This window comes from Salmo trutta, chromosome 22 (assembly GCF_901001165.1).
Source record: "Salmo trutta chromosome 22, fSalTru1.1, whole genome shotgun sequence".
NCBI classification, from domain to species: Eukaryota; Metazoa; Chordata; class Actinopteri; order Salmoniformes; family Salmonidae; genus Salmo; species Salmo trutta.
In genome coordinates this window covers 16,359,546-16,420,493 of record NC_042978.1, presented here as the reverse complement: position 1 = coordinate 16,420,493, position 60,948 = coordinate 16,359,546, and the positions used below count along the sequence as shown (strand labels likewise).

Sequence of the window (60,948 nt, the reverse complement as noted above, 5' to 3'; positions counted from 1 at the left end):
ATCACAAAGGGCAAGGAGGTGGAGACAACAATACATCACGCAAAGCAGCCACAACTGTCAGTAATTGTTCATGGTTGAGTCGTTAAATGAAGAGATTGAGGTAAAGCTGTCCAGTTTGAGTGCTTGTTGCAGCTCGTTCCAGTTGCTAGCTGCAGCGAACTGAAAAGACGAGCGACCCAAGGATGTGATGATTATTTCCACTGTGTAATGTTAGGGCAAAAACCAAATCGTGCACCAAGTTTGGGAAACCCTGCCTCAACCCTTACAAATGTCAACTTCAGTGGGATGACGTCCCAAGGATTCCGTTTAGACTTTTCATCCTTGATCGATCATCAGGTGTTGGCTGACCCCTCAAGGTGGTTGATGCTGATTTATAAAACCCTCTTAGGCCTCACTCCCCCCTATCTGAGATATCTACTGCAGCCGTCGTCCTTCACATACAACACCCGTTCTGCCAGTCACATTCTGTTAAAGGTCTGGGGTCCCCAGGACCGAGTTTGGGAAACGCTGGGTTAAGGTTAGGGTGAGGGTTAAGGTTAGGGTGAGGGTTAAGGGTAGGGTGAGGGTTAAGGGTAGGGTGAGGGTTAAGGTTAGCACTAAACAACAGCTGATAATTTTTTACATTCTAACAGCGCCACACTCTGGCAGTAAAGTATGAGATGTTTCACACGACCATAAATAAGCATATACTTATGCTGGTTATTTACAATAGCAGAATATACACAAAATATTATTTATTTAATTTTAAAGATCACACTGAACGACACACTGATTTCAGATGAAACACTGAATCTTTGGATTGAATGCGTCGCTTCTGGAAAATAACTACATTTCCCTTCATGCTTTGAGCACTCATAAGGAATTGTGGGTAGGTTACCAACGTCCTTGTCCTATCAGGCGCACACTGTTTGACTGACTTCACACAAGGGCTAGGGGATCCTTTCGCTTCGGGTTGAACCTGAATTAGATTTATTCAACAAAAATGATGGCAGCAAGGTTTCTCCGTCGCTCTCTTCCTGTATTGAGGCAAGCAAGATGTTACGCCGACGCACCCTCAGGCTCTTCCCAGATGTCCTTCACATTTGCGTCGCCAACGCAGGTAAGCGAATCCGGGGTTGGCAAGGCTTTTGGGCCTACTAACATAGTAGTTAAGTTGTCTAGATAGCTATCTCCTTCTCATTTTAATAGACATTATGAAAACCTTATGCACATTGCTAGTTATTCATGTAAATATTACCAACATTACCTATATGCTTAGGCGTGGTTAGTTAACTTGAACTTGTCACCAGTCTGTGATGCACATAACGTTAGTTGTAAAAAGGGACGGTCGAGCGTGGATATTCCAACAAAACCTACGAAGCTTGTCAGTTTGACATTCCTACTGTCAGTGTTGCCATTTGCTAGCTTACAATTGTTATCCATAAGTTAACTACTTTTATCTAGCTAACGTTAGCTACCGAAATGTTTGGTCACAGGGCCTTGCAGTTTCTGTTATTCTGTCACCTTGAGAATAGAAAGGGAATACTATTCAATTGTTAGTAACGTTAATAGTTTCTGATATAATAACTCGTTGGCTAAGTCTTTAATCGTGTGCAGACTGCACCTTTTTAGCCACCCATATAGCTATTCTGCAAGCTATGTATAATTTAGCCTTACACTACAGCTAACTAGTTAGATATCACTAATACTGATTGCGTCTGACAGTACGCTATTTGCTAGCTAGTTGGATACACAATGTCATACCTAGCAAACTACATAACTCAACAGTCAACGTTAAAGATGAATTGAAGAGAGAAGTATGCACTTGCTATTTAACCTCTGTCAGGCAGTAATGGTATATTAACATAACTATCTACAATGCACCAGGACCTCAAATGGAGTAACATAACACCTCAGTAAATATACATAGACTTCATCTATTAGAAACAACAATCTAGTACTGCATGCACAGATTGTGTATTTTTCCACAGATAATATTGAAACATCCCACTTCAATTCTCATCTGAAAGTCAATAACAGTCAAGTACAGTAATGTCTGCTTATGTTTCTCCTTCTCCTCCCAGGTGTACTTCAAGGAGGCCAGTGTGAAACAGGTTGATGTGCCCACACTGACTGGTGCTTTTGGTATCCTTCCTGCCCACGTCCCCACGCTGCAGGTCCTCAGGCCTGGTGTGGTCACAGTGTTCAATGATGACGGCTCCGCAGCTAAATTCTTTGGTAAGCTGTGGCTTGTTCATGTAGATGGAATAGTGGGTGGGTCTCATGGCCTCTGTCGTACATGATGTGAGAGGGCATCCTGGTTCTGGATTGCCCAATCCCAGATCAACCCCTAAGCCTTTTCCCCTTACCTCTAGGTCCTTGCCTAGGCTACATCTAAAAGGGTTGGATAGGTGTAGCAACATTGTGAAAATACCACTTTTTAATCATCCTTTATGAAATGATAGGACAGTGTCTGACCTCTGATATTTATGTGAAAAGGGACTTCAGTGGTGTCACCTTCTAGAACTGTATTTGATTCACTATGGCTAGATATTTACCCTGACAGCCATATTGTATCAGGAAATGTGGAAATACCAGTAGTGGGCCTATATGTAATTTGGACGCTTTGATTGTATTTTCACGGCCACTGTATTATCTCGATACTAAACTCTTGTTACTAAAAGCAATCATTTCAAAGTGAATTAACTTAATGTAAAATGTACCAAATGGGGACAATACTTGCACATGCTTTCAATGTTGAAATTCCTATTAATAGAATCATGATTGCAAGGGTCAGTTCCATATCAATATCTGGCCACTAATATGGACTATCCAGCAGGGGTCAGCCCTGTCTCGATTTGTGGGGATAATGATGACTGTGTCCTAGACTGAGATAGATCTCACTTTTTAGTGTAACACTTTCAAATTGTAGGCTACTTTCCTGATTTTGAAATCAACTAAAACAAAATGGCACATTTGTATCTGTGGCTGAACTGAACTTTAAGAGAGGCTTGCTGGTGCATTTAATTAACTTCAATAGTGTAGTCCTACTGCTGGGTGGTATGATTTCTGGGTGGAACAGGTTGGTATGTATATTCAGATGCTGTGTATGTTTTGCAGTGAGCAGTGGGTCAATCACAGTGAACGCAGACTCCTCAGTGCAGCTGCTGGCTGAGGAGGCCTTCCCCTTGGACCAGCTGGATGTGGCTGTAAGTATCACCAACTCCTATAAACCGATGTAGTATTTCTATGGTAACGGGTGGGGAACTCTGGTCCTTGAGAACCACAGGGTGAGCAGGCTTGTGCCATCAACACACCCTGACTCTAGTTATCAACTTGGCTAGTCATAGTAGCTAGTTGGAGCGTGATTCGTTTTACCAGGTGTGTTAGAGCTGGTCTGGAAGACTGGAATAGGGATGACCTCTGTTTTCTAATGCTTCAATTGTGGAAAAGGTATTCCGGTTCATGCTCATTAATGGCTGTCCATCAGAAATAAAATGTTCGCCTAGCCTTAAATGGATGCCTACCCAATTTAAGAACTGCCCATCCTCGACATTAGTTTTAAGCCATTCTCTAGATGAGGCTTACAGGAAGACTCGAGTGATTGGGAAAGCCAGGCTAGAGAGGTGTGATTGGCAGGCTCATTCAGCCCATGCAGAGCCAGTCAGTCATTGATTGAAACCCAACAGGAGCCCTTTGCCAATCCCAGTGCCCTTTATAAAGACGATAACTGTGTACAGCTCTCCTCAGTCAGACCTTTGTAAACCTTCCATGACATGTCCAAATCCCTTCCTTAACATTAGTGTATTGCACAGCATTGGCCCAAATCTCAGTCAAAACATGTCAGTCATGTTGTTCATTCACAGCCACATCAGCCAATTACACATGTTTATCATAGAGGTGCTCGTTCTCTCTTTGACCCCGCCCAAGGAGGGCACACACTGTCAACTTGACTCCATAGAAATAGATGATTTCCCCCCCCCCTGTGAGATAAAAATGCACAGGAGGCCCTGCTGTTAATAAGGCAGGAAAGGTCAGTCACTGTTGAGTTATAACAGATGTGTCAAGTCCCCGCTGGGAGACCTTTAACGAATGTTTGGCATTTCTACGCTGTAAACACTACTGTGACAAATGGGCCTTTCACAGGAAAGAGGCAATGTGAATTTGCTATGCAAGTCTCTCTTCCCAGATATGCTCCCTGACCTCCTTTTAACATAAACTGGTATATTGGAATGAGTTCATGTGTCTCCCTGGAAGGATCATAAAGCGCAATAGGCTATGCCCCCTTATGTTTTTGCCCCAATGAGCCATAACTGTATAGGTTTCTGGAGCATCGCTGAAGCGATGAAGTATTTCCCCTGACAATGCTTACACTGGTCTGGCTGCCTAGCTCTGACCCCTGTCTAAAAAATGATTTGCCTCAATTGGTTATTCAGTCAAATGTGAGAAATATAAAGACAGTGTTAGTACTGTGCTAGCATATTTGGTGTGCATGATATCTAACACATTGCATCATAGTATGCATAAACTGTTATTGTATTGACGTGTATCTGACGCTTCTCTTAGGCTGCCAAGGCCAACCTGGAGAAGGCCCAGTCTGAGATGGCGTCAGCGTCTGACGAGGCTGCCAGGGCTGAGGTCCAGATCAACATAGACGCCAACGAGGCCATCGTCAAAGCCCTGGAGTAGGCTGTGGGACTGGTCTCTGTGGTAAGTGCTGCAGACATGTGTATCTTTGTGGTGGAAAAGTATGAGTCTCGCATCCTAGACCTTGTCGGAGTACCTTTTAAAATGCATCCCACCCATGATCATTTACTCCTTGACGCTATCACTGAAGCGTATTTCTGAAGTATTACCTGTTGTTCACACTTGCCGAGATAATCCACCACCTAGCTCCCAGCGACCGGTCATTGTTAATGAAAGGAGGAGACCTGAGGGGAGACGCAGTGACTTAAAGGTCGGCGACTAGCGCAACAGCCAATCGGGAGGGCAGCTCTTGCTGGCAAGCTTTGATATTGGCTAGCAACAAATGATTGACATTATGCATTGATCCACCCAGCAGGGAGATCACAACGACTTGATTGCTGATTATCTTGGCAAGTGTCCGTCCAGAGGTAGCGTTCAAACAGTCTTTAGCACACTCCAATGTTATTTCTACATTACTTGTGAAAATATTTATTTAAAGCCTGCGTACTTACCCTAATCCTATTTTCTCCTTTGTTCTAGATGTCGTGTTGGTATAACAGAAATGAAAATTCTCCAACTTTGTTTTTTTCCCTGCCCCATCAAGTCAGTAACTGCAAGATCTCATGCTTGCTTTGTACAGTGGAATGAAATTACCAATAAATGTATTTGGATTTACCTGCCAGTCATTTTCTGTCTTTATGTCGGATTCAGTGAGTGGCATTGTGAGCCCATTATTATAAGGGGAAAGTGAATGTACACAGAATGTTCAATGTGTTGCACCTGTATGTTGTTATGGAGCTTGTTGCAGTTTTCATTTCCGCCACTTGGTGGCAGTGTTTCCACATAAACCATGGTAGGCCAGTCACAGCAAGTCTGTTCCTTTGTGGTGAGACAACCACTTCAAGGGTAGCTATTATAATCACATTTTGGTTCAGCTATGTTGTGATTTATCACACCTTATGATTAAAGGCACTGAATGTTATTTTTGTCCAATATTGAATTCGGGCTGCATACTTAATTCATTGTAGGACATTTTGTCAGGAGGTTTGCTTAGGTGTTGCTCAATGACCATATTGGGGGGGGGGGGGTTGGCTGCTTTTAAAGGTCTCCATTACTCCCTCTTTGTCCCTAGGCGTGAGCATGTTTATACTGTGAGTCAATATGGTGACCTCAGGTTTCCGTGGCGCTGCCAGGAAAGTTGCCCATTTGAATCAGAATGTAGTGGCATTGAAGAAAATGCCTCTGGGTTCATGTTACGTGAGCACTCCAGAGCTCTAATCATGTGTGGACTGGATGCTTTCAGAGTTCCGACTACGACTGGTTTTCTGAATGTCAACTCTAGCCAGGCCCCATTTTTACTAGTGAGCAAGCTTCTGTTAAAAGACTGGCACCTTTTTTTGACATTAACTCTGTCATATCCACATTTGGACCTATGATAGAACTGTCAATTGTTTTTAAAAGCCTGCTCATTAAAATGTGTATTTAATGAGGTGCTGGCTTGTCACCTCGAGGTTTCTACCTTTGTCAGCAAACTCCTTACCCCTGCCTTTGACCAGCACACTGTATGTCCATAGACTAGACAGTGGAAAATGTGGGTCAGTTTCTGCAGGCAGAAGCAGGAAAATAACATGACATTTTATTAGGTTATTTTATGCTAAGTGTTATGAAGAGGACAAAGTCGTGTGAGTCACAATAGTGGAAACTCCAGTTTCCATTAACATGGGATATTTAAAAAAAGCCTCCACATCCTGTCTCCTTCCCAATCTGCCACTCTCACTGAGTCTTGTTCCAGCTGCACAGCCCCTGGGCCTAAAGGCAGAAGAGAACAGAGCAGAACCGCTCTGAACAGGCCAGGGCCCGGAAGGAGATGAAACAATCCTGTCAGACACGTTTATTCAAGATTTATTATCAGTATGTAGAACCCTGATATTGATCCAGTTTAGTCCCCTTACAACACCCCTTTTTATAGAAAGCTGAAGCAGGAAATGTCCATGTGCTTCGTCAGCATGTGAGGTGTTTTGTAAATCAAACTGGACAGGCTTACTCACATACTGGGCGTGAGATCCAAAGAATGGGTTGTGATCAATTGACAATCTACATACTAGTTTCTAAGCAGTGACTCCAGTTGGTGACGCTGTGAATTGAGAAGTCATCTAGAGGGGGATGCCACTTTCGGGAATTGCAGTTGCTGTACAAATGACAGGGAAGGGGAGGCCATTTTGTGGGTTGTCCTGTGGCATTAGAAGGAGATCCCTGAGGAAGCTAACTGAATCAAGTGAAGGCAGAGAACAGGGACACAGTGTTCCTATTGAGCACTTGCATGGCTCAACCATGTCACAATAACATGACTCCATAGGCTGGTTAAATGCTTTCTGACCACTAATCAGTCTCACTCAGTTGCTATTACAGAGTCTACGCTGAAAGATAGTTTCTTATCGCGGTTAACCCAGAACTAAAATCTTGCATCATTTGGTCAGATATCTACGGTACCGTTTGTTTACAAGTCTGTCCCCATTCATTTTTACGTATCCATTAACTTCAGCTAAGTGTCTTGGGTATAAAGGGCTCTCACTGGATACTGGTTTGTAACACCTATTCATTGCCTGTATACCAATGTACTTGTAAGGCTCAATGTAAATATTCATGTACAATTCCCAGTGATTTTTTGTATCCTATGTGGCCTCCTTCACACTATCAGTGGTCTACTTGACATTTCCCTCTTGTTATTAATATTAATACCAGCCCTTCACTGTAGGAAAGTAGCTCATTATGGAAAATAACATAACATGTGTAATTATGTAACAAATGAATAAGTATGTTTTAGAAGAGTGTAATTTGGAGAAGTTTTAAGTATAAGTGGTGAAAGTGTTTTGCTTGTGACAGGTGGTCCTTTTTGAGATGGTATTGGGAGCGTGCTGTGTGAGAGGAAATGAAAGGCCTTCGATCATTGGTAAAATTACAGGTTTGGGAAATCAAAAAGGTATGTTAAATAAAATGTCTTGAGGATAGTTACTAAAGTATATTTGAATTACACACACACATGTCACCAACAGCAAAATCATCAACCACCAATTAGATCGGTATTCAGACACACACAAAACAACAGAATTCAATCCAGGTTGTTTGTCTGTGTAGTGTGTACTAAAGCTAGCAGACACCTGTACAGCCTGGGGCAAAGTCAAACTTGGCTGTGCACTGAGAGGCAGCAGAGGGATAAACTGATTGAAGTACCTGACCTTTTGGTGGTTCTGTGTAAAGAGGGGGCCTGCAGACTCTCAGTCAGCTGTCAGATACTGCATCCAGGCTGGGAGTGGGAGTTGTGGCCTGACTCTGGCGCCCACCCCACTGACCCATTTCTCTTCTTCTCACAAACAGACAGCCAGTGGACCAGCTAGGTAATGTTTCCACAAATAGGAGTGTGGGGCATTTCGGAGAAAGTTGCCAATCCGCAACAAACATCCTGCTGCTGGCTTGAGTTAATCAGCTTTGTGGCTAGGAGCAAATGGTCTTCACTCCACACATAGAGATGCATCTCCCCACGCTCCATTTGGCAAATCTGACCATAATTCTATCCTCTATCCAACTGATTCCTGCTTATAAGCCAAAACTAAAGCAGGAATTACCAGTGACTCGCTCAATACGGAAGTGGTCAGATGACGCGGATGCTATGCTACAGGACTGTTTTTCTAGCACAGACTGGAATATGTTCCGGCATTCATCCAATGACATTGAGGAGTATAACACCTCAGTCATCTGCTTCATCAATAAGTGCATTGACGACGTCGTCCCCACAGTGACCGTACGTACATACCCCAACCAGAAGTCATTGATTACAGGCAACATCCGCATCAAGCTAAAGACTAGAGCTGCCGCTTTCAAGGAGCGGGACACTAATCCGGGCGCCTATACGAAATCTCGCTATGCCCTCAGACGAACCATCAAACAAGCAACGCGTCAATACAGGATTAAGATTGAATCCTACTGCACCGGCTCTGACGCTCATCTGTGTCAGCACTTGAAAATGATTACGGACTATAAAGGGAAACCCAGACTCGAGCTGCCCAGTGACGGGAGGCAAGCAGACGAGCTAAATGCCTTTTATGCTCGCTTCAGGGCAATCAACACTGAAGCATGCATGAGAGCACCAACTGTTTTGGACGACTGTGTGATAACGCTCTCGGTAGCCGATGTGAGCAAAACCTTTTAACAGGTCAACATTCACAAAGCCACGGGGCCAGATGGATCACCAGGACGTGTACTCAAAGCATGCGCGGACCAACTGGCAAGTGTCTTCACTGACATTTTCAACCTCTCCCTGACCGAGTCTGTAATACCTACATGTTTCAAGCAGACCACCATAGTCCCTGTGCCCAAGGAAGCGAAGGTAACCTGCCTAAATGATTACCGCCCGTAGCACTCACATCGGGAGCCATGAAGTGCTTTGAAAGGCTGGTCATGGGTCACATCAACAGTATTCTCCCGGATACCCTAGACCCACTCTAATTTGCATACCGCCCCAACAGATCCACAGATGACGCAATCTCAATCACACTCCACACTGCCCTTTCCCACCTGGACAAAAGGAACACCTATGTGAGAATGCTGTTCATTAACTACAGCTCAGTGTTCAACACCAAGGTGCCCACAAAGCTTATCACTAAGCTAAGGACCCTGGGACTAAACACCTCCCTCTGCAACTGGATCCTGGACTTCCTGACGGGCTGCCCCCAGGTGGTATGGGTAGGCAACAACATGTCTGCCACGCTGATCCTCAACACTGGGGCCCCTCAGGGGTGTCTACTTAGTCCCCTCCTGTACTCCCTGTTCACCCATGACTGTGTGGCCAAATACGACTCCAACACCATCATTAAGTTTGCTGACGACACAACAGTGGTAGGCCTGATGACCGACAACGATGAGACAGCCTATTAGGAGTAGTTCAGAGAACTTGCAGTGTGGTGCCAGGACAACAACCTCTCCCTCAATGTGAGCAAGACAAAGGAGCTGATTGTGGACTACAGGAAAAAGCGGGCCGAACAGGCCCCCATTAACATCAACGGGGCTGTAGTGGAGAGGGTCGAGAGTTTCAAGTTCCTTGGTGTCCACATCACCAACGATCTATTGTGGTCCAAACACACCAAGACAGTTGTGAAGAGGGCACGACAAAACCTTTTCCCCCTCAGGAGACTGAAAAGATTTGGCATGGGTCCCAGATCCTCAAAAAGTTCTACAGCTGCACCATCGAGAGCATCCTGACCGGTTGCATCACGGCCTGGCATGGCAACTGCTCGGTATCTGGCCGTAAGGTGCTACAGAGGGTAGTGCGTACAGCCCAGTACATCACTGGGGCCAAGCTTCCTGCAATCCAGGACCTATATAATAGGCGGTGTCAGAGGAAGGCCCATAATATTGTCAGAGACTCCAGTCACCCAAGTTATAGACTGTTCTCTCTGCTACCGCACTGCAAGCGGTACCGGAGCGCCAGGTCTAGGACTAAAAGGCTCCTTAACAGCTTCTGCCCCCAAGCCATAAGACTGCTGAACAATTAATCAAACTATTACATTGAACCCCCCTCCATTTGTTTTGTACATTGCTGCTGCTACTTGCTGTTTATTATCTATGCATAGTCACTTCCCACCTACCTGCATGTACAAATTACCTCTAACCTGTACCCCCTGTATATAGCCTCGTTATAGATATGTTATTGTGTTTATTTTTATTATTTTTTACTTTAGTTTATTTGGTAAATATTTTCTTAACTCTTCTTGAACTGCACTGTTGGTTAAGGGCTTGTAAGTGAGCGGTAAGGTCTACACTTGTTGTATTCTGCGCATGTGACAAAGTTTTATTTGATGTCAGGTAATCAGTGTGTGTGTGTGTGTGTGTGTGTGTGTGTGTGTGTGTGTGTGTGTGTGTGTGTGTGTGTGTGTGTGTGTGTGTGTGTGTGTGTGTGTGTGTGTGTGTGTGTGTGTGTGTGTGTGTGTGTGTGTATTCCTGAGAGAGAGCATTTTAGACTTTTTGCTATTATCTGTATCTAATACCGTGTGAACACACACAGAGCACCCCAGCCTTCCTTTGTTCTGTGCTGTTTAAAGCTACCTGTCCACTTCCTAGAGAGAGCCGAGGTGGGACGCATTTTATGTCTAAGATGTGCTGCATGTTTGCATGCAATGAGCCTTGGGCTTTTCTTCAAGGAAATCCTTACATTTTTCACACCTTTGATTCTCATTCAGTTGGGCGTTCATGCCAGCATAAAAAAACATCTTCCTCACACCTTGATTTTACAGACACTGCTAGTGCGTCAAAGACATCTGTTTCTTCCCCTCTCCGCCTGACGTTGTGCAAAACAAAATGGTGGGGCTAGTTGTGACTGCCTTGGCTGGGATCAATGTGTAAAATATCTCTGGCTCTCCCTGGGGCTGCTAACAATGATGTTTGTGGCACTGTGGCATTCCAACAGTAGGGTAGGACAGAGGGTGAGATGGGGGAGAGATGAGTGGAGTGGCAGGGTGAGGCTGTGGGCACAGGGGTCTGTAAATGCATTAACCCCATCCACTTTCTAACACTGTTGTGTGACTCACTAGGTAATTGGGGGAGAGCTCATGGAGGCAAGCATGTTCTTTCATGAGCCCACTAAAACAGAAGGCCTATGTGCTGTACATTTAGATTGAGTCAGATAGTCTGGTAGAAAATAACTTCGCAGCAGCGCTGAAAAGATCATAACAGTGCCCCAACGTTGTTCATTTGCCAAGTCATTCATGTTCATTTGGCCATTGACCTTACTATGTTGGGACAGAGAGGGGACTTTGAGATGAGCGAACACTTTCATATTTGTGTATGTCCTAGTGACCTTTTTATATCATCCTGTGATCACTGATCACTTACAGTCAATTCTACATGTCATTCACAGCATATTGCTACAATAATACTGCATGGCGGCGCGGCCGGACGGGAGGGCCTCTTCTGGTGACAGCTGTGGATGACAGCGCTAGCGTGTAGATCCTGGCCAAGTCATTCACTTTGCTCTTACCAAACAAGGGGCTAGGGCCTTTTGGCTGGCATCATCTTTTGAGTTAGTCGTGTTTTGGCTGTGGAACTTTCCTGTGAGATGTCCATCAGAGGGATCTGGGATGGAATGATCTTTGTTTTCCTGCCCGATGGGGAATTTAAAAAAGACTTGTGCACACACATTCTCCTGTTCTGGTTGGTATCTCTCTTTCCATAACACAGAGCACCACAAAGGAATGCATTTGTTTTACACACACACATATACACACAGACAGACAACTAGAACTCTTAAGAGAGTCAAGTGTTGTCTCAGACATGTCAGTGTACTTATAATAGCCTGGTATGTCCAGATAAGTATAATGTGGTTATATGAGTGTAAGGACCTGTTATTGGAGGAATAGAGTCAAAGGGTTCAGGACGGAAAGTAGAGGAACACCTTCGTGAGTATCTCCTTTCTTTTTTCTGCCTTTTGAGTTGTTTGGAAACTTTTGACAAGCATTGAAGTTCAGAGGACGTTCATTTAGAATGTACCCGCACTGCAAGTTCTGTCAAAGTGACTCACACCACCCCTCCCCCTGTCCTCCCATCCTTTTGGCTAGTCCCTTTTCTCTCCCTGTGTGACTGAGTGCTCAGTGGTTTCCTAATCACATGACTCTCCTCTGAAGCACTTGGAAAATATGCCATTGAGCTAGTTTCCACTGAGGACAACAAAGGCAGGCAGGCAGGCATAACTCCTTTAACACGCTTAGATCAGCTCTGGCAGGGCCCAGATTTCAGAGCTGTCCTCCTCATGCCTGCACGCAATCTCCCCCTGACACCTTCCAGTCTGGGGGACAGTGGAGCTGGCACCAATGTCTGCTCCGGAGGCCAGGCCCATTGATCAAATTCTGTCGGGTGGCTGTGGCCCAGCGCTAAGGGACCAGAGGAATGCAGTTATCACAGTTGTCCCCTCGGACTCACCGTGCTGATTGGCCAGTGACACTTTGGGGGACTCGATGACAAAAACAACAATGACAGGTTCGCCCAGGGGTTTGGCACTGTCTGAATTGATATAACAGTGAACCCCTTTAAACTGCAGAACTCCCCATAGATAGACACCTGTAGATTAATATAGGCCATGACTATCCCTGTCTAGAGGGGTAATGTTCCATAGAGGATTCCCACTGATATCCATCCTGGCTCCTGCGTCACTGTCCTCCTCCCTGATTCTCCACCCTACGTCAGCCCACTTTGGATTTTCCACCCTCTTCATGGTCTTGATGACGACGTTCACTGCCAGTCCCTGCATATTATGGCCTGTGCCCTAGTGACCTAAGTTGCCAGACCAAACAGGGCTACAGGGACTGCTATGGTTCAATCTGACCATAACCATTGCAGCTATCTGTTTGTCAGAGGACATTGTATTGCAGTGGTTGTGTGTGTGTTTAGCCACGGCCAGGGTGGTCAGGAATCCCCAGAATGCCGTCATTGATCAGTGCGTCACGTGCATTTCCAAAGGCACAGTGGTCAATCCAGGACTCCCTCCAACTAGAATCTCAGGGGATTTTCCCGAAATGCTCGGAAAAGGAGATGTTTAAAGTGAAGTGGTGTATTCTACATTGTCCAGGGGTCATTAATAGGGGTCTGACCCCCCCCTACCAAGTCTTTTTTTAAATAATTGATTAGGCTAAACTTTGCCGTGCACGATGAACACATCCTTAACAAGCAGTTAATGCCAGGAATATCAACTGAACAGTAAAAATAGACACATCTGACTAATTAACTGTGAAGTTATAGTTGGCTGACTGGCTGTATCGAGTAACGTCAACAGAAACAATATTCAACATGACTAAACATAGCCAGATAGCAATGTTAAATCAAATCAAATTTTATTTGTCACATGCGCCAAATACAACAGGTGTAGACCTTACCGAAAGCCCTTAACCAACAATGCAGTTCAAGAAGTAGAGTTCAGAAAATATTTCCTAAATAAACTAAAGTAAACATTTTAAATTAAAATGAACACAATAAAATAACAATAACGAGGCTATATACAGGGGGTACTGGTACTGAGTCAATGTGTGGGTACAGGTTAGTCGAGGTAGTTTGTACATGTAGGTTGGGGTAAAGTGACTATGCATAGATAATAAACAGCGAGTAGCAGCAGTGTAAAAAGAAATGGGGGGGGGGGGGGTCAATGTAAATAGTCTGGGTGGCCATTTGATTAATTATTCAGCAGTCTTATGGCTTGAGGGTAGAAGCTATTAAGGAGCCTTTTGGACCCAGACTTGGTGCTCCGGTACCGCTTGCTGTGCGGTAGCAGAGAGAACAGTCTGACTTGGATGACTGGAGTCTTCAAAAACAAAAAGGGCCTTCCTCTGACACCGCTATGCTTAGTCTGAAGTATTATCATTACCCAGGGTGCTTTTCTAGGCTATAATAGACAATGTGAGGATATTGTGCAACTTCAGATCTGTTGATCTAAATTATTCCCAGAATAATACAATCCTGGAAAAAAAAAAAATGTGTTTGGTGTGCAGAATTTTTCCACCACACATTTGAGAGCCACGAGGTGATCAAATTCCTTTTCAGTTGGCTGCTTTTGAACTCAAGTGTCTCCTTTGATCTCTCAAGTCTCTCCTACATTAGTCATATACCTCTGTAGATATACTGTAGAGGAGACGGTCAGTTTGAAGTTGCTGCTCTGACTCACTACTGATTGATGTAATGTAATCTATCCAGAATAAATGCTTTAACTGCAGATGGATATCATTGTCAGTAGATTGGTATAAAAACATGCCTTCTAACAGATGATGGATTGAGATCATTTCAGTCATCAGTTTGTGCAATGTAGTTGTGACCAACTGGAGAAGTCAAGGGAGGGGGAAGATAGCTACATTTGATTTGCATCTATTTGTCCTGCTCGTGACAATTCTTGGAACACCTGACTTCTGTCTGCAGTCTAGAGTACAATGAACCCTCAGCTATAGATTTACAGCCCACACTATGCTGTTATCAGAGCGAGAGAAAGAGGAGCTGGCAGAGGGAGAGAGAAAAGTCTGGGGGGGGGGGGCTGAGCCAGTAGGAGAGGGGAATGAATGACGTCACCAGTGATGATAGTGCTATTTTAAGCGTGCAATAGGGAGAAGGCCGCAGCCAGCAATCTCTACTCTCCTGACATCAGAAATGAAATCAGGCTCTCTGACTGATAATGACCTTCTGTATCACTGATTAGAGAACCGAGAGAGGAAGAAAGAGGGAGATAGGGATAGAGATGGTGAAAGAGAGAGCGAGAGTCAGCGAAAGAGAGAGAGAAAAAGAGAAATAAAGAGACCGCATGAAGAAAAAGGTGGTAGAGGGGGTTTGCCAGTTCAGTGCTGATTAGATTAGACCAACTCGTCATCCAGCATTAAGCCCAGGATACACAGGGATTAGTGGCCAAGGGATTCTGCAGAGTCCTGGCATGTGGGTGTGGATGTGTTCATACGTGTGTGGGAGGAGAGTGAGTGGGTGGTTTCTCAACTTGTTTGGACCGAGAAAGGAAATGGCTGCATCTGGTACTGATCGTTGTGTACAGTACACAGTATCATTGCTTTGTTCCTTTGGAAAACACACCAGGAACATGGCAGCCTTTATTATGTCACTGACATCTGGACAGATGTACAACTGATGGAATTCATATTCATAAGGGCAGTCTCTAAGGTTTTCCAGAAGAAATTAGTCATGTCCAAGAAGTTCATTCCTCAGTGCCAAGCTATCCCGTTCTGCTCTGCCGGGCACTTCCCTCCCATTCTGAGTCCATTAAGTCACGTTTAACCTTTTCCAGTCCACGCTTTGTCCCTCTGATACACTGCCTCTAGCTGCCAAACAAACAAATTGAGTTAACACCCTCCTGGCGTGACCAACTTCACCGCAATAAAGGTTGTTATCGTGCTTGGCTTGTGTCTGGTGGGTTGATTTAATTCGCTTATTTAGCACATTGAGGCGAGTTCCAGGGTGAGTCTTATTGTGGGGCCTTTCAATGTGACAACACCATAAAAGGCTGCAATTATCAGGTCCACTTTGTGGGGGTGTTAAGTTTACACCATTTAGATCCGGCTGTGCTCTGTAAGTGGCTGCCAGGACATCGGGATGGAGGGGTGAGGTCCCACTGAGGAGTCAGTCGAGGTGTCCGATTATCCGCCTCACGAACTGGGATGTGTTTCCAAATGAGAAACGAATCTAAAACAATAAGAAATAATGAGAAACGATTCTGGCTCAAGACAGGATCTGATCGAAACAACTGTTTGCTTAACAAAAATGATTTAAAAAAAAGCCTCTTACCAGCCTGGTTGCCAGCTTTATGAGTCAATTCCTGATGTTTGTCCAATGATACAGCAAAGTAGCAGCAGTACAGTACATACTGTATGAAACAGTTTGAATTTCAGTCAGAGGTCTTAGTCATTGATGATGAGGTAATTGATGTGTCATTGTTGTGAATAGTGTGAATAGGAGTTAGCCATAGTTGACAATACTGCCTGGAGGGCCTGGCTCATAGCTGCACCCTTATCTTCCTGTTTGACTCAACCCTGCCTGTAGACACTGTTTCAGGTGTAAGAGATAGTCAAATGACTCAGCATTTGATTGACCAATCATTTACAAATGCTCCCTTGGATTACTTACACTGTACACAATGTACATTTATCTGGCTATAACTGCCAGTTAGGAATGTGTTGACCAAGAAACTGTGTGATGATACATCAAATGTTGTGCAATGGCAGTTGGAAGATAGAAAAACAATGTGTCAGGATATCCTGTAACTGCATAGCCATACTGTAAGTTGTATGCAGTAAATGTGAAATGTTTGGCCTTTATCCATAATGCCTTGGGGTCCTATCCAATAAAAATAGACTACCAGGTTTGTGGTTCAAAGTTAAGCTCACTAGTGAGAGAGCATACATGTACAGTCATGGCCAAAAGTTTTGAGAATGACACAAATATTAATTTCCACAAAGTTTGCTGCTTCAGTGTCTTTAGATATTTTTGTCAGATGTTACTATGGAATACTGAAGTATAATTACAAGCATTTCATAAGTGTCAAAGGCTTTTATTGACAATTACTTGAAGTTGATGCAAAGAGTCAATATTTGCAGTGTTGACCCTTCTTTTTCAAGACCTCTGCAATCCGCCCTGGCATGCTGTCAATTAATTTCTGGGCCACATCCTGACTGATGGCAGCCCATCCTTGCATAATCAATGCTTGGAGTTTGTCAGAATTTGTGGGTTTTTGTTTGTCCACCCGCCTCTTGAGGATTGACCACAAGTTCTCAATGGGATAAAGGTCTGGGGAGTTTCCTGGCTATGGACCCAAAATATCGATGTTTTGTTTCCCGAGCTACTTAGTTATCACTTTTGCCTTATGGTAAGGTGCTCCATCATGCTGGAAAAGGCATTGTTCGTCACCAAACTGTTCCTGGATGGTTGGGAGAAGTTGCTCTCGGAGGATGTGTTGGTACCATTCTTTATTCATGGCTGTGTTCTTAGGCAAAATTGTGAGTGAGCCCACTCCCTTGGCTGAGAAGCAACCCCACACATGAATGGTCTCAGGATGCTTTACTGTTGGCATGACACAGGACTGATGGTAGCGCTCACCTTGTCTTCTCCGGACAAGTTTTTTTCCAGATGCCCCAAACAATCAGAAAGGGGATTCAGCAGAGAAAATGACTTTACCCCAGTCCTCAGCAGTCCAATCCCTGTACCTTTTGCAGAATATCAGTCTGTCCCTGATGTTTTTCCTGGAGAGAAGTGGATTCTTTGCTGTCCTTTTTGACACCAGGCCATCCTCCAAAAGTCTTTGCCTCACTGTGGATGCAGATGCACTCACACCTGCCTGCTGCCATTCCTGAGCAAGCTCTGTACAGGTGGTGCCCCCATCCCGCAGCTGAATCAACTTTAGGAGACGGTCTTGGCGCTTGCTGGACTTTCATGGGTGCCCTGAAGCCTTCTTCACAACAATTGAACCGCTCTCCTTGAAGTTCTTGATGATCTGATAAATGGTTGATTTAGGTGCAATCTTACTGGCAGCAATATCCTTGCCTGTGAAGCCCTTTTTGTGCAAAGCAATGATGGCGGCACGTGTTTCCTTGAAGGTAACCATGGTTGACCGAGGAAGAACAATGATTCCAAGCACCACCTTCCTTTGAAGCTTCCAGTCTGTTATTCGAACTCAATCAGCATGACAGAGTGATCTCCAGACTTGTCCTCGTCAACACTCACACCTGTGTTAACGAGAGAATCACTGACATGATGTCAGCTGGTCCTTTTGTGGCAGGGCTGAAATGCAGTGGAAATGTTTTTTGGGGATTCAGTTAATTTGCATGGCAAAGAGGGACTTTGAAATTAATTGCAATTCATCTGATCACTCTTCATAACATTCTGGAGTATATGCAAATTGCCATCATACAAACTGAGGCAGCAGACTTTGTGAAAATTAATATTTGTGTCATTCTCAAAACTTTTGGCCACGACTGTATAATGTATACATGGATTTTTTTGTTGGATGGATTTGTAGAGTACACATAACACACATAGTGTCGATTACTTATTCAGAAAACCATGTTTGACGGAGTAGTCTAACCATTTAAAAGAATAATGTATACATTGAATAACCTAGTTGGCAAGTTTGACACTTTTTCAATCTCATGTTCTGCGATTTAATCTGTAAGAACCACTGATGTGTCATCAGTCGTCTGTTACTGTTACCTGAGAACCACTTCAATTCAAAGCTCCTCCTGGTGCAGGTGTGGGATCAGAGCCTTGACTATACGCCAACTCAGCCCCTCCAGCCTTACTACTTAACAGGCTCTCTATCTTCAAATGAGCTCGGGACCAGACAACAGGTTGGAGTGGTGAGTGGGAGTTTTCCTAGAAGTTCACTCCATTTCTTCTAAGAGTTGGAATGATCTGCCATGAGATATTTGGTCTGAATACCAATATTCTGCCCTCAGGTATACAGGTGCACTTCTGGCTTATTCCGTTTGAATAATTAAAGTTTTTGACTCACCTCTGAACTCCCAGATTGGTTTACTTTCCACACTGTAAATCTTTAAGGCTCACTCATCTGGGTCTGTTCTTCCACTTCCTGTCTTGTCATACAGTTTCATTAGGTTGTGGCAGGTGTGTCCCACTGCCTTGCCGTGTGATTCAGGAGAATATCATCGCTTGAGAACAACAAGCTGTGAACCAACTGAATCTGGCTTCTCTCACTCTCATTTGTTTGTCTCTGAAGCCGGGGGCGGCCCGCTGGTGACTTTGATAGACTGAAATGCTGCTCACCCACACGTTCACACTGTCACACACTCCCACGCACATACACTCATCATACACACTGTCTGTCACACACACATCTGATATCCAATGTGAAATGTTTACGATCCACCCACACCACTCCATGTATGCTCTCTTGTCAAGAAATTATTTCCTGTCCAGAAGTATGTGAGAAGTTACCATATAGTAAATACTGTATACGTCTGTTAATAGGCCTACACATGCTTATCCTACCATAGACTATCTGTATGGCTGTGTTGCTCTGATCTTATAATCCATATAATAATGTTGGCAAAGGGTCATGGCACAGCCGTAAGAGATAAGGTAGAATGAAAGGAAAATATCACTCCCTCTGAAAAATGCTTCTCAGCCAATAAAATGTTTTGCCTCCTGAGTGTAGGACAGGCTGTTTGTCTGATTATGAAAACCAGTTTCTTACTGTCCTGCAAACACTGTGGACAACCAGCATATAGATGGGTAGCCTATAGCCTCAGATCTTCAATAAGATCAATGTTTCTCCATAGTGTGTGTGTCTGTGTGTGCTGTGCATTCAAAAAGTATTCAGACACCTTGACTTTTTTTTCGCATTTTGTTACGTTACAGCCTTATTCTAAAATGTATTAAATTATTTTTACCACCTCATCAATCTACACACAATAAAAAAAGTGATAACATTTTTTTTTTTTTTTTTTTACAAATGTAGAAAAATATATTACAATGATATATTTTACTTTATAAGGACTGAACGCTAAGGCTACCAAGCTTGCTAAGACAAAGAGATAAAACTTCAATTAGCACTGACGTGAAGCGAGAGGTGTCGAAGCCTTTGAGCCCAACAAATGGCAGCCTACCCCACCCAGATCCAGAGGCCTTAAAGCCCCCTCCTGCTGTTCAGAGACTGGCATTTTCTACAAGAAATCTGCCTCCAGAAATAAAATCTTCTCCCAGGTGGGTGTGACACCTACTCCCGTTGCCTGCTGCACTGCTGCTTGGATTCCACCTGGCGATCTGTTCACCGTCTGCCCTGGTTGTCTCCCCCTGTCTGGTACAGGTACCCCCACCACACTTCCCCCTCTCTCCCAAGCTTTCGCTCGCCTCCAGCACACAGGCACTGTTGGTGCGAGTGACTCTGAACTTACAATGGCTAGCCCCAAGTCGTTATATATTATATATTGCTATTTGACTCATGACTCCTGCATGCTTTGTTGACTACGAACTTTCTTTACCACACTGTGGGACAGACTGTTTGTTCCCACACTCAGGACTCTGATTCTCTATTGGTTACACAGACTTTTGGCCTCCCATCCCAATCTAACCACCTCTCGCCGGTTTTGTATTCATGTTACCTGATGAAACTGCTGTACAATATGATCTTGTTGCCATCTGATGCACATTCAGTTGTTATAAATCAACACTGCAGAGCTCTCCCTGTTCTCTGCCGTGCCTTGATTGTATTACTGTTGATGATATCTGGAAATGTGCATGTACACCCTGGCCCATCTACTGTTGCTAGCCCCAATTCTGACATGTGCTCTGATATCTGCTTCACTGATTTCTGCTCTCGTAAAAGCCTGGGTTTTCTGCACGTTTTAACACTAGAAGCTTATTACCTAAAATGGATCAATTGAAAGTGTGGGTTCACAGCTCCAATCCAGATGTGTTGGTCATTACTGAGACGTGGTTAAGGAAGAGTGTTTTGAATACTGATGTTAACCTTTCTGGTTTTAACATTTTTCGGCGAGACAGATCTTCCAAAGTTGGGGGAGTGGCAATCTTTACCAAGGATCACCTTCAGTGCTCGATTGTCTCCACCAAGTCTGTCCCCAAACAATTTTATTTGCTGGTTTTATGTATTAAACTTTCAAATAGCTCTTTGTTGACTGTTGCTGGGTGCAATCGTCCTCCATCATCACCTGCCTGTACCCTATCTGCCCTAAGCTCTCTCCTGGCCCCTTACACTAAGTTGGAATTTGTCCTGCTAGGTGACCTAAACTGGGACATGCTTAAACCACCTGACCAAGTCTTAAAGCAATGGGACTCCCTAAATCTTTCTCAGATTATTACCAATCCCACAAGGTATGACTCCAAAAACCCAGAAAAGGCTATTCTCCTTGATGTTATCCTCACAAATAATCCTGATAGGTATCAGTCTGGTGTTTTCTCTAATGGCCTTAATGATCACTGTTTTACAGCCTGTGTTCGTAATGGCTGTTCAGTGAAACGACCTGTCCTGATTTGTCATAGACGCTTGCTAAAAAACTTTAATAAGCAAGCCTTCCTTCATGAACTGGCCTCTGTAAAATGGTATAGAATCAGCTTGTTCCACTCTGTCGAAGACGCTTGGACCTTCTTTTTTAAATATTTTCAGTGGTATTGTTAACAAACACGACCCCATAAAGAAAATTAGAATTAAAAACAGGTTCAGCCCCTGGTTCGACCGTGATCTTGCAGAGTTACTCCACCTCAAGAATTGCGCACATGCATACTCAGGCTGACTGGCTCTCGTTCAGGCAAATGAGAAATAAGTGCACTCAGGCTATCCGGAAGGCCAAAGTTAGTTACTTTAAGGAGCAGTTCACTCTCTGTGAGTCTAACCCCAAGAAGTTCTGTAAAATGGTTAAAGATCTGGAGAACAAACCCTCCTCACAGATGCCCATGTCCCTTAAAGTTGATGATGTGGTTATTACTGACAAGAAGCACATGGCTGAGCTCTTTAATCACCACTTCATTAAGTCAGGATGCCTATTGGACTCAGCCATGCCTGCTTGCCTGTCCAACATTTCCTAATCTCCCACCCCTTCTAATGTGACTATTCCCGATGCTTCTCCCTCTTTTTCCCCTGCCCCGCTACAAAGTTTCTTCCTGCAGGCAGTCACTGAGTCTGAGGTGCTAAAGGAGCTCTTGAAACTTGACCTCAAAAAAACATCTGGGTCAGATGGTTTAGACACCTTCTTCTTTAAGGTTGCTGCCCCTATCATTGCTAAGCCTATCTCCGACCTTTATGTCTCTCCTTTCTGGGGAGGATCACATTGCTTGGAAAGCAACCACGGTTCATCTTTTATTTAAAGAGGGAGTTCAAGCTGATCCTAACTGTTATAGGCCTATTTCTATTTTTCCCTGTTTATCAAAAGTGTTGGAAAAACTTGTCAATAATCAACTGACTGGCTTTCTTGATGTCTACAGTATTCTCTCTTGTATGCAATCTGGTTTCCGCTCAGGTTATGGATGTGTCACTGCAACCTTAAAGGTTCTCAAGGATGTCACCATTGCCCTTGATTCTAAGCAATGTTGTGCTGCTATTTTTATTGACTTGGTCAAAGCTTTTGATACGGTAGACCATACCATTCTTGTGGGCCGGCTAAGGAGTATTGGTGTCTCTGAGGGGTCTTTGGCCTGGTTTGCTAACTACCTCTCTCAAAGAGTGCAGTGTATAAAGTCAGAAAATCTGCTGTCTCAGCCGCTGCCTGTCACAAAGGGAGTACCCCAAGGCTCAATCTTAGGCCCCACGCTCTTCTCAATTTACATCAACAACATAGCTTAGGCAGTAGGAAGCTCTCTCATCCATTTATATGCAGATGATACAGTCTTATACTCAGCTGGCCCCTCCCCGGATGTTGTGTTAAATGCTCTACAACAAAGCTTTCTTAGTGTCCAACAAGCTTTCTCTACCCTTAACCTTGTTTTGAACACCTCCAAAACAAAGGTCATGTGGTTTGGTAAGAAGAATGCCCCTCTTCACACAGGTATGATTACTACCTCTGAGGGTTTAGAGCTTGAGGTAGTCACCTCATACAAGTCTTGGGAGTATGGCTAGACGGTACACTGTCCTTCTCTCAGCACATATCAAAGCTGCAGGCTAAAGTTAAATCTAGACTTGGTTTCCTCTATCGTAATCGCTCCTCTTTCACCCCAGCTGCCAAACTAACCCTGATTCAGATGACCATCCTACCCATGCTAGATTACGGAGACATAATTTATAGATCGGCAGGTAAGGGTGCTCTCGAGCAGCTAGATGTTCTTTACCATTCGGCCATCAGATTTGCCACCAATGCTCCTTATAGGACACATCACTGCACTCTATACTCCTCTGTAAATTGGTCATCTCTGTATACCCATCGCAAGACACACTGGTTGATGCTTATTTATAAAACCCTCTTAGGCCTCACTCCTCCCTATCTAAGATATCTACTGCAGCCCTCATCCTCCACATACAACACCCGTTCCGCCAGTCACAATCTGTTAAAGGTCCCCAAAGCACACACATCCCTGGGTCGCTCGTCTTTTCAGTTCGCTGTAGCCAGCGACTGGAACGAGCTGCAACAATCACTCAAACTGGACAGTTTTATCTCAATCTCTTCATTCAAAGACTCAATCATGGACACTCTTACTGACAGTTGTGGCTGCTTTGCGTGATGTATTGTTGTCTCTACCTTCTTGCCCTTTGTGCTGTTGTCTGTGCCCAATAATGTTTGTACCATGTTTTGTACTGCTACCATGTTGTGTTTCTACCATATTGTTGTCATGTTGTGTTGCTACTATGTTGTGTTGTCATGTGTTGCTGCCTTGCTATGTTGTTGTCTTAAGTCTCTCTTTATGTAGTGTTGTGTTGTCTCTCTTGTCGTGATGTGTGTTTTGTCCTATATTTATATTTAATTTTTATATTTTTTAATCCCAGCCCCTGTCCCCGCAGGAGGCCTTTTGCTTTTTGGTAGGCCGTCATTGTAAATAAGAATTTGTTCTAAACTGACTTGCCTAGTTAAATAAATGTAAAAAAATAATAATAATAACTTATTTACATATGTATTCAGACCCTTTGCTATGAGACTCGAAATTGAGCACTGTTGCATTCTGTTTCCATTGATCATCGTTGAGATGTTTCTACAACTTGATTGGAGTCCATCTGTGGTAAATTAAAATGATTGGACATGATTTGGAAAGGCACACACCTGTCTATATAAAGTCCCATTTTTACAGTGCATGTCAGAGCAAAAACCAAGCCGTGAGGTCGAAGGAATTATCTGTAGAACTCCGAGACACGATTGTGTTGAGGCACAGATCTGGGGAAGGGTGCCTAAAAATCACTTCAGCTTTGGCGGTCTCCAAAAACACAGTGGCCTCCATCATTCTTAAATGGAAGAAGTTTGGAACCACCAAGACTCTTCCTAGAGCTGGCTGCCCAGCCAATCTGAGCAATGGGGGGAGAAGGGCCTTGGTCAGGGAGGTAACCAAGAACCCAATGGTCACGATGGTCACTCTGACAGAGCTGCAGAGTTCCTCTGTGGAGATGGGAAAACCTTCCAGAAGGACAACCATCTCTGCAGGACTCCACCAATCAGGCCTTTGTGGTAGAGTGGCCAGACGGAAGCCACTCCTTGGTAAAAGGCAAGGAGTGGCTTCCTAGAGGAACTCTGGAGCTCTGTCAGAGTGACCATCAGTTTCTTTGTCACCTGCCTGACCAAGGCCTTCTCCCCCAATTGCTCAGTTTGTTGTGGCACAGATCTGGGGAAGCGTACCAAAAAGGGTACCAAAAAAATCAGGGGAGAAGGGCCTTGGTCAGGGAGGTGACCAAGAACCAATGGTCACTCTGAAAGAGTTCCAGAGTTCCTCTGTGGAGATGGGAGAACCTTCCAGAAGGACAACCATCTCTGCAGCACTAAAAACCACAGCGAGATGACCCAATTCCTGCTGGTTGAGTCTCCGCAGGTTCCCGTGGTATTGGTATTCTCTTGACTCCAGCGACACAATCCCTCCATTGAAGCTCGAACTGTTTGGGCATAGACCTGGATAGTATGACAGAACTCTGCAGGCTATCTCTACAGTAGATTGCAATTCCACCCTCTTTAGCAGTTCTGTCTTGATGGAAAATGTAATTGGGGATGGAAATTTCAGAATTTTTGGTGGCCTTCCCAAGCCAGGATTCAGACGGCTAGGACATCAGGGTTGGCGGAGTGTGCTAAAGCAGTGAATGAAGCAAACTTAGGGAGGAGGCTTCTGATGTTAACATGCATGAACCCATGGCTTTTATGCTTGCAGAAGTCAGCAAATGAGAGCGCCTGGGGACACACAGGGACTGGGTTAACCTCTACATCACCAGAGGAACAGAGGAGGAGTAGGATGAGGGTACGGCTAAAGGCTATAAGAACTGGTTGTCTAGTGCTTTGGGAACAGAGAATAAAAGGAGCAGATTTCTGGGCGTGGTAGGATAGATTCAGGGCATAATGTACAGACAATGGTATGGTAGGGTGCGAGTACAGTGGGGGTAAACCTAGGCATTGAGTGACGATGAGAGAGGTTGCATCTCTGGAGGCGCCAGTTAAGCTAGGTGCGGTCTCCGCATGTGTGGGGGGTGGGACAAGGGGGCTATCTGAGGCATGTTGAGCAGGACTAGGGGCTCCGCAGTAAAATAAAACAATGAGAGCTGCCCTAAACAACAGTATACAGGGCATATTGACATTAGAGAGAGGCATAAAGCAATCACAGGTGTTGATTGGGAGAGCTAAGACAAAAATGGGTGAGACAACAACGGGTAAACAGCTAAGACAACAACAACGGGTAAATGGCGATAAATGGGCAGAGAGGGTCAGTTAGCTACACACAGGGCCTGAGTTCGAGGCTGGGGCTGACAGATAAACAAAATGAAGTACCGTGTTAATGAACAGTCCAGCAGGCATCAGCTGTGTAGCCGAGTGATCATAGGGTCCAATGAGGAGACCTTTGGGGAGAGGGCCATTCTTCTTACCAAACCACATGACCTTTGTTATGGAGGTGTTCAGAACAACGTTAAGGGCAGAGAAAGCTTGTTGGACATTAAGAAAGCTTTGTTGTCGAGCATGTAACACAATAATCTGGGGAGGGGTCAGCTGAGTATAAGACTGTATCATCTGCGTATAAATGGATGAGAGAGCTTCCTACTGCCTTAGCTATGTTGTTGGAGCTAGGTTTAGGCCAACTATTTTTTGGTTTGTTCAGGTAACACTTGGACCGAAAAGTTGAGTAAACAAAAAAAGGCAGTTACTTATTAATAATTAGTTGAAACAGCTAGATTTTATTTTACAGTGCAGCAGACAGCGGTGCTTGTTTCTCATCCTCCCCTCTCTCTCTCAGTCCCCCCTCCCCCGATTCCCCCCACCCCTCCTTCTCTCTCTGGGCTGGGAAGAGGCTTACTCAGCATGCTGTGATGTGACTGAGTCGTGATGTTTGGGACTGTGACTCCCTCAGAGTCATCCCACCAGCGTCTACGCCTGTGGGTACAGGTTCAACATTAAAATGCTTTGGCCTCACTTGCCTCAACAAGACTAGTGAGCATAAGAAAATAAGGGGCATCAGGTATATTGAATCACACAACTGTGTTTCAAACAAGCATTTTTGTACAGTGTGCTCCCATACTTTATTGTTTTAATGTGAAGTGTGTTGCGATATTAAATAGGCCTACACTTTAAATAAAGTTGGATTGGATTTGATACTGAAACAACACATGAATGAATAACAATACTTATTTAGCCTACCATATACTGACTACACTGCAACTTACTGCATCAAATCTACTGATGGACTTCATGTAAGGGTTTATTGACAAGTCTGCACACAAACTGAAATCTACACGTACCACGTGAACAATGTGGGACTTGTATTCATGTATATTGAATGTGTAATAACTGTGTCCAAGTCCGATTCCTGGTATAGGATTGCCATTGTTTGATGATTGCCAGGTATATTATCACCTGCAGAACTGGTCATTTGCTGAAATAGCTTTTGTTTATTTGTATTCAGGTGAGTTTGTAACCATGCACTGTGTTTTCCTACACTGGTTGCCAAGAGATTTTTTTCTTCTTTGAATGTTTTCTTTCTTGTCGTCAGCGGATGGTTACACCCCTGAAATCTCTATACTTCATTTACTTTTTGTTAAGGTCGTATGTCAGTTGAATATGATTTATAAGGACCTTGTCCTTAGAGGGATTAAAGTTCTTACCCTTGTTTAGACTACCATAGAGGCACTCCCACAGAGACCCTACCAATCCCGTGAAGCGATTTAAACCTTTGCGCAAGCACATTCTTTCCGATAGTGGAGAACGAATCAGGCAGCAGGTCTTGGAAAGGAACTCGCATGTGAGGAGGAATTCCGTGGCTACCTTAAATCACATGCTGACATATCAAGAACCATACTCTCCACCCATATCCTAGACCTAGAGGGCTTGGATAAGAGGTGCCTCATCTCCCGAATTGTGCTTGTAATACAAAAGACACCGATGCGCAAACATCACACTGGTATTTTAAGACACTCAAGTGGTAAGCAGGAGGAATAGGCTACAGAGTTGGTCCTTACTACAGCGAAGACTCAGATTTGTCTGAGAATTTACTGTCACAGTGGATGCTAACATATCTTTACTGGACATACCTGTGTTTCTCAGTTTGGGAAGATTTACATGCGAAATCTGGGGAAACGGGTTTGAAAAACAAAAGCTTTAAAGTTCTCGCCACAATAATTGGTAAGTTCCATTCCAACTTTGGAATCATGTCAAACCTATAGTCATAATTCATATTTGTATAATGTGGTAAATGATGATTCTATAGTTTTATTAACTTTGACTCAAAGGGGCATTCTGCAGTTGCTACATTCATTTTTGGACTTGTAAATGAATGATATATACCCATTGATTCTTGAGGAATATAACTTATAAATGCCTCATGAGCTCAGTTCAACTGTCCTACCCCATCAGATCCCAACATAAACACAGTAAATGTAAACAAACACTATATAGCTTCAAAACACGGTTAAAACTATAATTGAGACATGGATGGTCAGTCCTTGCATCCAGAGCTCTGTTTATGAATTTGAGATTGGTTATATTTCTCCAGCCCCGTCAATCAGATTTTTACTGAAACAGGTGCAGGGAATGGCTTTGTTCATGTTTCTTACCTCACATTTGAGGTAAGTTACCTTTGGAAATTTATAAGCAAAACCATTTTTTGTAATGTTATAAAAGATCACCTGAGGCACGTAGGCAATAACTGAAATGAATAGCCTACACTGTGTCACAGTTTGGTTTGTTTAGGCTACATGCATCACATTTCACTGTTGTTTTGCCAACTTTTAAAAGTTTTGGAAATTATACAACTACATGTAGGCTATGCAAGATTCAATTGATATGTCAACTGATGCTACCTGCCATCTGCAGACAGTAACAGCGGTGGTTATCACTGACCTATAGGATAGCTGATGACAGCAACCATTATGTCAATATAAGCAACACAGCCTACCTCTCTTTATAGACATCAAGCGCAGTCTGTGTGATATGATATCATTAGGCTACACTGACTCTCAGTCAACTGTACCTATACTCAGAGGGTCATTACCGGTAGGCTAGCTTACTTCTATTGTCATGGGGCGGCAGGTAGTCTACTGGTTAGAGCGTTGGACTAGTAACTGAAAGGTTGTGTGATCGGATCCCTGAGCTGACAATGTTAAAAAAAAATATATGTTGTTCTGTGCCTGAACAAGGCAGTTATCCCTCTGTTCCTAAGCCATCATTGAAAATAAGAATTTGTTCTTAACTGACTTGCCTCGTTAAATAAATAAATTACTAATTTGTTAACACCTGCAACAATAGGCAATGTGTGCTTCAACATTGATTCCTTCTTGCCTTTCCTGAAAACAATAAGATTCAGATTCAGTGCTTGTGGATTCGATGTTGTAACCAGATTACAGCGCCAACAACCTATTACAACAGGTGTGTAGACGCCTAGGTCCTAGGGGTCAACAGGGTTGGGATTCACCTGTAAATTCAGCCTCCCAAAGCTCCCACATTGACCACTGGAGGGCGAGCGAGTATCTGGTTTTATTCAGCGCCCTTTGTCGATATTTGCCCTACATAGAATACACATACACATATTTCTCCCTTTACTGTACATAGGTTAAGGTACATCTGCCATCTGTTTGAACATTTTCTCTTATGGCCATGTAGCCCAAGCCAGTGAGATTTTCCAGGAGGAAAAATGGAGAAAGCACTTCTCTGAAGTAACCTTCTCTGAAGTAACCTGATATTTAGCAGTTGACAAGCATAACTGTCGCCCAAGTATGGTATGTGAGTTTATGTTGCAGAAAAAAATGGTATGGGCTTTCAGAGAAGTCCAGTGGATAAACACATGGATAGTTTCTAACCAGTTGGCAATGCGCAATTACCCGTAGGCTGAATATCCGGTGGATCTGAGTAGCAAACATGGGCTATTTTTCTTGTAAAGCTGATTGTAGGGAATGCATGACGTAGGAGCCGAGCCCTGTTTGCCACCAGTGTCCATATTCTTTCCCGAGAACATCTCAAAGATCTGATGCCGAACCGCACTTCCTGAAGAGAATACCCGGTCTAATGTGTTATTTGCATTCCGCGCGCGATTACCTCCTAATGGATGTGGATGCAGCAGAGGTTAGAAGGAAGGAAATGACGTCAGCACTGTACTATAACTGATGACGATGACAGCCAACATGTGAAATTTGAGATTGCGCAACATTGAATATACATAACATAGTTATAGGATATGGACAATGTGGCAACCTACATGCATTGCTGCCATTGTAGTCTGCATAACCTATAATAAAACGTCATCCTACATTTAAAGTCCTACCCACGTAAAGCATCTATGTAAGAATATTACATAGTTTGTTTTCATTACAGCAGCCTTTAGTATAGGATTTGAAATTCCACCACTTATAGGGCTATATGTTGTGATTGTAATATATTATGAATGGCCTAAAATTGCCTGAGTGGGCTGAACTATCGTATTATTGCGTGACGCTCCAAGGCCTAGCCCCCCTTCAATCCGATTGGTTTTTGTGACCAAAATGGTGTGGAAGAGAAAAAACGAGACATCTGTCCTCCACGTGGGTGTAAATCTACTTTTGCCATTGGTTTAGATCAACAGCGTCCTAAAGGACTTCTCTTGTGATTGGGTAGAATGCCTGCGGACTGTAGGCGTGTTTTTGTCGTGGTGGAAGTGAGCTACTTTGTGACAATGCTCAGTGTCGATTTTTCATTGGAGCTGCGGTGGGCATGGGTGCGCAGCAGAGCTTTACTGTATTAATCTTATGAGGCTTTTGCATTCTGTAGGTCTTATATTTGGCTTCAAGGCAGTTTTCAGTCCCATGCATTTAAAACAATAAGGACAGAAAGGTATAGCCTATATTGCGCATTTTCTCTCAGAAAGGCAATAGTACTAATTGATGGTCCTTGGCATATTTCCTGTGATACTAGTATAACTGCCTGGCATTCATCCACCTCTGTAGCATTTATAAATCTGGAACATTTGGAGTGGAAGTTGGAACATCTCTTGAGCGAGCCGCATACACAAGAAAAGCGCAACAAAGTATTTCTCTATTAGACTCGTTCGGGGAATATTCTCATTATATAATCAGAAGAGGGAAAACTGGTTTATTCAGACTCGGTATACAGTGACAGAAAGACACCAGGAGAGAGATCCTATTTCTTTCTTTTGAATGCAAGCAGTTTCTCTCTCTGAAAACAAGGGACACTGCGTAAAGGGTCTGCTCTTTCTCTCCAACCCCGCTCCACTCGCCTTGTCTCCCCCCTGACCACAAGCTATCGAATGGACCAACATCCTAGCGCCCGGAGCTGCACCAGCCGCGGGGCTCCGTCTTGCGAGGCCGTCCCGAGTGAACCCTCCATGAATTTGTACATCCATTCCACAACCGGCACACGCTTCGAGCTCTCTCTTCCCCTGGAGGAGACTGTGGAAGGACTGAAGAGAAGGCTTTCTCAGAGACTGAAAGTACCAAAAGAAAGACTCACCCTTCTACATAAAGAAACGTGAGTACATCTATAAACATCAGTATATCCTACGGTCAAATGTTATGTGCATACATGATATAGTAGACTACATTGTACATACATTTGCTCTGTAAAAATCACTGATTTCTATTGATGTCTACATTTTGCATTTATTTAAACTGTAACACATTGTGGAGATCAAGAATGGCATAGGTTTCATATCAGCAGCACTATATTCAAGCTAAGCAGCTATTGACCATTAATAAAGCCGGCCAGTGCGGCAAGTATCGAATTACGCATGGGAGACGCACATTGGTCAGTCAAGGTTTGGAGCAGCATTTATGAGGGAGTCGTGGGGCACATTGCATTGCCTCCTTCAGCGTTCATTATACATACCATACCATACCATACCATACCATTAATGATTAAATATATTATACAAATGATTAACAGCTGAATGAAATGCATACAGTGCATGTTTACTTTATTTATCCAGCTGCCGTCTGTCTGAACATTCGATTTGGTCTTCAATACATTCACAATTATTTAGAGGCTTCGGGGTTTAGAATCGAATTGATGCTATACGTAAGTGGGGTGCACAATTGTATTTATTCCATGGTTGGGGTTATGGGAAGATTAGGCGAGGGCGAAGCACAATAAATCTATTTAATTCCTCCTCTTTCATGATCTATGGTTACACCCAGCTTTCTACAATCACCTCTCACACCAGGGAACGCATATGCATTGGGCTTTCGCTCACGTTTTATTACAAGGAACTCCCCTGGAGAAAATTGGGAGAACACGTATTTGCCATTTTGAATAGGGGAGCACTCGAGAACAATGGGGATAGTTTAATAACGCGTTACAATCTAGCGTTGCACTGTAATTAATTTTTTATTTAAAGCAAACTGAAACTGTAATATTAGCTGGTTTTCAATTGAGTCGGATTGTAATGCGTTAAATGACAATGGAGGGGAGGGGAGTTGGTATGTTAAAGGTGTCTTTGTACTTTCAAATCAATCAGTCGCATTGTTTTTTTTTGCTTTTAAATAACAACCGTCCCATGGCTCCCGGTGTAATCGCCTCCAAATCACATCAGCCCTTAAAACCGAGAACCTTTTTTTAATCCTCTCTCCAAATACCTGCCGTTAAGCGCTGCGGACTGCCTTCCTTCGGCTGGAGGTGTCACATTTAGTTCACACTGTACTGTACAGTAGGCTTCTCACAACGCTTCCACTAGCCTCGCCGTTTTTTCCACCTCCTTTTTTGACATGATGAGGTCCTGAAAATGACCATTCAGAATGACAAATGACATGGCTATTCAGTAAATAGGCGTAGGCCTTCCAAGTGTTCCTAAACGCATTAGTTGTACAAAAATGCATTGTGCAGAAACAAATACCATGTTATGTCCAAACATTTAAATGCAAATGAGCACCCTATGGTTACATACCATTTCAATGTGTTGGAAAGTCTTTCCAGTAACTGTCATCAGAGAGCACACATAAACCTGTCTCCACCCGATGATGAGTACAGCATTGCATGCTCATGGTTCTCCAACAGTGAACATGAATGGACCAAACTAGGCTTTTTAGGGAAGTCAAATAGTAGGCTGTTAATTGAAACATGTTGTACAAATGCAAACGCTTAGGTCTATATCATGTGAATAAACACACACTATTCATCATTTGAAATGGGACATGCAATGTTTATGGAGAGGTCATAACCCTCAACTATCAGATTTTGTTGTCCTCCAAAAAGTTGTCATAACCTCCTGTCCAGCATCATGAGAGAAAATAGTCCTCTCCTTCAGGCAATGGAAGCGGTGTCAAATATCCAATGTTAACAGTTGTCAAGCTCCACTACTTGAAATTGAAATAGTGTATGACAGCGGATCAATATGCCAGCTCTCCGTCAAGCAGACTTTCATACAGGTTGTTTTTGTAAATACATTTTGAAGTCTCACCTAACTGTACAAAGGTTGGCGCTTCTGAAATGTGAATAGAATAATGTCAGTTAATCAGTTAAAATGCCAGTTTGACTGTAAACTAATATGCTTATTTATTTCTTCCCTTCAGGCGTTTGAGTTCAGGAAAACTCCAGGACCTAGGGATCTCTGATGGGAGCAAGTTAACCCTTGTACCTACAGTTGAAGCAGGCTTAATGGTAAGGATAATTATACACCTCATCTGTGTGTGTTTTGCTAAACGCCCTGGGGGGTTGTTTGGGTTCAAGATAATGTGTGTTAATAGCATCAGACAGATTAATGTAGGTAATTAAGTCTGTGTTGATCTCCTCTCAGTCATCTTTGAATGCACAAGGCTCAGCCTTTCTCCTTTGTCTACTAAGGCTTACCAGGAAATAATGTTGCTCTTCTTCCTCTTTCTTTGAAGTCTCAAGCATCAAGACCAGAACAGTCAGTGATGCAAGCTTTGGAGAGTTTAACAGAAACTCAGGTAAGAACTCTCTCAAATAATGGTATTTAAGTGACCTTCATGAGAAGACCGTTCAGTAGACCTGCGTTGGAGATCATCTAATGATTACAGAATTGCTTTGACATACCGCTGGTATAACTTAAACAGTTTGCCCCTGAAAAGAAGCAGTGTGTTTTAAAGTGCATGAGACCTGTTTGCATGTGAAGCTAGAGCAGTATAGAGAATACCTTATATAAGAGACTGGCTGCTGCGACACCAGACTCTTCCCATGTGTAATCTTAGCCTCTTAAACAAGCAAGCCCAAGCAAACCCCACCCAACATGGGCCTGATTGAGAGTGAAGTCACCCCCCCCCCCTTCCTCTCTGTGCAAAGCCCTGACTGGCCCTCCCTTCTGGCTCTCCTCTCACCACAGAGACTCAGAGAGATGTTTCCAGGAAGCCAACACAGATATACACTAAACTCATAAACAGAGATTCAATTGACAGATAGGCATTTCAATCAATATTAGCCTATAGTTCCTGGAAGCATAGAATGCATGCACGAGAACAAAGTGGCCAAGAACTTGACGTACCTCTCTGGAACTGTTGAAATACAGCATGAATATGAGTCACTGGTTTGGTCTGAGTCACTGATATGATCAATACTGAAAGTAAAGCGATAAGATCTGATCTCACCTCAACCTCAGAGAGAGAGAGAGAGACAGCGATGACGTATTGTCTCAGCAGCTGACTGACTCAAGGTGTGCTGTGTCTCTGTGATGCACGTAATAGTTGCATATGTCACTAATGTTAGATACGACCTCATTAAAATGGACTAGATGCACACTTACATTTTGAGGTTTTGTGTGACATTGAAGTAGCACGTTTTCTCAAGTAACATCAGATGATAAAGATTGAGAACATAAAGTCTTCGAAGCAGGGCTGCTGGTAAAATCAAAAACTTTAAACACATGTCAAAACCTCAGTGTGGCTTCTCTCCCGCTGATATTTTTACACTGGAAATCCTGGCGTTATTGTGTGTGTGATCTCAGCTCCTAGCCTGCCTGCGCACAGCACAACGGTGACGACAGATGAGTGAGTGCGTTTGTGTGTGTGCGTGGGGGTTGGTTGGGCTGGAAGCAAGCCTTTATCATCATGTGTTACGACTTTGCCGGGTGGCCCACACTGACTGCTGTTTCCACTAGGCAAGGCTTTCCCATACTTCAATAGTGCCAACATCAATCAGTCTGTGCCCTGACTTTCCACAGCTTTGTATTCAAGACCTGTTGCCCTCGCCTCGGCTCTCCTCCTCTCACGGGGCAGGCAGCAGGAAAGGGCATGTACAGTAGTTAGGCCCTACAGTCATTATGAGTCACATTGGTAGGACTTCCTTCTTCATCAAGCCTGCCTCTTGTTTCTCAAGACTTTACTGTAAGAACGTGAGATGGTGGAACTCCTGGTGAGTCATTCAATATGTTCATATGCACAGCCAACAATGAAAGTTTAGTAAAGGAAGAAACCCGTATGAAACAGATTGAATGTGTGGGGGGGGGGGGGGGGGGGGTTTATCTAGGAGAATTGATTCCCACTTTATAATTCATGAGGCGGAATGGGACGATATAGATTGGGGAGAGATTACAGATACCGGGTAAGATTAGAAAATAGGAACACAAGAGCTTTCCCGTTCATTTTCTCCTCCGACTTGGAGGCTATCAAAAATCAATCAATGCACTGAGCTCTTAAATGTGTCTGATAGGTTAGCAGATACCCCTACGATTCCAAAAATAGCCATAGGAATAAGATGTGGTGGCTAGTTGCTGGCTGGTAACATTAGGAAAAGTGGTAGGTTAAACGTCCCCCTCTGTCGCCCTCCTCCCAACAATGTGTAGTCTGGTCGGGATTGGAGATCAGGTTTTGTACCAGGAAGTTCAGTGTGTTCATAGAAGCCCAGCTGATAACAGCTTCTAGTATTCTCCTGCTTCATACTGGGATTCAGAGGAGTACTCCGCAACCTGCCCAGCCAGGTGGCTTCCAGGGAGAGATCTATTTCAGACTTCTGTAGAGCGAGAGGGAAAGTGTTTCATGGAAATGGAGGACCTTTTTTTTCTCTCTCTCTCTCTCTCTCTCTCCTTTCTGTTTAACAACTCGTCCACAGCCCTATCATTTGAATGTGCTGTGATTTGCAAGTTTCGTTCTCTGCCTGGCCTGCCCGCTAGGCTCCTGCTATATTCAGACGGTGACAGAATAGGCTGGCCTCTATCAAGGGTACTGGCTCCCTTAATTCTTCTTCTTGGCTTTCCGAGGCGAATTTTCTCCTGACATCTAATCTGCATTAAGCCACCACCTCCTGACAGTCCATCAAGACTGGGCTGGTTTTCTCCCTCTGTCTGCCAGAGATAGGTTTAGGTTGAGCCTGAGAGAGTGTCTGTCTGTGCAGCAGGCTGTATTTAAGAGGCTTGCTTCTGTTGATGGAAGAATGAAAGCCCCCTTCGAGCTTGGACTCAGAGGGATGTAGCTACTGGACTGTTTGTGAGAAATACGGTAGCTATCTAGGGAGAGGAAGAGGGATGCTTACCGCGGTTGAGTATAATCAGCATCGTCAACTGTTATTGAGTGATGATGTTTTGGTTTGGAAAAGACAGTTTATCCATTGTACATAGCGAGTGTTTGCTCATGGATGCTTATAGGAAACCAAGCCACTTAACCTAACCTTCCCCCACCTCTCCCTTTGTTCCACGTTTTAAAGAATAAACCCCAGTCCAGTCCACAAAACCTGCCCAGCTGACCAACCCTCCAATACAAAAACAATGACTGAGAGTCAAGCTTTAGGTTAAGGTCTCCCCGATGACTCTGTTTCCACGTAGGCTGGAGCCAATTAAGTGAAACAGTGCTATGATGCCGTTTCAAAATCAATGTATAGCCCAGCTGGAAGGATAGAGGGAGGACGGCAGGGAGGAGAAGATTGACATATTTTCCTGGAGTAAGAACACAGCTTGTCTTTGGGGAGGCTGTATGTTGGCCAGGTCCCTGAGGAGTACATTGTTACATTTCTGCTTTACCTTTTCTCTCTTCCTTCCCTCTGTTTCCCAACACCCTCCTCCACCAGCCTCCGCTGGGCTCTGAATAAGATTCAGCATTGCCATTGTGTCTGAAAACAGATAGATGCTAATAGTGGGATCTAACAATATGTGGAGGATCACCTCTGGGTCACCCCTCTCATCATTTCCACCAGCTCCCCTCCTCCAGGGAGCCTGGTGGGCCAGGCCAGGCAGGGAGAGGAGGGAGCCATAGGTGGCCTTGGTGAGTCACGCCGATTTGTTTTAGGGCGTTGTGGCGTGTTGTGTACAGGTTGTTCTGAGCCACGGAGGGAGGATGTTTGGAAGGACAGGCGTGACTCAAAGATGAGGAGATGAGCAGAGGGAGGGAGGGAGGGAGGGGGAGAGGAGAAAAGGTCACCTATGAGGTAGAGGAGTAGAGAAGTGTTCTGAGTGCTGGTGATGGATCTCCGATAAGGCCTTGTCTTGTCATAGGGCTATAACTATATGGTCCGTTCATGCACCTACACCTTATAGTCAGATTGTCCAAGTTCTTTTCTAGATAAGGTATTCTGTTCATGTGTTAGAAGTACATCATAAACTGTGTGTGTGTGTGTGTGTTTGTGGTGCGTGTGTGTGTGTGTGTCTGTCCGTGCCTGTATGCCTAGCACACTGCTCAAAGCAATTGGTCAATATGTTTCTTTTTCCAGACCCCTGCTCTATACCCACCTCATCAGGATGGTAGTTCATCAGTCAGACACTACTGGAAATCATTGTTCTTTAATTGTATTGAGGATTTGGGAGTGGAAAGAATTGAAAAATGACTGACTTGCCATGTCAATATGAGAGCATCTCCCCATCTATAAAACCAGCCTGCTGTCTCTCTGCATCAAATCAAAGCTTTTTGTATACAGGCAGGAGTCTTGCCTTCTCGTAAATTAATAATTTCGGAGCAGAATGTGTAAATCGAATTGTATATTATAAGACTGAAAGACAATAGTGCATAGAGGGACTATTTGTTTCCGTGACCTATAAATCCTAGCCTGGGAGTGCATTAAGCTGGTGGAGTGTTTCTGCACCTTTGTAATCTCTTTCTGATACAGACAGGCACATACAGGAGGGGTGCCAAGGTGTGTTTGAGAAACAGGGGAGATGGATTTGCAGATATTTTCTTTGTCCTATTGTTTCTGTGTGTGTGTGTGTGTGTGTGTGTTTGTATTTGAGAGAGAGTGATAAAGATTGTGTGAATGCGTGTGTGTCCAGCGAAAATAAAGTGTGTGTGTATTGTGTCGTGACCGTCATTGTTCTTCATCCGCTGGCCGCCTTTGTGCTTCAAGTGCCCCTGCAGCATGGTGATCGTGACTGACTGGGCTAGCGTGTGGGAGGCGGTGGAAGCCAGGAATATCACAACCGATAGAAAAATAGCCCAATGTCAAATGTAGGTAATTACCACAACACAACTGTACAGGAGGTGGGTTTCGTTTTCTCACCACCGTTCAAAGGCATCAGACCTGCGGACTATGTTATGACCGGACCCCTGATGTACCCATTCTAAATTAGATGGGTTGAGACCAGTTGGAACTAGTGTAATTGGAATGTTCATTTGCTATGATGGCATCACATATAGCTCCCGTTTTGTACTCCCTCTGTGTAAATAGTACGCACAAACTCTACCCACTACTACATCTCAGCGCTGACGAATAATAATGAATGGGGATCTACTCCGAGTGTTGTTTTATTCATCTACGTTCCTTTCAATGTTGTGTCCTGTTGTAGAGTCAGCATGTGGTTAAGCCTGGCCCTCGTTCTCCCCCCCCCCCCCCCCCCCCTTATCGCAGAGACTAGTCAGAACGTATTAATTCAGTTGGAATCAAAGACCTTGAGCATTGGTGTTGCACCACCTTTGATCGCGAGAGTGTGTATGAGAGAGGGATGCATCCGTGATAGCAGCAGGAGATGTAATACGTCAAGGCGAGCGAATAGACTGGATTGCTTTGCCTCTGTTGCCTTAGAACCTTCAAAGCCATTGTGCTTGGCTGGAGGCAGAGGTAATGTAGAGGGCCGGAGGGATGGAGGGATGGAGAGGGGGGGGGGGGGGGTTGGACGGTTGGAACCAGGAACCTTATCATTATGAACTTTGCCATTCTGTCTCTTTTTTTCACCCAGCTGGTCAAATTCGCTGATAGCCAGCTGGCTCACTGTTTCTCATTCACCCTCTTTGCTTTATGTTTCCTATCGGGCACAGACGGCTATCTCTCCAATGATGGGTCCTTTGAAGACGGGGCCTGCTTTTTAGGATTTGTGGCATGATTGATTTTTTTTCTCCTCTTTTGAGAATCGTGTTATTGCATCTTTACCCAGTGCCTGTCTGCACAAGGAGCATATCAATAGTTTCCTGGTGCGATCAAAACATTTGGGTCGATAGGCAGGTTAATAAGCTGGTTTCAGACCTCCTCTTCCCCCCTTCACCTATCTGTTTGATAGGTTGACCAGGAGCTACTCAGCCGTAATGCAGCTGAAGGAGAAGGGCGATTCCTTCGCTTGAACCCTTCTACAGATCCCTGTCCTCTCTGGGCTCTGACGCAAATGCTGCTCAGTTGTTCATGAATGTCAGCTCAGTCCTGTTCCCAGCTCCCTCTCTCTCTCTCCCTCCCTCCTTTCATCCGTCTCTCCTTCTCTCTCTCAGTATGCTTAGTGTGCAAAGGAAGAACGCCTGCAAATGAGTTCCTTGAACCACAGGGACCCCAATAAATAAAACTGTCAACTGCAGTTGGAGAAAAAAAGAGAAAAGGAGGCAGAGTCACACTCTCACTGAATATTTCATCACCATCCACCACCATCTCCTCTCTGACACCCTACCCCCATCCCCCCTTCTCTACATCCTCTCTTTCTCCCTCATCCCCCCCATCCATCCTCTCTCCCTCCGCCCCGGTCTCCGCTTATCATATCCTCCTGTCACTGCATAGCAACCGAAGCCTGCTGCTACAGCTACACAAAATGACACCCCAACAACAAAAACAAAATGGCAGATGGAGGTCAGGTTGAACTGAACGGAGCCAGGTGTCTCTGTATCTTCTTAAACAGCCAGTTAACAGATAGGCTATCATTGACTTATCACGGCACTGTCTACGAAATATACCGTTCAAGACGGCGCTTTTGTCAGACAAACGCACGCCTTGTTCTTATGGTTTGTCCTCGCTCTTCGCTTCCACATACCACTCTCGCTGAGTCAGGATGATAGGAACAATGAAAAGGCCATTCCTGTCTGTCTAAACGTAACTCAGGCTCACTGCCATCCCCCACTACTAGAGTGGCTGTCTTCCTAGGGATTTGGAATTTGTAAAGACACCAAGGACGAAGGAAGGTGGAGGTTGAAGACTTAAAGACTCTGATGGAGGCTCTTTGTCTGCTTAGTTACGTTTTTCGTCCCTGACATCAACCTCACACAGACTTGTCGAGAGAGAGAGAGAGAGAGAGAGAGAGAGAGAGAGAGAGAGAGAGAGAGAGAGAGAGCAGAAAGGCGTGTACGGACAGGGATGTGCAGTAACCACTGAGGTTTTCTAGGTAGTGAAACTCTATCTGAGCTGTTTTTACATGATGGTTTCAACAGCCTCTCCTGCGGTATGTACCCCCTGGCTGTAGCTGTTAGTGTTACCTCCTGTCTCTCAGGAGACTGACCTATTTCAGGTGTTCCAGTTCACATCCCCCGGCTCCACCCCCGGCTCCTAACTGCAGCCTGTCCTCCCCTTTCAATCTGACACGGAGGGCAGAATGACTAATCAGACCCAGGCTGAAATTCTGAGTCCAGGGGCTTATTTGGGTTCCTTGCTTATTTCTGGAGGGGAAAATAAGGCAGGGACCACAAAGACCTGAGAGTGAGAGGTTTAAAGGGCAGGCTGAGAGTTCTGTAGCTCCTGCCATTGCTTAGGTCGCTTAATGCATTTGTTTATGTGGGCTCGTGGCCTTTTTCATTTTGATCTAATGAGAACATTGTGGTGGGCAGTTGGCGGTGTGTGTGTAAGCAGATGGTTAAAGAGGGGAGGTCTCCACACACACGGTGTTACGTGTGTGAAACACAGGCTGGGTCATGGGGTTTAGGTGAGAACTTCAGAATTGGCTTTATGAGTCAAACAGTGAGACACCAGGGCCAGGAGTGACACATGTAGAGAGGGAGTGACGGAGTGAGGGAGTGAGGGATGGAGAAAAACAGAGAGACAGAACAGGAGAGGGGAGTTTTGCGTATCTGACTAATTTGAGGTTTGCCATGCAGCGTTGGGAGCTCCGTATTTACGCATCATCAATCTCATTTTGGTGTGTTTTTTAATAATCCACACTAGTCTTTAAACGGAGATGGAATGCCTCTTTATTCCTCTCTCTCTCTCTCTCTCTCTCCTCTCTCTCTCAACACAGCCACACTGATGTGTCATCCCCCCATACACACTGCCATCTCTTCGCTCTACCCCCCTCCTAATCAAACACAGCTCTGTGACTCCCTCAAGGCCTTTGGCTTTGTGTGTGTGTGTTTTGCTCTCTTTTGTGTGTGTGACAGGGTTTTGCAAACTGCCTAGTCATTCTCCTGACAGCTGTCAGTGAGGGACACAATCAACTACCCCTCCTTCCGTTCGATCCCGCTCTCCTCTCTTCCCTCTCTCTTTTCGCCTGTCCCCCTTGGTTGGCTAACAGGTGACCTTTGTGTGATGAGTTTCCTAGAACCATCTCACCTGTGTTTGTCCTCTGCTTTCCTGTGCCTGCCCTTACCAAGAACAGCACCACAACGGTTCAGTGCTTGTATTTATTTTAGTCGTCATCACCATCATGGTCGGTCACTGTGTTAACATGGCATGTGATTAGGACTTGTGAATAATCTTGGGTTCATATTCCTATGCCAGTTCAATAGTCGTTTTGCTTAATTGTGAGATGCTGAGAGAAAGAGGTGTTGTGTTGGGTGACGTCCCACCAAACCCCCACCCCCTTCGTCCTCCCTCCTCCCCAGTCCCTCGCTCCTCTCCTCCAATGTGTGTCAATACCAACGTGCAAAGGTCACCGTGGCTGCAGAAAGCCGGCGGTCGATAGAAAAATAAATAAGCAAAAGAAAGTGGGGAAAATGATGGAGGGCAGAGCCCGGTGATTCAGAGGGTTAACAACAGGTCAGCACACACGAGCACACCCCAAAGCCTTATGGGTCTGGAGGTAGCCCTCTCTCTGTTCTCTGTGCTCTGTGTTCTGTCCTCTGTCTCTCCTCTCTCACTCTCTCTCTCCCTCCCTCTTTCTCTTAGGAATGCACACAGGGTGTTGAAGTTTTTCGGAACTTAAGTGTCACATTGTCCTGATAGCCTCTTGTACTCCTGTTTCTATTTGGGAGAACCGGAGACGTCATTACCTCAGTGTACTGAGTGGCGAGTGGAGCTCTCTGACCCGTCAATGCTCTCCCTTCACCACCACCACAACCACCCATGAATGGCCAGAGCAGTAGCAAGGCCCTGGGCGTGGGAGGGTGAGACACCGGGGAGATTGTTGGAGCAGTGTGGGACTAATGTGTCCTCCAGGCCAAGTGGTGACACGTCTCTCTGTGGTGTGTGTCCTGGAGTGAGTGGGTCAGTGCCTCCATGCTTGGCTCCGGGGCCCGTTCTCGGCGCTCCTAAAATGGGCAGCCCTTCCAGATCCGCCGTGGACCCCCGAACAATCGGGTATTATGAGCTGCGGGGCGGGTGGGTCTGACTTCCTCTATCGAAGGTCTGAAGTTTCAGGCCCGGGGCCAGACGGAAGGGTGGCCTTTGTATGTCTGGTGAATGGTAACGATGTTCAGACTCTGGATTATAGGGATAGTTGGAACAGGAGTGTGTGGGAGGGACAGAGTGTGTGTGTTGGGGGGGGGGGCATGCGTGTGTGTGTCTGCGTCCGTCAGTCCGTGTGTGTTCTGTGAGTTTTCCAAAGGCTCCCTTCATCCACCCAGCAAATGTAAATAGCCTAGTGTTTCAGTGTTCAGGGCAGTGATTGATTACAGGATGGGATAGTGTTTTGTATCTGCTTCACCAGCCTCTCTGAGGGGGAATTCAATGCACTGTTATGTCTCTCTGTTCTCATATCCATACATGTGCTTTTGTTAAACTCATTAACAAAGCCCCAAGCCTGGAAAACAATGATAAAGAGCTAACAGACCTTCTCTTTTGTCAGCTGGTGTGCACATGTACCTATATGTGGTATACTGGTATATATTTAGTTAGTATGCATTTAATGTACTGTACGTTGCATTAGCATTCAATGTATACTGTTTTTGTCGTTTGTGAACTAGGTGACTCAACTCTCTTCTCTTCTTCCTGTCTCCAGGTCAGTGACTTCCTGTCTGGCCGCTCTCCTCTGACCCTGGCGCTGCGAGTGGGTGATCACATGATGTTCGTCCAGTTGCAGTTGGCAGCCCAGCAGTCTGGAGGGCAGCAGTTACAGCACAGGCACCTCATTGCCCGTGGGGGCGCAGAGGGCACCATGGGACAGTCCACAGGAGCATCTGGAGGGTCCACCAGCGGGCATCACCCCCGCGTCCCCACCCCCCACCACCACCACCCCCATCCCCATCCACATCCCCACCCCCAATCCCACTCCCATCCTCACCCCCACCTGTCCCGGCCCCATCCAGTGCCCCCTCCCTCCACCAGCTCAGCAGCCTTCCCCCCTACCCCCTCACACCAGCCCTCTCCTCCCATGTACCCCTCCTCCTCCTCCCTCTCTTCAAGTCACTGCAACACCCCTCCTGCTCCTCGTCCCTCCCAGCTGCCCGGCAGTATGTATAATCGCTCCCACCAGCCCTTCCCGGGCCGACCCAGTCCCAGCCCTGGCTCCGCCCCCCAAAGCACCCCCACTGCAGTCCCCTGCCCTGAGGTAAGACCCTTACCTACCAATCAACCTACCACTGCTTTCTTAATGCTGTATTACTCACAGCGTACCACGGTTACACAAACGAGGGCCAGAACACAGCAGGAAAGATGAAAGGATGAAAGAACGAGATGGAAGGAAGAGAGAGAGGAGTTAATGAGTTAGTCTGCGTAGGTTGTTGTCTTGTTGATCATCAGCCCCCTCGCTGGTAAGCAGGCCTCTCTCACTGCAGCCTGGAGCTAGGCTATCTATCTGTCTTTTAATGCCAGCCTGGAGCTAGGCTATCTGTCTGTCTTTTAATGGCAGCCTGAAGCTAGGCTATCTGTCTGTCTTTTAATGCCAGCATGGAGCTAGGCTATCTGTCTGTCTTTTAATGGCAGTCTGGAGCTAGGCTATTTGTCGTTTAATGGCAGCATGGAGCTAGGCTATCTATCTGTCTTTTAATGGCAGCCTGGAGCTAGGCTATTTGTCGTTTAATGGCAGCATGGAGCTAGGCTATCTATCTGTCTTTTAATGGCAGCCTGGAGCTAGGCTATCTGTCTGTCTTTTAATGGCAGCCTGGAGCTAGGCTGTCTATCTGTCTTTTAATGGCAGCCTGGGACTAGGCTATCTATTTGTCGTTTAATGGCAGCATGGAGCTAGGCTATTTGTCGTTTAATGGCAGCATGGAGCTAGGCTATCTGTCTGTCTTTTAATGGCAGCATGGAGCTAGGCTATCTGTCTGTCTTTTAATGGCAGCATGGAGCTAGGCTATCTGTCTGTCTTTTAATGGCAGCCTGGAGCTAGGCTGTCTATCTGTCTTTTAATGTCAGCCTGGAGCTAGGCTATCTATCTGTCTTTTAATGGCAGCCTGGAGCTAGGCTATCTATCTGTCTTTTAATGGCAGCATGGAGCTAGGCTATCTGTCTTTTAATGGCAGCCTGGAGCTAGGCTATCTATCTGTCTTTTAATGGCAGCATGGAGCTAGGCTATCTATCTGTCTTTTAATGGCAGCCTGGAGCTAGGCTATCTATCTGTCTTTTAATGGCAGCCTGGAGCTAGGCTATCTATCTGTCTTTTAATGGCAGCCTGGAGCTAGGCTATCTATCTGTCTTTTAATGGCAGCCTGGAGCTAGGCTATCTATCTGTCTTTTAATGGCAGCATGGAGCTAGGCTATCTGTCTTTTAATGGCAGCCTGGAGCTAGGCTATCTATCTGTCTTTTAATGGCAGCATGGAGCTAGGCTATCTATCTGTCTTTTAATGGCAGCCTGGAGCTAGGCTATCTGTCTTTTAATGGCAGCCTGGAGCTAGGCTATCTATCTGTCTTTTAATGGCAGCATGGAGCTAGGCTATCTGTCTTTTAATGGCAGCATGGAGCTAGGCTATCTATCTGTCTTTTAATGGCAGCATGGAGCTAGGCTATCTGTCTTTTAATGGCAGCATGGAGCTAGACAATCTATCTGTCTTTTAATGGCAGCCTGGAGCTAGGCTATCTATCTGTCTTTTAATGGCAGCATGGAGCTAGACTATCTGTCTTTTAATGGCAGCCCGGAGCTAGGCTATCTATCTGTCTTTTAATGGCAGCCTGGAGCTAGGCTATTTGTCGTTTAATGGCAGTCTGGAGCTAGGCTATCTATCTGTCTTTTAATGGCAGCATGGAGCTAGGCTATCTATCTGTCTTTTAATGGCAGCCTGGAGCTAGGCTATTTGTTGTTTAATGGCAGCCTGGAGCTAGGCTATCTATCTGTCTTTTAATGGCAGTTGATTTCCACCAACTTGTTTTTTTTTCTTCTTCAATCTCTCTACACCTGAATTCAACTCTGTGAGTTTTCAGAAACAAAACCAGACGTGGGTTGGTGTAGTTTAGTTTGAGGCCACATAGAACAGTGATTAAAGGAAACGGTCATTTTTCTTCACCACTCTGAAACATCTCCCTTCCTCTCCCTCCTAGCTCTTCTTCCTCCTCCTCCTCCTCCTCCTCCTGTGGGTTAGACTTTCACTTTCACAGTTTCACTTTCACAGTTCACAGAGCAGAGAAAGGGCAGGAGCTCTCAGGACTCAGCTCAGGTTTATTCAGCGCATAATGTGTCCCTATACATGGACCAACATGGTTAATATTAGGGTCCATGTTATGACATGGCTGTTACGACATGGCTGTTACGGCATGGCTGTTACGACCTGGCTGTTACGGCATGGCTGTTACGACCTGGCTGTTACGACCTGGCTGTTACGGCATGGCTGTTACGGCATGGCTGTTACGGCATGGCTGTTACGACCTGGCTGTTACGGCATGGCTGTTACGGCATGGCTGTTACGACATGGCTGTTACGGCATGGCTGTTACGGCATGGCTGTTACGGCATGGCTGTTACGACATGGCTGTTACGACATGGCTGTTACGACATGGCTGTTACGGCATGGCTGTTACGACATGGTTGTTACAACATGGCTGTTACGGCATGGCTGTTACGACATGGCTGTTATGACCTGGCTGTTACGACATGGCTGTTATGACCTGGCTGTTACGACATGGCTGTTACGACATGGTTGTTACGACATGGCTGTTACGACATGGCTGTTACGACATGGCTGTTATGACCTGGCTGTTACGACATGGCTGTTACGACCTGGCTGTTACGACATGGCTGTTACGACATGGCTGTTACGAGTTTCAAGGCACTGCCTCATCATCTCAATAACATAAACTGTGATAAACCTTTCCATTTCAGTAGCATGTTTTATATGATCCCGTATCACATACATACATCTTATGGTCATAATTGAAGTAATCACAATTGCTGTCGAGCGGATTTATATTTATTATCACTCACTGAAAGCAAAGTGTTGGTGTGTTGAAGGTTTGTCTCTAATGTTAGACTGTCTCCTCTCCTCCACAGGCTAACTGCAGTGCTAAGAGCCCCAGTAATGGCACCAGTGCTTCAGCACGCTCCTCCTCCTCCTCCTCCTCCCGCAAACCAGGTGCCATTATCGAAAGCTTCGTCAACCACGCTCCTGGGGTCTTCTCAGGGACTTTTTCAGGTGAGTGAGGCCTAATAGCATTACACTAAGACTAAGGCACTAACTCTGAGACTATGGCTTAGCACTCTCAGTGGCGCAGATTACTACTGTGTCTTACTGGGCTTGGTCTGGGGATGTTACATGTGGTTAGACTGAAGCTGAGGGGCATTGTAACACTCTCCATCTCTCTCTCTCTCTCTCTCTCTCTGTGTCTTTCTCTCTCTGTGTATCTTTCTCTCTATCTCTCCCCTCCCTCCTTCCCTCCCTCAGGCACTTTGCATCCTAACTGTCAGGATGGCACCGGGCGGCCCAGGCGAGACATCGGCACCATCCTGCAGATCCTCAACGACCTCCTGAGTGCCACGCGCCACTACCAGGGCGTGCCCCCCTCCCTCACCCAGCTCCGCTACCAGACGCAGTGTGGCTCGCCCTCGCCTGCCTCCCCGTCGCCTTCACCCCCTCCCTCACCCCCAGCCACCACCGCTGGCATTGCCGGCATCTCTGCCAAAGCTACCTCGGTGCCTGCCAGCAGCCCCATCTCACCCCCCCTCCACCCGCTGGTGCAGTGTCAGAGCCAGATCCGCATGTGCAAGCCCCCTGGTGAGTAGTGATATCCACTTACTCGCACACACACACACACACACACACACACACACACACACACACACACACACACACACACACACACACACACACAAGGCCCTTCACTGTATTTGAGCCCCCGTGCAGCAGAGCAACAGATGTTGCTGCAGTTGTTGATGTTGTGGATGAGAGTGATTGAAATGACTGTCGTCAAGAGCTTGAATTTAGATGAGCCGCTGGTCTATTGTAGAGCCCATAAGAGGATTCATCAGCAACTTTGTTTCTGTCGTTGTGTTTCTATTCAAATACTGTTTAACTGTTTAACAAATACTGTTTGGGGCGGCAAATAGCCTAGTGGTTAGAGCGTTGGACCAGTAGCCGAAAGGTTGTTAGATCAAATCCCCGAGCTGACAAGATAAAAATCTGTCGTTCTGCCCCTGAACAAGCAGTTAACCCACTGTTCCTAGGCTGTCATTGTAAATAAGAATTTGTTCTTAACTGACTTGCCCAGTTAAATAAAGGTAAAAAAAACGTATTATCCCCACATTTATTGCCGGACTCGAAAAGACAATATCCTTGCTCAAAAGGAAAGAAAAAGAAAGGGAATACAGAGGTTGGCAGAGAGGTTCTTGTGGGGGTTGGAAGGGTGGAGGAGAGGAGTATGAGGGGGAGACGAGGGAGAATTGGGGCCCTCCATGGGAATGCAGCAGCTCTTCTCTAGGCTTGTTCCATAAGGCTCAGATTGTCAGGCAGACGCAGCAGCAGAAGTAGACCTGCCTTTTGTCTTTGTCTCTGTGCTGAGGGGATAGGTTTACCCCTCGGAGGGCTGGACTGGGGATTACTGCCCCTCCACACAGAGGCTAGGACAGATCCTCACCACTGATAACATTCACAGGCGTGTGTCACGTAGTCTTTGTGCGGAAACACATTGTCCCCACTCTGCTTTTTTAAACCTTGCCAGAGGAAATTTAACTTTTCTTCCATGAGCTGCTCTTGTTGCATGTTGAATAGAGTTGAATAGTGGGGGAGGATCTCTGAATGGCCCTGATTAAAGTTTTATGTGGCCTCTTTGTTTGAAATAAAAACATGAATTCCATTGTCCATGGTAGACAAAGACTGATATCAGCACATGTATTGTAACTTGGCATTGCGATAGAATGGAGCACTTCATCGAAGCATGGACCAAAAGTTCACCCAACGTCCAGGGGACTCTGCAGTATCCAGTGAGCCCTTTTAAAATAAGTTCTGCACAGTTGAAATAATAAGAGCTTATTTTCTTAACCCAGGAAGCCCCTTTCCCTCGCTCCTCCCCCCTCCCATTCCTCCACTCAGCCGTCATCCCCTGCTTTTTTTCGCTCTTTCTTTGTCCCGTTCTCCCCGTCTCTCCCGTCAATGGACCGTCCCACTGCTTCCTCCGTCGCTGTCCAAAACTAGCCTCATCTGTAAAAGCCATCTCTCTCTGGTCTCTTCCAAGCCTGCTCGCCATCAATGGCCGCCTGTGTCCACTCAGACTTTAAATAGATAGATTTATACAGAAATGTGAGCGCTGAAAGAATGTGCATTGTGTTTGGAGGGCAGCGGGAGGAAGAAAAAACAACACACACACTAAGCCTCCATTCATAACATTGTTTTTATATCCGTCCGTCTGCTAACTGCCCACAGATTAATTTGTGCCGTCACTGGAAAAACAGAAAAGCAAAAGAAATGCCTTTCGAGTCAGACTGGCAACCGGCCGAACTTCCTTACCAATTAATGAGTTGGGGCTTTTCTGTATGGACGGAAGCTGTCTGTCTGGTTGGCTGGCTGTGTGACTGTGGAATGCTTGGTGAGGAACATTTTAGAAGGCAGGTGACTAAGTGTTCCGGTAAAACCCTGAGACGACGTTCTTATCAGCCGACACCTGGTGAAAGACTTGACAGCTTAACTCTTCGCAGAAGCCCGCTTCCATTGGCCTACAGGAATAACCTATGCTTACTGCTTAGTGCCTTCCCAGTCTGCTGTCTGTGTTACATTACCTCAGGTTGAGACAGCCTCATGAAAATGTCACATAGCTCTGCTATCTCCGGAGAGCCTTTACCCTTTCCACTGCAAGTTCATGTGGAGAGAGGGGAGGAGAAGGTAGGAGGCGGCGGTGAATAAAGAGCTTCGAGCCATCCGGAGATAGCAAGACAAGTCAGCCTAGTGAGCTAGCTAGATTAGTTTGGTTTTGGTTGTGATGTGGCAGCGTGGCTGGTTGTGGTGTTGGTGGTGACTGCTGAGTGCAGAGCTTTGTTAGGCCCAGGGGCCAATGCCTTTTTGTCAGAGGGCAGGGCTTAAGAAGGGGGTGTTAGGCTAATTGTTAGCTGAATTCCTTTGCTCAGTGGGACCCCCCCCCCCCCCCCCCCCCCCCCCCCAGGGAACCAGGCTGCGCCATTGTAGGGCTGAGCGAGTGAGAAGGAGAGAAGGAAAGAGAAAAATTGTGAGGAAAAGAGGGAGTGAGAGAGCTCTCCATGCCTTAGGATTAGACCTAGCTTTAGGACCCACTCCCACTGCAGCTGCTTGGTTCAACAGAGAGGATGAAAATGAACAAAATGAGTCCTGAAAGAAGGAAAGGAGGGGTAGATATCCTCTCCTCCCCCTCCTGTCTCTTCCTCCCTCCGATCTACTCAGTATCTGTCAGGTCGGGTTAGTCTAGTTCAGGCTCTGGCTGCGGGAGGCAGGGTGGAGCTCTGTGTGCACAGAGAGAAAGAGAGAGAAGGAGAGAGAGAGAGAGAGAGAGAGAGAGAGAAAGAAGGAGAGAAAGCGGGATTGGGTGGGAATGGCTAAATTCCTCTCCCAGCTTGTTTAATCCAGCCCAGAGTGAATTACCTTTGCGGTGGGTGCATTCTACTGGAAGACTAATTTGTGTTAAAATGTTAACGCTCTTTAGTCTGCCACTGCCTCACGTTAGAGTTGTCAACATGGCTAACTCTGAACACCTAACTCTGTTCTAATGTGGTAGCCCTTCATATGGTCTTCCCCTTCTCTTTAACCTCTGTCTCAGTCCTCACTTCGTCTCTGGACTATGTCTCTTCTCGTCATTTCTGACCTGTGTGTGTCAGATTCAGTCTGACAGGTGTCCTGAGCCCTCACCCTGCTCTCCCTGTCTGTGGTGCTTCAGCGTGGTTGACCCACCAGGCTAGGACACCAGGCTAGGACACCAGGCTAGGACACTAGGCTAGGACAACAGGCCACTGTACATAATTCATCACCCGCCTGTCAGCAAGCATGTAAGCAGCCATCCGGCGGCCAATGACACACACACTGCTGAGCAACAGTAACCGAGCCATCTAACCCCCAGCCTATCTGCCTCGACCTATAGCAACAACAGCCAACCAACCGCGTCAGGTGCCCTTTCATTGTCGAATGACAAGAGAGCGAGAGAGCGGGGGGAAAGAAGAGAAAATGCAAATTGCGTCTAAAAGTCATTTAAGACCTCATTCCCCTGCAGGGTTGTCGATGCCCTTTCAACGCCTGTCAAAACGGGGATGTTCGTTCGCTCCCTTTGACTGGTCTGACTCCTTCAGTTTGGCCCCTTCTTTTCCATTGGGTTGCCTTTCTACCTCTCCTCTCTCTCTGTCTTCTTCCCTGGGCTCCAGATGGTTAGGATGGATGGCAGGACAAAGGCAGGGCTGTGTGCTGTCTATGTTTCCCAGGCCTGTGTTTACCCTCTGGGCTGTTCTCTGCTCTGCTGCTGGCCCAGGGCCCAGGCCAACCAGGAATGACATGTGGCTGTGTTGGATGATGGGCCTGAAGCTGTAGTGATTTATGGATGCCACAGGGATTAGGAGAGTAGAGGGGCATGGGGAAACTGCAAGGCCTCAGGAGGTTGGCTCTGTGTCACGCTTTACTCAGAGAAGTAGGCCTGTATGAACACAGTGTTTTTTTCAGTGTTACGCAAAATTACGTTTGATATTCTCTGGAATAGGTGAGGCTCTATACCACTGCATACAAATGGAGGACAAGTATCAAGCCCCCTTCAGCTACTGTAGATTTTGGTGGGATTTACTGGAAGACCTTAAAAAGCACGGTTTTCCTGTAATTAAACCCAGGTTGTTTTCACTGTAGTTTGAGCCCTCACCCACTCCGCCTGATCCCCTGATGCTCAGGAAACACAGCTCTCCTTCCGTGAGATCACAAGAATTATCAAGGCAAACAAACAAACAACAACAAACAACAACACTTGGACAACTGTTAATGAAGCGGAATCTTTAAGGGATCAATAGAGGAGAAGCTCCTTTAATCTCTTCTGCATCCTTCCTACGCAGCCCTCCTCCTTCTCTGCCGCCCTCGTTCCCTCCCTCTTTGGTCAGGCTCTAGAATGCATTGATTATTCATAGATCAGCCTCTTTCTCTCTCTCTCTCTCTCTCTCTCTCTCTCTCTCTCTCTCTCTCTCTCTCTCTCGTCTCTCTGCCTTGCAACATGGTGGTCAGTAGCTACTATGTCCAGCTGAAATACTACCCCAACCCCAACCTGCATGCAGTACTGTATGTAAAATAGCTTGTGTGTTAGTGGGGTGTTTACAGTCATTCTCTGGCACAGTGGAGGGTGAGGGGTAGGGGGAGCCTCTCAGGTTGTTTTTCTGCTGGATGGAGTTCAGGGATTCCACATGGGCTTTTGGGTTAATCTCCATATGCTCACCCTATACACACACGCCAACAACCTCACACCCCTCCCTCTGATTTGTAGGGGTTTGTCCACACAGGGTGAGATGAGAGGACAGGAGAAGGTACAGAGAGAGAGAGAGAGCGAGAGGGGAGTGGGGGAGGTAGAGAGAGAGAGGGATGGATGGTAAAGGGAGGAGTGGGAGGCCAGGTGTACATGGTTCTCATTGGTCTGCCCTGAGCAGCTGCACAGCAGGGGGGGGGGAGTTGGAGAGGGTTTTGTCCTCATGACTCAGTCAGCTACGGCTCTGTGTCTATGGTTTACTCCTGTCAATGCCTTTAGTCTCTGTAGGCTTTAACTGGGCCTGTGAAAGCCCTGAGTGTCTACTGAGGACACATACACACAGCTCCGCTCCAGGGGAGGACGGGTACAGACAATAAAGTGCTGATGGAGGAGCAGCACAGGGTGCAGGAGGGTTGCGTGACCAGAGAGGGAGAGAGAGTACATGGAAAGAGGGAGGGAGGGAGGGAGGGAGGGAGGGAGGGAGAGAGAAAGAGAGGGAGGGTGGGAGGGTGGAAGAAAGAGAGGGAGGGAGAAAGAGAGGGGGGGACTGCCCTCTGTTGTCTATTCCTTGTTCTCTCTGACGCTGACCTGTCACTTGCCTAATATTTGCTTCTGGTGATTCCCAAGAAAATATGTGTTGTTACTTCCTTCTTTCTCTGTGCATAGTGCGTCAGAGAGCAGTGTTAGGTCACAGAGGAACAGGAAGGAAGATGTGATTCTCCCTGCTGGTGTGTTTGTCTTTGTTTCCTTCCTCCTATCCACCTCTAGCTTTCTATCAATTCAACTCAATTCAACTCAATTCAATTCAAGGTTTTTATTGTCATGGGAAACAAATGTTAACATTGCCAAAGCAAGTGAATTAGATAATAAACAAAAGTGAAATAAACAATAAAAATGAACAGTAAACATTACACTCACAAAAGTTCCAAAAGAATAAAGACATTTCAAATGTCATATTATGTCTATATACAGTGTTGTAACGATGTGCAAATAGTTAAAGTACAAAAGGGAAAATAAACAAAAATATGGGTTGTATTTACAATGGTGTTTGTTCTTCACTGGTTTAACTTTTCTTGTGGCAACAGGTCACAAATCTTGCTGCTGTGATGCCACATTGTGGTATTTCACCCAGTAGATATGGGAGTTTATCAATAATGGGTTTGTTTTTTAATTCTTTATGGATCTGTGTAATCTGAGGGAAATATGTGTCTCTAATATGGTCATACATTTGGCAGGAGGTTAGGAAGTGCAGCTCAGTTTCCACCTCATTTTGTGGGCAGTGTGCTCACTGAGTCTGTAAATAGTAAAGTTTGGGTCAGTCACAGTGGTCAGGTATTCTCCCTCCCTGCTTCCCACACACAGGTTAGGTCCTGCCTCAAAAACATTCCCAGGGGTCCAGCCAAGCCAAAGGCCGGGCGATTGGCTGCACCGGGAATGCATTCAGGACCCCACACCACACTGCCCACCGCGAGTGTCTGCGTGTTAACGTGTGTGTGAGACTGGGTTAAAGTCAGTGCGTGCGGCAGCCAAACTCACATATACTTGACATTTAAAAGCAGGGAAAATGGCTGTAGTCTTTACACAGTATTAAAGTGTGGAGACAGAGAGGTTGTGTGTCTGATGACTTGTAAAGTACCTCCGGAGTTTGTGTAACTGCATGGGCACATTGTAGGGCATGCGGGTCTGACTGTGTTTGTGTGTGTGTGTGTGTGTATTTGTTTGTGTGTGTGTGTCCTATAATGAGGCCATGCCCCAGGCTCCAGTCCTTCCTCATTCAGCAGGGCTTGAGCTGCGTCACCCCCGCCTGACCAGCTTTTAGGTGCAGGAGACAACCCCATGCTTGTTTGAGACAACCCCACGCTTGTCTGTGGCTTTAGACTAGAGAGAGCGAGAGAGATCGAGAGAGAGGCAGAGAGAGAGATACATAAAGGGCAGCGGAAGGAGAGAGAAATCCCCTTTCTCTCATAGAAAGAGAGAGAGCGAACATAGAGGGGTTTCTTTCCTGTGTAAGAGAAGAGAGGAGGGGGGGGGGCGCAGGGGGAACAAAGCCCCTGGCAGAATGTATAGCCGTTGCATGCAGGCAGCTGAACAATGCCCCTAATGCACAAGAACCCCCTTGTTACCCTTATAAACTAGGCAGGAGATATAGTCCTGTGGCATACGACATCATATAGACACACACTCTTATCTAGTGTGGAAAACATTGAATAACATGTGCTGAATAGCCCAGTCCTTGTTCTGTTTAATGCAGTTAGTTAGTATGCACTGCCAGGACTAGTGAATATTTACAGCCAGAGAATCGCTCTGCTCAATCCGATAAGCAAATGAAGGGAAGAGGTAAATTAAGCCCACACAGAGTCTGGAATTCATTCCGATGGGGGAAGAGGAGGAGGGAAGGCACAATCGATTTGGAAAAAACTTCCACCTACCCCATTCCCTTCCCCATCACCCGTAGGGCGGAATTCCACAGCCCGCGCCCCTCCCCTCCCCTCCATCCCACCTAACCCTCTCTGGGGACACTGGCCCATGGAGGGGGGGGGGGGGGGTTGTGGGTAGGGGGAGGCAGTGGGGGGTCGAGGGGGATGCTGGGTCAATGAGCTGGAAGCAGGAAACTGCAGTCATAAAGAAGGAGTAGAGGGGGAAAAAGAAAAAAATCCCTGGCTCTCTTCGCTTACCATTTCCATTCGCTTGCATTTTCTATTGAAAGCCAATAGCGGTGTCCTCGGCTGGAGATGGATGGCTGCACTAGAGCTAAAGTTTAATCAATAGGTCTTTTTAATTTGCCATCGATCCATGTTAAAAGCTACTGCTTCTGCTGCGGCTGCCGTGTGTGTTCGTGTGTCAGTGTGTACGTGCTTGTGTGTTTGGTGTGCGAGGCGTGTAAGTGTGTGTGCCTCAGTGTGGTCGAGTGTGTCCTTGCATGTGTGCGCGTGCGTTTTGTGTGTTTGTCCGTGTGTGTGTGTTTTCGAGAAAGAGGGAGAGATGGGCTGTGCTTTGGGTTATTGACATTCTAGACCATTATTTCATTATTTCATTCTGAGACACATACTAATGGAGCTAGCTAATTGATTGTGGTTGCCGTCCCTTCCTCTCCAGCTCCTGAATGTATTTCTAAATGAAATGAAGGCTGAGTTGGGTGGTGTGGGCAGGCATTCACAATGGAACCGAAGGCCTTTCCCTGGAGATCAGCCTCTGCTATAGGCACATCAACAGCCAGAAATGCACTTAGTCGCACAGCTCTGACAAAGACACTCATTTGGGATGCCAGCCGTAGTTATGGGACTGCATATGATAGGCAGAAATTAGAGGGTACGTGCAGTAGTGAGTGTGTGTTCTCTCGGTGATTGTGCAATCTCAAGGATACTGTCCCAGTGGTTTTCTCCCAAACAGTGATAAGGGTTTGTGAAGAAGGACACAGGGCTAATATTTCACAGTGGGGCATTTCATTACACACCCCAGACACTAACAAAAGTATGTATGTGGGTGTGTGTGTGTGTGTGTGTGTGTCTCAGAGCCTACAGAATGATCACAACAGCATGTCTGTTTCTCTCTCTCTGTCTGAACCCCAGCATCATTACCAAACCAGCCTATGTTTTTTTGTCCTCTGCCTGGCCTTAGATAACACTGAACACACACTGAACACACACTGAACACACACTGAACGCACACTGAACACACACTGAACACACACTGAACACACACTGAACGCACACTGAACACACACTGAACGCAAACTGAACGCACACTGAACGCACACTGAACGCACACTGAACACACACTGAACACAAACTGAACACACACTGAATGCACACTGAACACACTGAACACAAACTGAACGCACACTGAACACACACTGAACACACACTGAACACAAACTGAACGCACACTGAACACACACTGAACACAAACTGAACGCACACTGAACACACACTGAACACAACTCTGTTCCCTCAAAAATAAATTATCCTCTAAGAACCTACATATGTTTTATTTATTTTTTTATTTGATGGTCTTTGCTCTGTTGGACTGTGCTCTGTTGGACTGTGCTCTGTTGGACTGTGCTCTGTTGGACTGTGCGCTGTATGTCTTGCAAAGCAGGGTGTATCAAAAGGTCATGGAAAAATACAACTGTTTGAAAAATGCTTGACCTTCTGTTTTCCTCTCCTCTCTCCAGGTGACCGTGTGCGACAGACAGAGAACCGTGCGACACGCTGCAAGGTGGAGCGTCTACAGCTCCTGATGCAGCAGAAGCGCCTGCGCCGCAAGGCGAGGCGGGACTCCAGAGCACCCTACCACTGGCTGCCCAACCGCAAGGCTGGACGCAGCAACAGCAACAGCAGCGTGTCCAGCGAGGGATCCATGGACCTCGACTTCGACGACTCGGTGTGGAAGCCCGACGTAAAGGCCGACATGAAGACTGAGTTCGTCATGGCGTAATGACAAAGACGAGGATACTGATTGGCTGGATAATGAAGAGGCAGCAGAGGACTCGGGTTAAGGAAGTTGGGGATGGTTTCAGAGGTGTGGAAAACAGGCTGGAGCCGAGTGTGGAGCATGAAAAAAAGAGAGAGGGAAGAAACCTAGTCATCCTCTTCTCTCGCTGGGACAACGAACTGTCACACCAAAAGGCTCCCTGTTGTCTTTCATCTTGTCATGTCCTCAACAGCCTCCTACCATTAGAAATAGACAACAAAAACAACAAAAGATTTTTGACGTTTGGACTGGGAACGGATATGTATGGACTTACAAGACTACGTTATGCATACGGACTGCAAATATGTACTTCCTATGAGGAACAACTAAAACTGAACTGAGCATAGCAGACTTGGATGGTGGTGGTGTTTTGGTCTTTTTTTCTGTTTTATTTTTCCAAGGAGAACTCTGGACAGAGATTCACACTGGACTTGTGAGCAGGATTGTCGGTGGCTGGGGCCGTGGTGTAACTACACACAGGACAAACAGACAACCCCTGGCCCCAGAGCCATCCCTGGACTACTCTAATGGGCATTCCAGGTCTCCACTTCACCGACCAGAGTCGACTTTTTACCTATAGGGTTATCTTTTTATTTTCATTTTGAAACGTAATATTATTTTATTTTTTCTAAACAAATATGTAGCATTGTTCAAAAAGCATTCAGGTTTTCATAAACAGTTTAAAAAGTAGTCGTTGATTTGCACATTTTTCATGATTTTGGAACAGCAGGTCAGAGTGTGCAGGAAGTGGGATATGAGGAGCAATGACTCATTGGAAATGGGGTTTTGACTAAAGTTTGGACTATTACATAAACAGCAACCTCAGTAACATACAGTAGGCTATTAATAGGAATGAATTAATGAATAAACTAAATCAATATTAATGGAGTGCTTCAGAAGATTTTAAAATCATGATTAAAAAATGTATATGGAAACAAATCTATTTTTATTTCACTTTTTATCTGCTGTTTTCAAAAAACAGTAGCCAAGTATGGCTTGGGTCAAGCCATTCATTAAATTGATAGCTAACAAACATATTTATTCAATCATTCATCAGCTCATTCACTCATTAGGGTCATATAGCCACAAACAAATAATGGATAAAAATCCCATTGAACCCAACTACAGGCCTATTTCAAATATAGGTGGGGATCTCACATTTGTATGATATTTAGCAGGGGTTTATAAGCGTGTGCGTATGGGTGTTTGTGTGTGACAGTTAAGATGGCTGATTCACCCCTTTCGTCACTCAAACAATGGAGGTTCAGTACAGAGAATACTCTCCGTTTCTCGCCATTCAGATGCTCTAGATATCTTTCCCATGTATTCCTTTTTGAACCAACATCCCACTTTAACCAAGGCGTTTGTTAGAAAATTTTGATTATGTCAAGCTACTTTCTAATAATGAAAAAGAGAGGTGGAAGAAAGCTAAGAAATCCCAAGCAGGGAACCTGTCTCCAGTTTCATCAACCAGTGCCTCCACCAATGGATTCCCTCACATATCAGATTAGGCCATTTACAGACTTACTAAGAGATTTGCTGCTACATGGGACTTTGATAGATGGGGGGAAAAAGTGACTTTTCTTTGCATGCAAAAAGTGTGAATTATCCTGACCTTTTTATTGTTGGAAGAAAAAAATATACATGAAACTGGTGCTTTGGAGAATTTGTGGAGAAATAATGCTTAGCTGCTTTTGTTGGTGAGGTTATTATTTCCATAGAACAGCAGCACTGTCCTGCTCCAAGTATTCTCAAAGCAAACCAAAACAGATGAAGTAAGAATGGACTCATATCTTGCTCACTCTGAACTGAACATTCCCTGGACAATGATGATCATGAGCAAAGAGCAATTGACTTTCCTCCCTAAACGCTGGTTCAACCAACACCGTTCTCCTCAACATGGAGACAAGGACCCAGGCAGCAACCAGCCCTTAGTCCTCTCAGCCTAACTCAATAACATAGTGTTCAACAAGGTGCATGTTTGGGACTAACTAACAGGGAAAACCATTGGACCAGCGTACGCATCGTCACAGAACCCAAACTTCTGTGTAAAACACAATGTCTGACCCTATCCTACCTTGATTGCACTCACAGAGTTTTCAGTGGGAGATTACCTGTTTGGTAAACCTTGTCTTTTTTGTCAGTGGCCTTACCTTTCACTAAACGAGACACGTGGGGACTGGGGGACATGGTGGGGATGTTTGTTTGCTTCTTTACCTGTGTTTTGTGAAGACGCCATTGTCACTGAGGATTCGGGCATCTCTTGTTTGTGCTTTTAGCAGGTGGAGTCTCTATTATGTCAAGGCTTCTGTGCCTTAAAACGTTGCCCTTGCAGTGTGTGTCAGATATAAGATGAACAAATTGTTTCCATTGATGAATTCATGAATTAATATAAAAGGCTGTAACCACATGGGAGCTGTAGTTTTTAGGGGTAAGCACGTTGAGTGAATTAATATCGATGTGTTTGTAATCTGTGTTTGTTCCTCAATCGGTCTTCCCATTTTCTCTCCATTGTGTTGCTATGTTTGTCTGTCTTCTTTGTCCGAACACCCCACTCTGTCCTGCCCACCAACATTGACAAAACAAAGTACCTGAGGTGGAAGTTTTGACTGCAGTGTGCTACTATGGCAACAAACTGCCCTGACTCTGACTGGACAGGTGTCTTCTGAGGACGTGAGACCACATGACATGCACTTCCTGTCTCCTTGGACAAGACATTTCAAAGGACAATTCACCCCCCCCCCCTAAATTTAATTAGATTTTTGATATATGTATGAACTATACTCTGTGTGTGCCTCACTTATGTGTGAAAAAAAAATTTAAAAACATAAAATGATGACATGGGATGAGATGATGGGACGAAAGAGGGTGTGGGGAGGGCATTTACAAAACAGTTTGTAGGTGGAGTTCTGATCACATCATTTAAGTTGCCTGTTCTTTCTTGTAGCCAACCATTGAAAAATAATAACAGGAGTTAAGAATACAATTTACAATGTTCTAGCTATAGACCGGTGTAGCACATGTGTGACTGTATTAATTTATGAAACCAAAATGGTAACTGTGAATTCTGTATTTCTTTGTGCATTTTTTTAAGTGGGAGAAGGTGGTTGGGACGTAGAAACGACTAATGCCTATGTCCTATTTTGTTTTTGGTGAAATATAACGGAAATCATGTTTCCCCTAAAAAACTAAAAAATGTCTACATATATTTTTTTCTTAAGCAATACATTTCAGTGTGACTTGTGATAGAACATTTTTCTTTTTTAGGTAATAAATAAAAAACAAAATGAGTTCGCCCAATGGTCTGTGTCGGTGTTGTTCAAATCCATATTGAAGAATATTGAATTTTGAGTATTGAGTGAAATGTACCGAATAAGAGTTGGGTTTCATATGAAAGTCTGTTTCATAAGGTAATCAGATAGGAGTGACATTAGGAAAAAGAAGAAGAGCTAGGAAGTACATTGATAAAGTATGACTTTACCCATCATATACAATGGTAAAGATTTGAGCTAGTATACCAGCTGGCTCACTCTGCCACCGGGGAGAATGATAGAAGAGAGCAAGAACAGACAGATGAGATCTCCCACTTATCCCCAGACGGCTGAGGATGAGAGGAAGTAGAGAAAAGAGAACGGAGTGACAGATTGGAGAGAGAGATGGTAGAGCAGAGCAGTTGGTAAGCAAGTAGTTCATGTGAAATGAGCTAGCTCTCTAATTCCTGCAGTTAGTGTCAGGTTCTGAAGCACACACTCAGATTGGAGAAGGAAGGCTGCTCAGAACAGAACAGAACAGAACAGCATGTCTTGGATATGAGGAAATGCCTGAAAGACTTGCACTTGAAAGGACCAAGCTACTGTATGTCAAGGCATTGCTGCTCAGAATGTGTCAGGCTAATGCTACATCACATTCCCTGGATGGATGTTATTTACAGGGGAAAGCAGCAAAGCTGTGGGGGAAAAAGCTGTTTTGGAAGTGGTGTGTTGCTATAGTGATCTTGTAACGAGGTCTGCTAAATAAAGGAAGAGAATAATTTAGAGCTACTAAAGTTTGTGGATTACAGATGTAGGATTTTAATTTGATCCAGTTTGCTACGGCAGGAAAATAATCCTGCAGCAACAGGAAATGTGAATTATTGTGTGGATTATAATTCATGGACATTTTTCTAGGGGTGGTCATTTTTTTCTAAGGGAAAATTAAGTTTGAAATGTCACATTTATTTTCAAAGGGTGATCAAATTAAGATCCTACATCTGTACGGAAAAGAAGATAAGGGTAACATTTAGGAGGAAGAAGCAATTTGTTTCATTTTAGCATTAAGTGGTAAAGTGCTGTATTTTCCTAGGAAGTTCTGAGTCTTTTGGCAATCACTAATGATCCACTTTGACCGAATATGTGGTCTTTCCTTTCGTAGTATTTAGGCCTTGGATGATCCACACACTTTTATCTCTGACGTGGTATCAGAGCGTGGTGCTTTTGTTATCCGATTAGAATGCAGTAAATACCATCTGTGCCAACCTCCATCCAGCAGATGTATAGCCTTGTTTAGACCTTGGCTATGGAAGATAGCTATCGACTAGGACTGTTGAGGTGAAACTCCTCACCCCTTTCTTTCCCCATGATGATAGATGCAGCTAATCAAACCCTCTCACTCGCTGCCCTTCTCTACACAAGCATATACACAGCCTACAGCAGGAAATAAATGCTTGACATGCCACTTTAATAAGGAATCCCACACGAAGGCAGCATATCGATGAAACTAAAGATTAGCCATTGATCAAACTCCGCCATTCGATTCAGGAATCAGTTCCCAGAACTAAACTCTCGACGGACCCTTTTAGCCGAGACCAGGGATAGAGCTTAGATGATATTGTGAGGGAAACCTCTATCATATTCATAGAAGTAACTATTCCGATGATAGATATGCGAGTCCATTTGGGGAAGAAATGTAAGGAGACACATTATTGAACCCTGGGGTACCCTGGAGTTAATGATTTGGTTACTCCTCAGAAAACAATAGAATGTACGGATTATATTGTAATCCAGTAGAGTAGAATTGAAAAGATCAAACCCCTAGCAGACAGACATCCCTTGGTGCAGGTGTGTAAGAAATGAGGTTTGCCTGTTACAATAACTGTCATAACTGTCTGTCTGTTCTG

The 60,948-nt window shown here is 45.2% G+C and overlaps 2 protein-coding genes and 1 long non-coding RNA gene across 7 annotated transcripts; 2 read left to right on the top strand and 1 right to left on the bottom strand.

Annotated features, from left to right (window-relative positions):
• Positions 1-867: 867 nt before the first annotated feature.
• Positions 868-5,347, top strand: atp5f1d (ATP synthase F1 subunit delta). Of its 2 annotated transcripts, XR_003868645.1 has the most exons (6): positions 868-1,099; positions 2,064-2,217; positions 3,100-3,188; positions 4,546-4,689; positions 5,039-5,093; positions 5,206-5,347. XR_003868645.1 is itself a non-coding variant. In XM_029706896.1 (5 exons), exons 1-4 carry the CDS (start codon positions 983-985, stop codon positions 4,666-4,668), a joined length of 483 nt encoding a protein of 160 aa, XP_029562756.1. In that variant the 5' UTR covers positions 871-982; the 3' UTR covers positions 4,669-4,689; positions 5,206-5,347. The 2 variants fall into 2 exon arrangements, 1 of the variants encoding a protein (XP_029562756.1); XM_029706896.1 differs by lacking the exon at positions 5,039-5,093 and having other exon boundaries at positions 871-1,099.
• Positions 5,348-15,178: 9,831 nt separating this feature from the next.
• Positions 15,179-19,110, bottom strand: LOC115158219 (uncharacterized). 2 transcript variants are annotated; one of them, XR_003868644.1, is made up of 4 exons: positions 18,695-19,110; positions 18,394-18,594; positions 15,976-16,054; positions 15,179-15,873 (listed from the first exon to the last, which is right to left on the bottom strand). It is a non-coding gene; the product is annotated as an uncharacterized LOC115158219 (long non-coding RNA). The 2 variants fall into 2 exon arrangements; XR_003868643.1 differs by having other exon boundaries at positions 18,394-19,110.
• Positions 19,111-27,145: 8,035 nt separating this feature from the next.
• Positions 27,146-59,221, top strand: midn (midnolin). 3 transcript variants are annotated; one of them, XM_029706893.1, is made up of 9 exons: positions 27,146-27,243; positions 27,366-27,443; positions 30,549-30,776; positions 32,813-32,900; positions 33,128-33,190; positions 42,511-43,059; positions 45,931-46,072; positions 46,322-46,651; positions 55,495-59,221. In XM_029706893.1, the coding sequence occupies exons 3-9, from the start codon at positions 30,556-30,558 to the stop codon at positions 55,755-55,757; spliced, it is 1,656 nt and encodes a 551-aa protein (XP_029562753.1). In that variant the 5' UTR covers positions 27,146-27,243; positions 27,366-27,443; positions 30,549-30,555; the 3' UTR covers positions 55,758-59,221. The 3 variants fall into 3 exon arrangements, with proteins under 3 accessions (XP_029562753.1, XP_029562752.1, XP_029562754.1); XM_029706892.1 differs by having other exon boundaries at positions 27,162-27,443; XM_029706894.1 differs by lacking the exons at positions 27,146-27,243; positions 27,366-27,443 and having other exon boundaries at positions 29,097-30,776.
• The last annotated feature ends 1,727 nt before the right edge of the window (positions 59,222-60,948 follow it).

Bases quoted from the DNA above. Each gene is read 5' to 3' on its own strand.
- atp5f1d (XM_029706896.1), top strand. From the start codon at position 983: ATGATGGCAGCAAGGTTTCTCCGTCGCTCTCTTCCTGTATTGAGGCAA. The intron at 1,100-2,063 runs GTAAGCGAATCC...TTCTCCTCCCAG, and splicing joins CATTTGCGTCGCCAACGCAG to GTGTACTTCAAGGAGGCCAG. The intron at 3,189-4,545 runs GTAAGTATCACC...CGCTTCTCTTAG, and splicing joins TGGACCAGCTGGATGTGGCT to GCTGCCAAGGCCAACCTGGA.
- midn (XM_029706893.1), top strand. From the start codon at position 30,556: ATGGACCAACATCCTAGCGCCCGGAGCTGCACCAGCCGCGGGGCTCCG. The intron at 30,777-32,812 runs GTGAGTACATCT...TCTTCCCTTCAG, and splicing joins ACCCTTCTACATAAAGAAAC to GCGTTTGAGTTCAGGAAAAC. The intron at 46,652-55,494 runs GTGAGTAGTGAT...TCCTCTCTCCAG, and splicing joins CCGCATGTGCAAGCCCCCTG to GTGACCGTGTGCGACAGACA.